General features: G+C 48.2%; 2 protein-coding genes and 1 long non-coding RNA gene across 4 annotated transcripts; 2 read left to right on the top strand and 1 right to left on the bottom strand.

Annotated features, from left to right (window-relative positions):
- Nucleotides 1-33,571: 33,571 nt before the first annotated feature.
- Nucleotides 33,572-43,588, top strand: LOC138920227 (uncharacterized). Of its 2 annotated transcripts, XR_011431062.1 has the most exons (5): nt 33,572-33,803; nt 37,939-38,099; nt 38,770-38,861; nt 39,816-40,026; nt 40,430-43,588. It is a non-coding gene; the product is annotated as an uncharacterized lncRNA (long non-coding RNA). The 2 variants fall into 2 exon arrangements; XR_011431061.1 differs by lacking the exon at nt 33,572-33,803 and having other exon boundaries at nt 37,823-38,099.
- SSTR4 (somatostatin receptor 4) lies at nt 35,533-36,908 on the top strand. Its single transcript, XM_070247846.1, is given in 4 exon segments — nt 35,533-35,726; nt 35,729-36,141; nt 36,143-36,746; nt 36,749-36,908. Coding segments are annotated over 4 exon segments (1,149 nt in total). The 5' UTR covers nt 35,533-35,623; the 3' UTR covers nt 36,778-36,908.
- A 3,394-nt stretch (nt 43,589-46,982) lies between the features above and the next one.
- On the bottom strand, nt 46,983-56,165 carry THBD (thrombomodulin). Its single transcript, XM_023626001.2, has one exon. It carries the CDS (start codon nt 50,508-50,510, stop codon nt 48,786-48,788), a length of 1,725 nt encoding a protein of 574 aa, XP_023481769.1. The 5' UTR covers nt 50,511-56,165; the 3' UTR covers nt 46,983-48,785.
- Between the last annotated feature and the right edge of the window lie 15,362 nt (nt 56,166-71,527).

The raw sequence follows: 71,527 nt of genomic DNA, 5'->3' as shown, positions 1-71,527 counted from the left end.
TGGGCTCCAACAACTTTTCGTCTTCTGGTTCCAGCTCATTTCCAATGCACAGTGACATTCTAATCCTGGAGAGTCACTGCCTGAGTACCCCTATAACCATGGGATAAGTTCCTTTCTATGTGTGGGGAGATGCTTAATTCGATTCAAGTTGTTTCTCTTACCTGCAACCACATTAGCGTTTCAGTATATGTGTCAAATTCATTAATTACGGAGCCATTTCTATCAGCAAGCCTCTTGCTAATTTATAGACTCATTGGTTATTTGGCAAACTATGCCCTTCTCTTGACCCTGACGTTGGTTTTATCTTTTCTGTCCGTAGTACTTAATATAGTGCTTGGTGCTCAGCTGGCATTTAATAAATGCTTTTGTTGAATGAATAAGTAGACATATTCAAATGAAGCAATGATAGACAAGGACAGCCAGTGGGTTTGTCATATTCCAATAACACCATCCTATTTAATAGAACTGTCCTTTATTGCTGATATTCAACTATTTTCACCACAAAATTGAAATTTCCTGTGCTATCACACTTTTCAGTTTATCAGGCATTTTCATATCCTTTGCTCGCCTGTTTGGTGGGGACAGGCTCTGAGGCAGGAGGAATTCTTCCCAACACACTGAGTAGGGATGGATTCAGGATTCGAATCCAGCCCCCGTGGCATCTGTGTCAATGTTCTCTTTCATTATAAGAAGGAAGAAAGAGTAGCTTGTGCTATGTTGCAATTCAGCCTTACTTTGGCTGAGCACACTGAGGAGATGATGCAGAGCTCAACATCCTCAGCAGCCACATGCACCACATCCATTCTGACTCAAGAGACACTCGAGTGTTGAAGTCAGCTTAGTTTGCCAACTCTCAGAAAATTCAGTGTTGCCCAAATCCTTGGGGACTCATACTCAAAACTGTAAAGGAAAAGGGAGGCCTCTCTCCACTTATAATGAAAGAGAACCCATTTCTCAGGGTCATAGGATTCTGTTTCAAGATCTTGCCAGAAGCTTGGTTTATATAAACCCGGAGTTTTGTGATCAAGGTCAAGTTTCCCTGTTAATGTCACTAAATATGTCACATCACAGTAACAGGGGCATTTTAGCTCTGAACTGGGATGCTTTGAGAAATAATTTCAATAGCTCTTTTTAACATTTGGATTTCCCCAGCTGACCAATAAACCCAAGCTCTCCCACTTCTTTCCTTTCCAACCACTCCATATTTACAACTTTCATTTTCTGGCTATGTATGTATGTATGTATGTACGTATGTTACCAAACACCTACCACCCCAAGCTTAAATGAAATCAGATGATATCCCTGATATCTAAGGCTTTTGACAAAAGAGTGCAGGTATCTTTAGTAAACCGTTACCATGACAATACTGAAATGGGAAATATAACATTTATTGCACACTGACATGGGGTGTTTCAGAGAATGTTGCACTTGAGTCATAATGCCTAAAACTTTTGTTAAGATTGAGAGTCAACAGTTAGTCATTTTCCCCCTTGACTTCCATCCATTTTCCCAGTTTTCTTTGGCTTGTTGTCTCCTATTCTTTCCACAAGAAGATAGCTCCAATTTTTTGAAATGCTTTGAACATTTGGTTCCTATATCTAAGAATCAGTGTATATTTCAGTCAGACTTTTTCCAATTGGTAGCAGAAATAAGACCTGTCATCTGGGGCAGCACCATCCCATCCACACTTGGTACCACTGCCTTCACCACAGCTTCTGTTTGCATTTCTGTCATTTTCAACTCCTGAACTTTCAAAATCCTTGGACATTTACTTCTCTGACTGGTCACATACCATTAACAAGGACAGTGAAAAACATAGGTAAACATAGATAAAGAAATACATACATACATAAATGTGATGTTTTGGTGCATTGCCGGCACTCAATAAATGCACATTAAATCCATAATTACAACTAAGGAGTTAGAATGGACTGGAATGCCTGTTGAATTCATTAGCCCATTTTCATTTGGCTGTCTGTCTTTTTCTATAAGAATTCTTTGTATATTCTGGGTATGGGCCCTTAAAACAGCATGGAGGGGGTGCAAGGATAGACAAGAAGAACAATGAAAGAGATTAGAGAATCCAGAACCGGCTCCACCTGGTTTACAACAAAGGGACCACCGAAAGACAGCGGGGAAAGGGGAGCTTTTTGAATAAAGTGGGTTGATTGGTCCTCCATGTGTAAAAAAGGAATCTCGAATCTTACTTCACACCATACACAGAAATCAGTATCCGATAGATCGTAGACTCAAATGCAAAAGGTAAAATGATAAAGCTTTTAGGAGAAAACAGGAGAATATTTTTATGACCCTAACGTGGGAAATTTTCAAAAACGGCATACTACAAGCAGCAATCTCAAAACAAAAGATTAAAGAAGTAGGCCATCTTAGAAACAAGAACGGCTTATCAAACTATATCGTTACAGGAGTAAAATGCAACACATAGACTTGGATAAGAAGTTTGCAGTACATGTAATATGTGTATTTTCTAAGCTAGCTCAACACCTCCTTGGAATAAAATCAAGAATAAGTGGCATTTATTGAGCATTTGTAGTGTTTGGCACCGTGCAAAGTGCTTTCCCCACCATTAGCTAATTTAATCCACATGAAAACCCTAGATGATAGGTGTTACTAAATCCATATTTCACCAGATAGGGGGAGAGGGCTGTGTTTAGAGAGATTAAGTAACTTCCTTGAGCTCACACAGACAGCAAAGGGCAGAGCCAGGAGTCAAACACAAGTCCCCCCCGCCCCCCGCCGTAAGTCTTAACCAGCACATCCAATCATCCATCCTCTCTCACCCTTCCATCTACTTATCCTTCACTCCTTCCATGCATGTACCCATCCCTCTATCCATTCTTCCTTCTTTCTTTTCTTCTGTTCACCCATTGTGTTGTAAAGCCTTAAATGAAGCTCCAATATTACGTGCTGCTTTGACATCTGGTGAAATTGAGAGGACCTCAGATGCCCTAACCACAAGTTCCCCTCCCCACTCTGCTCCCGTGGATAAGGTCCCCTAACCAAACCCTCCTTGTCAAGGGGACCAGATGCAGTTCCTGCTTATCCCTGAGTATCAGGTTTCAGTTCCCTGTTAGCACATGGAACTATTCAAATAAGACAATCACATTCTCCTGTGGGAACTAAGGCCCACTTCTGCTCTGCCCTCTTGATGCTAGATAGCCTGCCTCCCACAGCTTCTGCTTGTTCACTCTGTTCCCAAGTGCAACTCCTGTGTGGCCCTGTATAGAGTGTGATGTCCTCCTCCTTCAGGTTTTGAGCATATGTGATTAACAAATTGATGTCGATTTCATCTGTCCAGTGTTGTGTGTCAGGTGTTTGGCCATCCTCACAATCCTGGGGTAAGAATTCCTCTCTCACCAACATGGTGAATAGGAGGCAAGTAAAACACCCATCATCCATCCATCCATCCATCCATCCACCAACCACCATCCCTCCATAATCCATCCATCCATCCACCATCCACCATCCATCCATCCATCCATCCACCATCCACCATCCATCCAACCATCCTTCTGTCTTCCTATATATTTTATGATGCCTATAATTTTGCTTGTACTTTTAAAATGATGTTTTATAAATGTGCTGTGAAAATACACCACTACATATGGCCAAGGCTTTCAGTATGACTTAAGGTTTTTGACACACCTAACAATGCAAAGATGACATGACTGAATAGCAAAGGTACTTAACATTCTGGCAAAATAACAATGACAGTTTGAGAAAGATCAGCCGCATTCCTACCATTAGGGAGAAGATGTTCATAAAGTTCTAAGTGTCTCTATTCTAAAGGAAAGACAGCATAGAGTGCCAGTAGCAAAGAACAGTGAATGATGCCTTAGGTTGAAGAGTTACTCCCAACCAATCCCTCAGTAGATTCCCCTTTGAGGTCCCAAGAAAAGAGAGCTCCGAACCTGGGATATCATTGGAGCCTCTGAGATCCAGAATGACACCTGGTGCAGCCAAGTCAATGAGTGAAAAGATTTACCCAGAAGGACAAGGAGTGAGCCCTGGGCTGATGCTGTAACCTGTCTGTCCTCTCCTCTATGCCCCGTTGCTGGAAAGTTCTATCAACCTGGCTTCTCAGCTGGATGCATCCCCAATTTTGGACCTTAAGAAAGTTGTGTTCCAGCTTACTATTCCCCTAAGCAGAGCTTGAAGCCCAGACTTTGTCTTTTATATGCCAAGCAATGGAAAGTTCAGAGAGGAAATTCTCAAAATATTTCACAACGCTCAAAATCATAAACATGAAAACTCTGGTGAAGCAAACTACCTTTTAAGGTGGTCAAGTTTTATAAGCCCTCTATTTCTATGGCAAGCTCTGACAACTGTCATTCAGTTCCAGGATTTCAGATATGTAAAGGGTTTCAATGGTCAGGCAGTCCCAGGGTTGTCAGTCCTGGATGCACAGCAGAGGAAAATGCCTGGGACCCGGCACCACAGTGTTTATAAAGTTCTCCAGGTGATTCTAATATTGAGGCAGCATTGCGAACAGGGAGGTACTCCAAACTTCCATGACAACAGGTGGAACCAGGAAGACTCAGAGACTACAATAACATGTGAGTAAATGGCCCACAGTCATCTAGGAAGGAACTTGTGATAAATTATCCAGGTCAGTATTGTCGCTATTCCATAAAACTTCATAGCTCTGCTACACGTGGATAATAAAGAGTGCCAGTAGAGTTCATCTTTTGCTTTGCATCTTTTTAGGAGACTGGCTGACTATCATTTGGCCAGAAAGGTCCACAAATTTCCAGGGTAAATTTATACCAGATATAAATTATTTGGCAACAGTGACAGAGAGAGTGTGAGTCATAGGGAAGGAATCTGACTCTATCTCGCTCCACTGACGACAGCACAAGCAAGGAGAATGTTCAGAGATATTTTTGCCTCTACAAAAAATTAGGATGACTTACAACTAAGACATACACACACTTACACACAATGATTTTAGGAAAGACAACACGAGGAAATGGAAATAGACATAAAGAATCAAGAGCAGGGAAAACATTTTTAAGGATTAAAAAAATGCATACACAGAGATATTGAATGAATAATGAAGCATTATTTATAGACGCCTAAGACTGAAGAAGACTATTCCTAAATATTTATTAAAAGGGTTTTAACTAAATAAAATATGAAATGTCAATACACTGTGATGCTATGCAATCGTTAAAAGAGTGAGGTGACTCTCAGCGTGCTGTGGAATACTCTGCAAGAGCAGCTTAAGCTAATGGAAGTTCAGACCAGAGCACAGAACCCGCTTCCCCCTCTGGGTGGGGGACACGCCGGAAGCAGTGGTGCCTCCAGGCAGGGTCCCAGACGGGCAGGGGCAGGAGGGAGTTGACATGCATGATGAACCTTTTCCTCCTCTGGAATCTTTTTGCACTGCATGTATTCCATTTCCCAAAGAAAAAAAATAAACTAACACTAGGACTATCATTCAAAAGTATATGTAATTTTTAGGGTAGTAGAAAGTCAAGACTAAGGAAAGGAAAAGCCAAGTAACTTAGAACCATGGAGTCCTGAATGCAGTATTTCAAAACGGTCTCCTGGCCTCTGAAGAGACAGGTGGCAAGGGGTTAGTCAAACTCACGAAAAGCCAGCTGAATGTTTGGGAGGAGCTTTCCCAGCCTGGGTCTGGGCCGCTCAGGCAATAGTAGAAACTGTCAAGTTGTGTGGGCAGCAGCCAGCCCCTCGGCCATCAGCTGGCACCAGACCCCAGTGAGACTTCCTACTCTTTCTCCCTGAAACCGGGAACCTGAGTCTTCACAGTGACCGTCTCTGGGCACGGCCTGGCCCACCCAGACACTCTCCCTGAGGGCAAGGCCACCACAAGAGCCTCATCCAGGTGTCCCACTTCCTGTCCAGGTGTCCACCTCCTTCCAAGCTTTGACACATGATCAAGAGACTCGCTCGTCTTCGGTGATGGGCCCATGTTATAGTGGTGACGACAGATAATGACGATTTGAAGAAAGGGCACTTTCTTCAAATGGGGACAAAATACTGTTTGCATTTTCATGCTAGAAATTTTAGGCAGAATAACACTTTGAAAGATTCTAAACTCTAGAATCTTCCAGCAGTGAGCCCTGGATCACACCATACAAACAAACACCTGCATCTCCCCCTTCGGTCTGTTTTGTATGTGTCATGACAATTTGGGGGATATTGATTTCTATTTTTTTCCCCGACGTTTCTCCCTTTTACTTTCCCCACGTAAGCTGGTAGACAAGCCCCATGCTTCCTTACACTGGAGGAGGTTGGTGGCAGAGGGAAAGAATAATTTGTCTGCAAGAGAGTTCGCTTGCCTGATTTTGCTTCCCCAAGGCCTAAGCATCTTGGAGTTTGTGCCCAGTGCCCAGGAGAAGGGAGAGGAGCCATGGAGGCTGTGTTCCAGGCCGGCCAGGAAGGCGATGGGAAGTGTGGGCCTCGGGGTGGAAGGCTGGCAGTGTTCAGCGGTGGGACAGCCAGGAAGGTGGAGGACTGGAGATCCAAATGCCAAGGTCTAGGCTGACAGAACTGAGATGCCTGTCCCCCAGCTGCCCACCGGCCATGAGCTCTCCGTGAGGCCCTGAGGGGAGCTGCCTCCGGGAATGCTGGGAGGGCATGTCACGTGAATTTAGCTGGAGGCAGAGGTTCTGGGTCAGAATGATGTTTATTTGAGGAAATAGAGATAAATTTATTTCTTGCATACCTGAGTATGTGGGCTGCAAATCCTGCCAGCCACTCATAACTTCCTTAAAACTGTTCCAGAGCAAGCCCGATAACCTCTTGTACACTTACTCTGACTAAGAAGCATTAAGAGAAAAAAAAAGAGATTTTGAAAGTGAGTCCTCTTTGCATCTTGGTGTGTTTTCACAATGAAAAGGCAGAAATGGGACAAGTCTCCATTCTTTCCGAAGGCCCTTCCTGCTGCTGTCCAGGAGGCTGTCCAGAGGCTGCCTCACTCTCGTCGTCGCCTTTGGTTTTGTTTCTGAAAATAGGAGAGGCTCTAAGGCAGGGACAGGGGACGCTGCAGGAGAGGCTTTGAGAACTCGAAGGACGGAGTCCCTCCCTCACCTCCCATGTGTCCCCGTGCTTGGCCTGGTCTCAGGATAGAGCCCGCCCCTGCAGCCCTGGTTGGTTTGGAGAATGGAGGAGCGTGTGCTTCCCCCCAGTGCGTTCTATCCGCTGGGACTACATTGATCCTTATGGAAGAAACCGTGGGCTTGCCCACAGATCCAAGCATCCAAGAAGGCTGAGGACACATCTGAGGGCTCGTGCAGTGTGCTGACACGAAGAGGAAAACCCAGAGTTTCTCAGTGATGAAACATTTGTAGATAAACAGACGTCTCTCCCTGCCTGCGAGAAAGGAGCTGGACAGGGTCACAGAGAGGGACATTCAGGGACTAAAGAGGGCCTACCCAAAACTCTGGACTGTTCTCAAGAGAAACAGTCTAGATACCAAATAAACTGCTCAAAGATGACAGCTGCAGATAAGATGAAGGCTTCCCATTGTCATCCCATCTTTATAGAAATAATGTGACAAGAAGCAGACTGGCTGAGAAAAGCAGAGATTAGATATTAACTGCATCCCTCGCTAGAGAAAGTAGAAAGTTTACCAGAAACCCCAAAAATGACTTTACAGAAGTGAATACCACGTGCAGGATTCTGGTGGGAGCTGGATAGGGGAGGGAAGTGAGTTTGGGAACAAGTAACTCTGTACTTCTGCCTTCCAGGTTATGGGGTTAATGGCCACCATGTTTTACTTTCCCTTTTACTTGCCCAGCCCCATGACCCAAAACCAGTGCAGCAACTAATAATGCAAAACTAACATGCAGAACACGTAGGACAGGCTGCTGCTGAGAACACAGAGCAGGGATCACCACCAACTGCCCCGCCTGCCCTGGCTGCCCCCACCCACATCAAACTCCTCTACCAAGCCATGAAAGGGAAAAGTAATCACATCCTGTGGGCCGAATACCACCTAAAAATATGTTTTGTTTAGTTTGCTTACGGTTGGGTCTTTTTTAAGTAACTGCCAAATAATTTCTTGTAAAACATGAATTTTGGTAAAATTGGAAAACCTAGCAAAATGGGGCACATATCACCGCCTGCTCACAATCAGATGGGGCTAAAGAGTGGCTCCCTTTTCAGATAGGGGATATTTGCTCAGTTGCCCATGGTCCCCACCACTCCCACTTGTCCCTCTAGCTTGGTCCACTTCACTCACTTATGCTATTGCCTGACGCCTGTAGGATTCTGGGGCCGTGACCTCCGGGAGAATGGAATTAGAAGCCCCTTCAAGACCAGGCTTTGTTGTGACCTGGCTGGATGCCTCTTCTAGAACACATTTAGCCACTCTAAAACTGAGGCTCCTCTTCTCTAAAAGGAGTCATGACCTCTCCCACTGGCACCTCACACAGCAGTGATGAGACTGACTGGAATGGTGCTTGAATTCTTCCTGAAGATTATGAATAGAAGATAGGTCCGGCGTAGAGGGCCAAGCGCCTTCCACCCCCTCCTATTAGGTATTCTTGTGGGTGAGCTGTCCTAGGGTCTTTTCTTCCAACAAATGCTGTCTTATTTCTCCATGTCTATACACTAAGTGGACTGGAACACACCCAGGTGGGCAAACCAAAGCTGAAGTCTCCTGGGTGATTCGGAGACAAAAAAAAGAACAAGGAAACACCTCTCTCGATGTCCTTGACCCGTTTGAAGCCTGCTGAGTGTCAAATCTATAACTTCCTCTGTTACTTGGGTTCATAAACCATGACCTTCTTCTGTTAAACTCTCAGAAGCCTGGCCTAGCACACACTGGAATTCTGAAGAATCTTTCCGAGTATGTTTTCTCAAAGGAAAATGTTTAAGTTCCCATTGAAAGGATTCTAAATTTCTCAAGACTGGACAATGATGCTCTGACAGTGATTGGGGCTGGCAAGCTTCTCCACCCGCGCCAGCTGTCTGCCTCTCACACTCATGTCACATAAACAACATTTTTCCTGACCCGGCCATTTGATCACTGCAAGATAAACACTTTGAGAAATAAATGTATAATAGCTCTTCCCCGAATTCCCACCCAAGTCCAGAGCAAAGGTCAATGGAAGTAGGAGCTGACTATGTTGGTTTAGCTGACACTGTCAGAGAAGGTACTAGGCTCCAGTAGTTAGTGGGTATGGCTGTTGTCACTGTGGTGAGAGGCATGCATCCCCTTAGTCCTGTGTGCTTTGTGCTCCCTGGGATGGGGACATGGGTTACTCACCTTTCAACCCATCCCATGAGCTCGTTCTAGCAAAGTAACGCTACTTGGTACACACTCAAAGTGTAGAGTCAGGCATTCGGTTACGGTCCGAGTCCAGATGGCAGCTCTTGCTGCCCCTTGACACCTACAAAGAGTCCATCCAACCTTCCCTTCTCTGATTCGTGGGAAATCCAAGTCGTCCCCAAGACTTCTGCAAACTTCTGTGAACTAATGTCCTCCAAGTCACTCCCGATTTGGGCCGGGTCTCACCAGGCCTCACTCTCCTCACGTTTGGTCTCCATTTCATCGTTCCTCGGGGAGAACTCAAATCTGAACTTTCACTTCATCAACACACACACATTTACATTGAGAGGACACTTCAGTGAATGTTTGAGGGGATAAAAGATTTGCATGAAGAAATGCAAACAACTTAAAATTCAGCATTAGTTGGTCCTCCTCTTCACAGGCCTTCAATCCCCCCACAGCCTGTGGCCCAGCTGCTCAGGCTGTCTCCTCCCTTTCTGTCCCCAGCAGCCCAGCAAGGAATTCTCTTCTAAACACAAGTAATTCCCTCCCCATGAGGAACTTTGGTTCAGGCACAGCACCCAATCCCCTCTGTGGGAGCACTCCTCTCCACACACTCACTTCTTTTTTTTTTTTTTGAGGAAGATTAGCCCTGAACTAACTACTGCCAGTCTTCCTCTTTTTGCTGAGGAAGCCTGGCCCTGAGCTAACATCTGTACCCATCTTCCTCTACTTTATATGTGGGACACCTACCACAGCCTGGCCTGCCAAGTGGTGCCATGTCCACACCCAGGATCCAAACCGATGAACCCCAGGCCACTGAGAAGCGGAACATGCAAACTTAACCGCCGTGCCATGGGGCTGGCCCCCCACACACTCACTTCTTAATCTACCCCAGCTGCCCGACCTCAGACTAAGATAAGAGCTACATTGGAACTGTTTGGGAGGTGCTGCTAGCTACAAATTTTGGCTTTCATAACAGATCAAGCCCTGAAATAACTGCTTTTCCCTAAAGATGAAAATGGAAATGCTCCCTGTGGGCACTCCCAGATTTCTATCTGAAACTAGAAACCAAAGTATAGACTATATGAATCTTTTACAAACATGGGGCAAATTGTTCTATTAAAATGTATCACCTATTTAGAGAATTTTGCTGGCCTGTATCTTAGTTTTGGTCCCCAAAAGCAGCCCCTAAGACAGGATCTGAGTCCAGGTGGTTTAAGCGGGAGGTGATCCCAAGAAGGACATGGAGCCTTGGGGAAGTAAGGTGGGGGAGTGTGGAAGCTGGTGGAAGGTGAGCTCAGGACAGTCAGCCTGGAGGCCAATGGAATTCAGTCCTGGTGACATGAGAGACTGTGCAGGCAGGCGTGCCTCAGAGCTGTCCAGGGAGGGGCAAGGACAAAAGGCCTGGACCCACCCACTCCCATCTTCCCTGGGCGCCTGGGCACTTGTGGCTTCCCCTGCGTGGGCTGGTCAGAATCGGCAGGTGACCTCTGCAGTGGACCAAGGGAACATGGACTGGACACTGACTCTGTTGCTACTAAGAGCTAAGGTGACTTTTTTCCAATGTAACTAGCAGAGTGCCTCTGATGCTGATTATACAATCTTATTTCCGCTCTCCTGCATATCTATGCAGTTAGCGTTTTCCCTGTTTGAGAAAAAGAAAACTGCAGCTCAGAGAGGTTAAGCGCCACGCCCAGTACAATGCATTTGACCATCAGCAGGACCAGGGTCTGACTCCTACATCTGATGCTGTAGGACTTGGTCTTCAATGGTGGCCACCACCAATGTGCTCCCTATAAGGGTCTGCTGCGTCACCCATCAAGATATGCAGTCTATATCCACCTCCCCGAGTCTGGGCTGGCCTTTCACTGTTTGACCAGCACAACGTGGCAGGGTACTAACATCCAGTCCTGGGACTAGGCCTTATGAGGCTGGCAGCTTCCAATTCCTTTTATGAAGTTAGCCACCATATAAGAAGGTGGGCCACTTGGGACCACCATGTTGTGAGGAAGCTTAATTTAGCTGCATGGAGAAGCCACGTGGGGCAGCACCAAGATACCAGTTCTGTGAGTAAAGCTTTCTAAGGCTTCCAGTGCAGCCTAGCAGCCAGTGGAACACAGCAAACCAAGTGACCTCAACCACCGCCAGGAGGAACAGAAGTGCTGGGCTAAGCTAAGCCAACCAGCAGCACCATGGAAAGGAACAAACTATTGCTATTCTGGGCCACAAAATTTCGCCGTAATTTATTACACACAATAGCTAACTGAAATAAGTTCCAAAGATTATTTTTTTCACAGCCACTACCTACGTGTATATAACTTGGATAACTAGAATCATTCTTTCGGATCTAAGCAAAAAGGTAGTTAAGAAAAGATTTGATAGGAAAATCTTAAGATTTCTCTTAGCTACCATGCAATTTTGAAGCCATTCCCAGGAAGTATTTTGCTTTAGCTGTGGAACAGGTAGCAATGGTATAATGATGCTACAAATGAGAACTCATCAGAATCCGCAGACCTGAGGTTCAATATTGCTCGGGGCCCAGGCTGGTTCATCAATGTGTATTTCGTGGTGGATTTGCCTTTCTCTGTCTCCATTTGGAGATTCTCAATCAGGGTCAGCAGTGGAAACTACAAAACAAATCCTGCCCGCTGACACTTCCCGCCAGCACCTCGCATGACTAAGAAGACTGAAGAGCCTGAGGACCATCGTTCTTGGTGGCTTAAGGACAGCTGCAGTCATGCTCTCCAAGACTAAAATCCATAGTTAGTGAGCTGCTCAGTCAGCAGCTTTCTGGGTTCTCAGGGAGGCAAGTGGTCCGAGGGAGGAGGAGGAGGAGGCAAGGGCCTGTCCTCAAGGAGCCAACAGTGTAGCTGGGAAGACAAGACTCACATGAGACATTACAGAGCTCCCGAAGAGCAGTCCGATGACTCACACTGCCCGACCTCAAGACTCACTAGAAAGCTACAGCAACCAAGGCAGTGTGGTTCTGGTGAAGTAATAGACAAATAGGTCAATGGAACAGAATAGAGAACCCAGAAATAGACCCACATAAATATAGTCAACCGATCTTTGACAAAGGTGTAAATACAATTCAACAGAGAAAGAATAGTCTTTTCAATAAACAGTGCTGGAACACCTGGAGGTCTGCATGCAAAAAAAAAAAAAGACAAATCTAGACACAGACCTTATACCTTTCACAAAAATTAGCTCAAAATGAGTCATAGACCTAAATGTAAAATACAAAACTATAGACTCCTTAGACGATAACATAGGAGAAAATCTAGGTGACCTTGCATTTGGTGGTGCCTTTTTAGATACAACATCAAAAATATGATTCATGAAAGAAAAAAATTGAAAAGTTGGACTTCATTAAAATTAAAAACTGGGCTGATCCCCCGGCATAGGAGTTAAGCTTGGTGCACTCTGCTTCAGCAGCCCAGGTTTGCGGGTTCAAATCCCAGGAACAGACGTAACTGCTCATCAGCCATGCTGTGGTGGTGACTCACATTTAAAGTGGAGGAAGACTGGCACAGATGTTAGCTTAGGGCTAATCTTCCTCAAGCCAAAAAAATTAAAAATTTCTGCTCTGCAAAAGACACTGTTAGGGGAATGAAAAGACAAGTCATAGACTGTGAGAAAATATTTGCAAACCAAATATCTGATAAAGAACTGTGATCCAAAGTATACACAGAACTCTTAAAATTCAACAATAAGAAAACAAATAACCTAATTAAAAATGAGCAAAAGATCTAACAGACACTTCACCAAAGAAGATATACAAGTGGCAAATAAAGATATGAAAGATGCACCATATCATATGTCATCAGGGAAACGCAAATTAAAATGACAATGTAATACCACTGCACACCTTATGTAATACACTACACACATCAGAAGGGCCAAAATCCAAAATACAGACAGCACCAAATGCTGACGAGGATGTGGAGCAACAGGGACCCTTAGTCACTGCTAGAGGGGAATGCAAAATGGTACAGCCACTTTGGAAGACAGTATAATGGTTTCTCACCAAGTTAAACACGCTCTTACCATGCAATCTGGCAATTACCATCCCTTGGTATGTATCCAAGGGAGTTGAAAACTTAGTTCCACACAAAAACCTACACGTGAATGTTTATAGCAGCTTTACTCATAATTGCCAAAACTTGGAAGGAATCAAGATGTCTTTCATAAGTTAATGGATAAACAAATTGTGGCACATTCATACAATGTAATATCATTCAGCGTTAAAAAATAAATGAGCTATCAAGCCATGAAAAGACACGGAGGAACCTTAAATGCATATTGCTCAGTGAAAGAAGCCAGTCTGTAAAGGTTACATGCTGTATGAATCCAACTCTATGACATTCTAGAAAAGGCAAAACTATGGCGACAGTAAAAGGGTCAGTGGTTGCCGGGGGTTTATGAGGGTGGACGGGTGGAGGAGAGATGGAAGGAGGGATGAGCAGGTAGTGTGCAGGGACTTTTAGAGCAGTGAAACTATTCAGAGCCCTGTGATACTGCAATGATGGAGACACATTATTATACATTTGTCAAAACCCACAAAATGTACAACACCGAGAGTGAACCCTAAGGTGAACTAGGGACTTTCGTTAACTACACGTCAATATTGGCTCATCAGTTGTAACAAATGCACCACACCAATGCAAGATGCTCATAACAGGGGGAACCGGGGGGGGGGGGGGGGGGGGGGGGGGGGGGAGGATGTGGGAACTCTCTGAACTTTCTGCTTATTTCTCTGTAGGCCAAAACCTGTTCAAAAAAAAATGAACTCTACTAATTTTAAACAAATAAATAAGTAGATGTAGACATGTACACAGAGGTAAAGGATGTGCACCAAATTGTCTCTCTGGGTGGTGGGCTTACAGTGTTTATTTTCTGCTCTTTCCCTATCTGTATTGGCCATTTTCCTGCAATGAATGTATTTAAAAAACTTGAGAGCAGATGTGAAGCCTGACTCCCGGGCGGAGGGAGGGAGCCATGGCCAGGTGCTCTGAGACGGTTTCTGCGGGAAGTTCAGGACTTCTGATGGAAGAAAGTAAATAAAAGTTAGGTTTGGGGAAAAAGACTTTGGGTGACACAGAGGGAGCATGAAGCATCCAGATGACCCACCCATTACTAGATTTGAACGCATAAAGTGAGAATAAACACTGAGTTTACAGAAAATCATGTTTGGAAAATTATTAAAAACTTCAGAATCTGTCCATTTTCTCTTGTACTTCTAAGTCCACCCCGTTTTTTCACATACCCACGTGAGCATCACAGGAGTACTATGGTCCCTCTTCCTCCGGGAGCTGAACCAAGGCATGGGAGGCTGGGTGGCACAAGGCCACACAGCACGCTGAGCCCCTGTCCAGTCCCGCTTGGACAAAACAGTGCTGCCTGAGGTGGTCCCGCACACAGTTCCTTGAGAGTTCAGATCGCAGGGCACGAATGGGCCCCATATAAGAAAATGTTACGTAAACAAAATCTAAATTTAGCAAACATATACAATTTTGTTCAAATTGCAAAAAGATTTAGCTGAACAAGATTTGTTTGGTCCCCATTTAATATATCTAGGATCATTAACTTCTTCCTAGAGGTGATTTTGGAGAAGGAGGGAGAAATTAAGGAAATAACTAGAACATTTAAGGGTTAATAGCTGCTGCCTTGTTTAGCACATATTTGACTGTGCCCTCTATGCTCGTCCCCAGGGACAGAGTGGTGAACAAGCAGACGAGGTTTCTGCTGTTACAGAGCCAGGGAGAAGGTCAGTAAACACACAATTACACAGCTAATCATCCAGTGCTGAGGCATCCTAATGAAACTGGATAAAAGGTAGGTCCAGCCTACCTGGGAGGTGGGGAAAAGCTTCTCAGATGAAGAAATACACTGATGCTGGTTAAATCAGTAGAAATTGACAGGTGAAAGATACGCATTGGGAGGAGCACCTGGATGTGAGGTCAAAAAACTGTCAGGTGTAGGAAACAGCATCGACAAAGGCCCTGAGGCAGGAACGTTCTGGCTTGGTTGGACAAAACTGAGCCACATCAGTGGGCCTGAGACAGAGCTAGCAAGGGATCAAGAGGCAAAATATAAGGCTTAGGAGGTAAGCAAGGTCTTCAAGTCAAGGTGAGGAGTTAGAATGGTATTCTCAGAGCCCTGGGGAGCCCTGAGCCTTCTGAGCTCAGGAGTGGCATTTTCCAATCTGTTTTAATAGAGGATGGAGCTAAAGTATAAATATTACCACCTCAATATCTTGCTTTCGATCTTCAGTTATGATTCTTCTGAAGTTATAGTAAAAATTATTTTTAAAGTAATGCTTGGTTTGCATCCATCATTAATCCAGTTTCCAGAGCTCCCACCAGGGCCTGGAGAACAGTGGAGAGAGAGAAATGGAGAATGTTCGCTTTGCTGATCTCTTCTCCCACCTGCCACATGAGGGCAGCACTTCACTATGGCCATCCTTGGGGGGAGATTGGGGGGGACGGGGGCAGGGAACAGTGGGGAGGGAAGCGGGGTGTCCTAAGCACCACAGATGCTAAAGCTGCAGACCCTGGAGGTGCCAGGGAGATACGGCCTCCCTCTGCTGTGCTAGAGGTCTCCCAGCTGTTCCCAAAACAGGAGAAGGCCATGGCCATTCTGGGCCACACTTAGTTACCCAGGCTTCCAGGGTATGCTTTTGTCCCCATTCCTGTATCTGACAGAGTCCATCTCCGAAATGGCCCCTTCAGAATCTTCCCTTTGGCTCTCTTTCCCCAGGCCTCAGATGTGTGGCTATCAATCTGAGCCTGCCCACAACAGGCCCCCTGCCACAGGGCCTGGGCGGATCCTGAATCCCAGGACCAAAGCAGTTCTTGTAAACAGAGGCCTGAAGTTCAACCACCCCGTCAGTCCCACAATGGTACTTCTGAGTGCCTGCGGGACCCAGCTAAGGCCCGGCCACGAGGCCCACTGCACTACTCTGAAGAAATCAAGACGTCCAAGTAAGTCTCTTGGTTGGACAAAACCAATTCTACAGACACAGATGGAATGGTATTATGTGCCAGGCTCACACCTGGAATACATCTTCACATTAAATCCTGTAACAAGTCTATAAGCACAACTTTTAAAATACTTACCTTACACATTAAAACAAGTAAACAAACAACAACAACAGCAAAAACGTAGGCACAAAAACACAAAGTGTCCTGGCCGGGGTCACACAGCCAGAAAAAGACGCCACTGGGATTTGAATGAGCATCTCCCTCCAAAGTCTGCCTTCTCTCCCTCCGCCGCGCCGCCGCAGAAGCCAGGGGCTGTTAGCCGAGTCACAGGCTCCCAACCGCTTACCCACAAGACCCACTATTTATCGAGGCAACAGATTTCCAGAGCAACTTAGTGTGGTTCATTTGCTAAAAGATTTAAAAGATAATGCAGAAAGAATTCAAAGTTTCACAAAGAAGACAGTCTCCATAATCAATGATGTCTGAAGAACTTTGATTTTTGTATAAAAGTACACTATATTCTGCTATAGTCCAATTCTGATAAGACTGAAGATCTTTTGTTCCATGTTTCTTTAATATCCACCTGTTTTTTGAGTGCTTGCCGTTATGCTAAGCAGTTTATTTCAGACGTTGTATTTTTCAGTTCCCAAATTTCCATTTTTATAGTTTCCATTTCCCTGCCAAGAATTTCTGTCTCTTCATTTATTAGAAGCATGTTTTCCTTTCCCTCACTGAGTTTAGCTACAACCGTTACTTTCGAATCTTTGTCGGCTGATTCCAATATCTAGGTCATCTCCAGATTAGTTTCTGTAGCTATCATTTTCCTGGTCCTTAATATAATGAGTAATTTTGAATGTTATTTTCTCATTGTGACCATGATGCTGTGGAGTCAAGTATTTTCTAAGAAGAATGCTAATGTTTGTTTGTTTGTTTGTTTTAGCAGGAAAATGACTCCTTTGGGCTTTACCTTAAAACCTCTTTCCCCGGCAGGAGAACAAATCTCAGGTCTGCTCCTTGCTCCTTTGCTGGATTGCTTGGAGCTTGCAATCCAGGGGCAGCAGAGAGCAGGCAGAGCTCTCCACAGAGGGTGGGACCCTCCGGGCTCTGCTTCTCAGGATTCTCACTGTCCAGCAGCTGCAATCATCCTGAACTTTGATCTCTGGCTTTTCAAGCCAATAAAGAGGCAAATTGTCTATTGGAGTTTTGGCCTCCAGAATGGCACAGACTGGGGCCTGCCCTCGACTAGAAGCCTGAACAAAAATGGGCAGCTCACACTGAGCTATTTCCTTCTTCTAAGTGACTCCCTTTCCGAACTTTCTGTGGTGCCCTGCTGAATGCCTTAAATATGTCCTTCATTCCAGCCTCATAGCCACCCCTTGAGGAGGGTGATGCCTTATTAATCATCCCCATTTTACTGAACAGGAAACATGAGCTCAAAGAGGGTAAATCATGGTTTCAAGTTCAAGGTCACACAGCTGGTAAATGTCACAGCCAGCAATCAAACCTTGATAACCTGAGCTCTGAAGGCCAGTTCTTACTCTCCAGGCTGTGACCTCATCTCTAGTCTGCATATTTGCCTTTGCTCAGCCATGGTTGTGAGACAGCCGTGGGTATAAGCTGTCTTCTAAATTGCAGAAGGCCACAAACTGAAGACAGGTGCTTAGTCTAGTCGTGGGGACGGGGGAAGGGCCTCAGAAGGTCCCCTGGGAAACTGGTCTGGTCCTTCCCTTTAGTTCCAACTGGAAGCAAAACAAGGAGTCATCGTGGGGGCTGAAATAAGCTGAGTTGGCAGAGAAAGGCAACCTATGACTTTCTCAAGATTTGCAGAGAACGTTCTTCAGAGTACTTGCAGGGAGAATGCAAAAGCTCCCTGAATGGAGAGCTGTTCACAAAACCCGGACATCCCTGGGCGAGAGCGAAGCTCTTCCTCACAGCACCAGAGCGGAAACCCTTTTGTGAGCTGCCAGACCACATTGGAAGTCCACCACTGACTAACCATCTTATTCCCATGTTGCTTAACTCCTCCAGATTTCATCATCTGAGAGGCAGGGCCAATATTGTGTCATTATCAAGTGTCACTGAGGAGCAAGGACACAGTGGATATGGAGCACCTGTGTATGAGAAGCACAGTGAACTTGAAGCATACGAGTGTCTGAGCTGGGCACACACTGGATCTGAAAACGTGTATGCCCTCCTCCATTTGCAGGTCAGTGACATTCCAGGAGAGAGAGGCTCAAAGGAATGCGGGGCTTATTCCATCTGCTTTCACATTTTACTCTAAATTACAGTAATCTTTTAAAAAATGCCCAGTATGCATGCGCTGATTGATTTAAATCCACTAATATGTGAGCCTGTGAGGTGTGAGTCATTCTGATCCAGGCAGGGGAGAGATTACAAAGTTAAATTTGACAAAGACTGCTCCTTTTAGGAACCTAGTTAGTGTTAGCGACAAGACAGTCACATAAAGCCTCGCTAACTCAAATGCAGCCCATGGACCAGCAGCATCACCTCCCCGAGAGGTGGTGAGAAATGCAGAGTCTCAGGCCCCACCCCAGAGCGGCTGAACCAGAAACTGCATTTTAATAAGACCTAAGGGGGTCCATATGCATGTTCAAGAATGGCTGACACATGTGTCTAGGTGCAGTCAAGGGGCTCCGTCCAGGTGTGTGCCAGGTACAGGGCCATTTACACCAGAAGGAAATTGTCTCCTGGGCAGAGATGGGTTTTGGAACAGAGTCATAGAAGCAGAAGCACCTGTTTCTTGATTTGGTCTTGAAGGATGAGCAGGCTTTGTCAGGTGCGGAAAGCCATTCCTGCCAGTGGGAACAGTGCCATAAGCTGGCTTCCTCCACCATCCTGTTCCCATCCAATCCGGAACGGCAGCCACAGATCAGGGCGCCTCGCTGTGAGCGCTGCTCAGCGGCCGTCAGGGCATATACTCAGACGAGCCTGCCCAGGACTTGCCCTGGACCAAGTGGCTGCTTTCTCCATGCCTGCCCCCTCATGTGACCAGAGCAGAGGCTGGCTGGAGAAACGATCCCCCAAAGGGCCATGCTGGGCACAGCACTGCCAGAGGGCCAGCCAGCCACAGTTGGCCCACTGTGCTGGCTGCAGAAGCCTTCCTTCCAGGCTAGGCTTTGGCGAAGGCAATACAGACTCAGGGGTAAAGGGATTTGGTTTATTAAGAGCACTTGAAAAATCACTTGCACCTTTTTTTTTTTTTTGAGGAAGATTAGTCCTGAGCTAATATCTGTGCCCACCATCCTCTATTTTGTATGTGGGACGCCTGCCACAGCCATGGCTTGATGAGTGGTGGGGAGGTCAGGTCCACGCCCGGGATCCGAACAAGCGAACCCTGGGCTGCTGAAGCAGAGTGCGCAAACTTAATTGCTACACTGCTGAGCTGGCCCCCGCCTGCATCTTTTTTTAATGGAGCAATTCATAAGCATAGGTTGTTTATTTTGATAAAATAGTCTGAGTATCTTTATTGTCAGATTTAAAAGAAAAAAACACAAAACCAGGGCTTATTTAGATAAGCAAAAGGACACAGTGTTCAAGACCTGAACATTGCAACAACCAGAAACGTCTTTGTGACAGATGAAAAGGCACCTGGCACTTCACATTTGCTTTTCGAAAGAGGCTTATTTCAATAGAGTACATCTTTTTTAAAAAGGAGATTGTTGTATTTAAAGGTTTGCAGTAAGAAACCACTGGCCTTTAAAGATCTGTCCCGTGCTTGGCAATCAGATCACCAGGCTCTTGCAGACGGGCTCCCACAGACCCACAGCCTCACTGTGTGGCCCCAGCCCACACTCGGCCGTCCTGAGGGGTGAACACTTGTCAAATGCTGCTGTGCCAGGATTGGTCTGCGGGAAGTTCCCGTGTCCCCCACCGGCCACGGCCCCACTGCTCCGGGCTGGCCTCCACGCGTCCTTCCCACGTGCTTCTCCACGCCTCTTCCTCAAACGGGGCCCTCGCCGTCCAGTTATCTGTTCATTCCCAAGTGAATGCGATGTGCTATGGGCCAAGCATACCTAAATCCAGCTTTTATGGCAAAAAGATCTTGTTTTGCAATCAGCCTGTTGAATGACTGTGTTTTCATCTGTCACCATTTAGAGCCTTCTCCTGAGTGTGGCCGCAGAGTTCTGGGAAGTTACCACGAACAGGCATAACACAATAAGAAACTGTGTTATTTTTAACAGCTGGAAAACTGGGAATAAATCTAGCTCAAAAAACCAAGACATACACATCCCAGAAGCCAGATGCGGCCCCGGCGGTCCGGCCGGTGCCCTTCGAGAGGCCGACAGGGCGAACAGCTTGCAGTGGCTCTGGGCAGGCACTTCCTTCAGGCTCATGGCCATTGTGCAGAGGGGAAGCCCAAGCACGTCCGCCAGCCCTGGCAGAGCTTGCCGTCTCTGATCTCACCCCGCAGACCTCAGGCTAACCCAGAGACTCGTGTGTTGTGCCGCTGACGTTTCAAAAGCAAGATCACTGTCGTGAGGGCTTCGGAGATCTGTATGTGCTATCTTCAAAATGTGTTTGAAGAGGAGGAAGACCCTTAAAATAACAGCCTTATCTTGTGTATTGGGCATCTGCCGAGTATTGTCTAGTCACACGGCAACAATGCTAAAATTACCAGAAAAGATAATTATCTCCATGAAACCACTGAGATACTTAGCAAGGCAGGAAACGCAAAAGGAAGGTTATTTAGAACTTCCCCAAAGAGCTGGCAACCTTGCCATGACAGGACAGAGGAGCATCCAGAGGGACAGAAGACAGAGCATCCTCCTGATAGTAAAACTCTACTGGGCGCGTGCTAATGATGCGTGTGGAATAGACACAACCAGTAGACTGGGGTCTGGGAAAATTCAGACTTCTAAGAATAAGGAGGACAAAAGGAAGCAATGGTTTCATCAAAAGGTGAATGAGCTCAATTCTCCTCACCCACTTGTAGATATGGTTTGGCTCCTATTTCCTTGGTTTTTGCATGTGTTTCTGGCTCTAAGCTATCTCAAACCCTTTACAGAAGTAGACATGGATAACTTTAGACAGCAGAAGGAAAAGAAAATGACAGTTGGAGGGGCCGGCCCCATGGCTGAGTGGTTAAGTTTGCGCACTCCACTGCAGTGGCCCAGGGTTTCACTGGTTCTGATCCTGGGCGCGGACATGGCACCACTCGTCAGGCCACGTTGGGGCGGTGTCCCACGTGCCACAACCAGAAGGACCCACAACTAAGATATACAACTATGTACCGGGGGGATTTGGGGAGATAAAGCAGAAAAAAAAAAAAAAGAAAATGACCATTGGAGTATCACCAAAAAGAATCATTTTTATCATTTCATTCATTCATTCTGATTTCAAGTATAGTACATGCTTACTACAGAATATTTGGGGAGAAACAGATTTTTAAAAAGAAAAATAAATACTACCCATTGTCCCACTATTCAAAAATAACCATGATAATAACAAATATTCTCTCTATACATTTGTACATACTTTTTAAAAAATTAATTTTCCACAGAAAAGTTGTAAGAATAGTTCAAAGAACTCCCATATATCCTTCACCCAGATTCATCAGTTGTTTACGTTTTTGCCCCATTTTCATTCTCTGAGACTCTCTTGCTGTCTCTCTGTCTAAACCATCTGAGAATAAAAATAAGTTATAGACATCCTTTATACTCACTCCCTAAATATTCCTTTTGGGTTTTCTTAAGAACAAGGACATTCTCTTACATAACCACAGTAAAATAATCAAAATCAGAAAGTTTAACATGGAATAATACCATTATCAAATCCACAGGCCACACTTAAATGTTGTTGGCTGTCCCAATGATGCCCTTGAAAACTCTTTCTCCCTCACCCAGCATCCAGTCCAGGACCACATGTGCATCCAGTTGTCAGTTCTCTCGAGTCTCCTTGATCTGGAATGGCCCCTCAGCCCTTCCTAGTGTTCTTGACCTTGATGTTTTAGAAAGTGTAGGTCAGTTATTTGGTAAAGCATCCTTTAACTTGGATTTGCTGACGTTTCCTAATGAACTGATTCAGGTTATGCATTCTGGGCAGTAATGCCATAGACGTGCTTGGTGTTCTTGTCAGGGCCTCACATCAGGTATGATGTGACATCAGTTTGTCCCGAGGTTGCTGATGAGAGCCTCCATGCCTTGGTTTAAGGTACTGTTCCCCCGGCCTCTCCACTGTAAAGGTACTATTTTCCTCTTTCATACATCGATTTTTAAAAGCCAAATTTTCAGTCATTTTGTCTAATATCAACCAACAATGTTATTAGGACTTTAGACAGCATCTTTTTTTTCTTTACAGATTGGCATCTGAGCTAACAACTGTGGCCAATCTTTCTTTTTTTTTTTTCTGCTTTATCTCCCCAAATCCCCCCGGTACATAGTTGTATATCTTAGTTGCAGGTCCTTCTAGTTGTGGCATATGGGACACCACCTCAACGTGGCCTGAAGAGTGGTGCCATGTCCGTGCCCAGGATCCGAACCAGCAAAACCCTGGGCTGCCGCAGTGGAGCACGTGAACTTAACCACTCAGCCATGAGGCTGGCCCCCGAGACAGCATCTTTATTCTACAAAAGACAAAGAACTTTGCTGACTCCTTCACAGCTGGTGGGAGGCGGCCATCAGGAAAACGGGTGTGGGGACTGAGTGGTTTGCTCCAGTATGGTGCTCTCTGATCAGGCAGCAGTGAGAAAGGGAACACGCTCGGGGACAGTGGGGACACTCACCAGACAGTTGTCAAATGTCCACCAAAGTCCACCAGAGCGCTGGTTCTCAGACTTGAACACAGTCTGAATCCTCTGGAAGGCTCATGAAAACACAGATTCCTGGGCCCCTGAATTTATGATTCAGAGTGAATGGTGGAGGCGTGGGGCAGAATTTGTCTTTCTAGTAAGGCTCAGCGTGATGCTGACGTTGCTGTTCTGGGGATCCCACTTTGAGAACCGGTCAATATTCTTTAGAATGACGCCAATTAGCAGTGTCCCAACCAAACAGCAGACTCATTTCTCTGGGAGTTATCCTGTCCCTCGGGCTCCCCTGAGAAGTCTTTGGCCACCATCTCAAAGTCTATTGACCTTCAGCTCCTCACGTCACTTCTGTTTGCTATTGGCTATAAAAATTCAAATCATGGAGCTCAGACTAAAACAATAAATTATGATATTAAGAAAAGTGAAAATCCATTTCAACTACTCTGCTGCACAATCATCCCTTCCCTTTTATAAGTAGCTGAAGTGTTATGATACTGAGCAATGCTCTAGCTCTGCTTGCCGTGATCCGAGCTGATTAACCACAATGAGTTGGAGATCGAAAAAGGAAGTGTAATCACATTAGCCGGCTAATCGGAAGACGGGTGACTAATGTCTCAAAAACGCATCTTTAAAGATTACAGAATCTTGAGGCAGTTATATAGGGGAACTGGGCAGTAAAGAGGGAGTTTAGAAATATATATGACGGACTCTAGGATCTCTTCTTCTTTTCTTCTGTCACAGATGACAAATATTCTACAGGTGTTCTTTCTTCCTGGAGGCCTTCTAATTCCCTGAGGAAACTCATTAGAACTGCTAAGAACAAAGCTGTCAGAGTCCATCAGCGGGGATACATGCACAGGATCAGGGCCAGAAAATCATGAAAGCGTGTAGCAGTTTATAATGATCACATGCTAGAAAGATTTCAACTAAGAAAAGGTTATTCCGTGTAACAAGATGTCCCTACTTATGTTCACCTACAAGCTGGCCTTATTCATGCTCACTTACATTTATAGCATCTGTAGACTCTGGAGTTCCAGGCTCAGAGACTCTAGTTCATGGAGCTAGGGGTCTGGAATCTACACTTTTACCAGAAAGTCTCAAGAGGCACATAACACACCCTACTCACGGCCTCCACATGGATTAACTATAGCAATTCCTGGTCTCCCTTGAAAGATTCTTTTACCCATTTTCTAGATCCAGGTTCTCAAATTTTGGTCTTCATTAGAATCATCTAAGGGATGTGTTAAAAATTCAGATCCCAGACCAAGATTTCCTCCTGTCTCACCTCAGAGTTCTCAAGTCAACAGTGGGCCCTGAAGTATGCATTTGACCACATGCCCCAGGTGATTCCGAGAAGGGTTGCTCTAGAGGAAAGTGATAGCTCCAGTCCAGGCTCTGAAGATAAGGGTCAAGTCGTCAATCAGCAGATACTGATTTTCAGCATGAATTGCGTTAGTAAAACAGAAGCGTTGAAACTTGCTGGTGTAATTGCTCCTAACCCTATGAAAACATATCTCCCAGGGCTGTTTCAGATGCTGCCTTTGAAGATGACCCTGACCCAGCTTCTAGACAGCCTGCAGAGAAGAGAAGAGAGCACACTTGTGACCCTTAAATACATCTCCTTTTACTTTGAATGTGGCCTCAGGCAGGCTTTTCTAGCCATTTTAGACTGCTCAGACAATGTCAATGTTCCAAGGTCCTCAAGTGCAGGCACCACCCAGCATCTAACTGGAGCTGCCAAAGTGAGGAGGAGAGCTCTCCGATGAGGGAAAGCCCACCAGTGTGCACCAGGGACTGAGACCAGTGGGGGAGAGGGGAGCCCTCTGCTCTAGCCTGGAGGTCCTTGAATTGACTTGCCACCCCCTTCTGACTCCACCTCTGCCACTCTTTCTCTGATGCACAGAAGTCTAAGTCTTCAAGCTCTCTGCCATTGTGAAGTCTGCCCTGGGGCCCCAAGCTGAAGGAAATGCCTCTTCCATGCTCCCTGAATCCTAATCCAGTCTCCAGTCTGGCTCTCAAGCACTGGAAAATGTTCTTTCTTCAGCTGCCTGTCTCCCTCCCACAGCGGATGGTGAGCTTTCAAGAGAAGACAGCAACCTTTTGTTTCCATCCCTGTATCTCTCAAAATGCGTAGTCTGGAGCTTGCAAAAACCCATATGAATGAATGAATGAGTGAATGAACAAAGACCCAAGGACCCCAACCTTGGAAAGACAATGGAGACGCAGGGCAGAAAGCCTCTGTCTGAGCAGCCAAGTTGTAGGACTCAGGGCAACCAGGCAGGGGAGAGAGAAGCCATAAGCAGGGGTGTGAGGTGGGTCTGGAGTGCAGGATGAGGCAGGGGATCAATTCCTGGGTGTCTGGAGGAAGACAGACTCGTGCTCAGTGTCTGACACAGGACTGCTAGAGGATAACCAGTACTGAGGCCCAGGATGGGGTTAACTGTGGGCAGGGGTGAGGCCTCTCCAGTTATGGGATACAGAGCAGGGAGCCAGATGGGGCCAAGCACTTCCAAGAGCCCACCCCCTTCACCCAAACTTCCCTGTGAAGTACTGGTTTAGAGACTGGTGCTGACCAAGTGTGCACAATTGGCCCTTTCTTACCCTCTGCTTTGTCTTGACCAAACTAATCAGAATTCTCTCTTTTGGTGGCTTTTTCATTTCTTTATGAGAGAAGAATTAAAATGCAGATAAACCCATGAATCATCATGCAGGATGGCAATTCGTTCAACACTAAACACACATGCAAAAGATCAGAGCTGCTTGTTTCCTGAGAGGCTGGCAGGGAGAAAGCTGGAGGGATTCCATTGATGAAGACGAGAAGAAAGGCCGTGAGCAGGACGCAGCTCACCCGTTCTGACTGCTCTGTCTACAGTCAGCAGAACAGAGTGGGGCGCAGCTTGTCAGCGGGTCCTGTTGAGACACACTCCACTGCTTTCTCCAGTTAATTCTTTTCACTGCGCTGCCTTTTTCTCTAGCTGCTGGGTTGGTTTTTCAGTTGCTCTTCTGTTTTTCTGAGTAGGATTTATATAAACAGTACATTTCAGTGACAATACAAATGATTCTGGCGCCTTCTTAAAAGCATAAACCCAGCCAGCCATTAGCAATGAAAGGAGCTCTCAAGCATTGCTCCGAACACACTCAACAGGATGGCACAACCCAATTTTTTGAATATTCAGAAAATGCAGGGCATATAATTAAATGATTTTATTATGGTGACTGTTTTCTGCTGAAGCTGAGTCATATTTGATGACTCTTTTTAATAGAAGTGATTTATAAGACTTCTAAAGAGACTATTGCTACTAAGGATAATGACATCAGTTGTACAATAAATGTCTGTTGGATGAGCCTTCACAAGAACCGTTTCCCGGCCACTACCTAATTGAGTTTGCCCCTCTGCAGAGGGTGGGCAAATGTTGCTGTCATCTGACCCTGCCCTGGCCACAGCTCATAGATCCAGGAATGGGTACTGGACCCAAGCTGGACCAATCGGATTCACTTCCCTGGTCATCTGAATGTGGACCACTGAGAGTAATTTATTTAGAAGGTGATAGGCCACCAAAAGGTAAAACTTGGGGCTTGGGGCAGCTTGGAGCTGAATGCAAACAGCAAGTGGTTCTGTCGAGACAGAAATAGCGTAGACATGAAGAGAGTGGTAGACGTGAGAGACCGGGGTTTCCACTCCACCTCAGGTGACGGGCCGTGTTGGGAGGTAATTCTCCATGCCCTCTCCCATGCCTGCACATCTCGGGCAGTCCTGAGGCGCTGACGCCTTTGCTCTGCACTATCTCCTCAAGGCTGTCTGTGCAACGCAGCCTTGGGAGACAGAGATAATGTCTCCTTGTGGCAGAGAGCAGATCTCTTGCCTGATCAGGATTATAAAGATAATATTTCCCTCTGGGCAAAGGTCAGGCAAGTTTGCTATCACCCCTCATAAGATTAAGATTTCTTAAACTCAGGGTTCTTTGTCTCTGATGTAAACCCACCCGTGCAGCATCCACCTGGCCCACCTCTGTACCAGCTCCATGAGCTGGCCGGGGGCAGGGAGACAAGGGCAAGTGACGCGAACAGGAAGCTCCTGCCTCTGCTGTGCCCTGAGTGGTCAAGTCCTTGTCTCTGACCCAGGAGATGCTGTCTTTTGAAGATGCCAGCTTCCATGAGACTGTGGTAGGCTAACTGGTTAGCTTGCAAGTGGGGTAAGTCTTCAACCTTCATAGTTCTTGACAGAGTGTTAGAAACAGACTACAAGGGAGCTGCTCACTCTGTGCGCAAGACAACAACAGGTAGAGTGTAGTGTCCAGCAGAGCAAAATCCCTGTTCCTAAACTCAAGAAGTTCAGAATCCATCAAGAATCACTCTTACAATGAGCTCTTTTAGCTTCCAAATAGATTTGCAGGAACTTGTGTTATGAGTCTATTTCTAAATATATGCATTATAGACTGAACCCTGGAAGGCAGTTTCCTATGTATTGATTCCAACGTCATTCAATTGTAAGAGGATGCGAATTTCCAAAACTGACATGGGGCAAATCCATTGTTCAAATGCTTCTGTAATCTTCCTCCTGGGGTGCAGGAGGAGGGCCAGAAAGGCTGCTTCTTCCCACTGTAAGTGAAGTGTCTAGGAACAGAATGTCTGAATAAATAACCTGGTTCCTGTAGCATCAATGATTATAATAATCAGTGCTGAGAACACAGAAGGCTCAGGACTCAACGCTAAGTGTTTCATGTATGTTACATGAGTCAACTGTTTTGAACAGAGTCTGGCACACACAAAATGTGACACAAATGTTTGCTACTGTAATTATCACATTACTTCATTCAATGACATGAGAACTCTTGTGCTTGTGTCTTAGAGATGAGCAAAGTGAGGCTTAAAAAGGTCATTGACTTGCCCAAGGATAATGAGCTGGAGTGTTTTTGGCTGCAAGTAACTGAAAACACATCTGAAAGCACTGAAACAACAAGAGTGTGGATCACCTCACATAAAAAGAAGTTCAGTGGGAGCAGCACAGAGTTGGCTGCCTCATCAACATTCACTATTACCAAACACCCTAGTTCTCTCCTGCTTCCTGCCCTACCATCTTCAACATATTGGTTGTCACATTGGACAAGCTTTTCACCTCATAGTCACAAAGTGGCTGCAGCTCCTCCAAGCATTATATCCCTATAGGACAATAGCCAAACCTTTCCCAGAAGTTGCCCTGCAATTCAATTTACCCTCATGTCTCTTTGGCCAGAGTTGGGCCACATACTCACCCCTAAATCAATCACAGATTCTAGGGAAGTAACCAACTTGAGCACTTGAGTGCACTTAAAATGAAGTCCAAAACAAAATCGGAGATCTGCCCACAAGGAAGAGGAGGCAGTGGAGTTGGGGAAGCATGTAACAATGGCTGAAACTTTGTCAAAGCCAGACTGGAACTCTGGAGCCTAAAGGCCCTACTGTTAACCTCTAGGGCTGCACTTTCCATTAGGATGGAATGTTCTAGATCTCCACTGTCCAGTATGGTAGCCACAGCATCTGACTACTGAGCTCTTGAAATACAGGTGATGTGACTGAGGAATTAAATTTAAATGTTTTTTAGGTTTAACTAGATTCAGAGAGCCACGTGGGTCTGGTGGCTATGGCACTGACGATGCAGGACCCGTGTGTCAGCAGCACGCTGTAGGAGCAGTGGTACCCTGTGGGGTCTAATGCTGTAGAAATATGATGTGAGACACAAATGTGATTTATATTTTCCAATAGCCACATTTTAAAAAGTAAAAAGAAACAGGTAAAATTCATTTTATAATATACTTTGTTTTATCTCTACATCCAAAATATTATTATTTCAACACAGAGCCAATATAAAGATATTAACAAGATATTTTACATTCTTGTGCTCATCCTTTGTCTTTGAAATCTGATGTGTATTTTGTACTTATAACACATCTCTACATTTCAAGTGCTCAGTAGCCCATGTGGCCAGAACCGGCCCAGAGATTTCAGAGCATTCATGTCAAATTATCTTTCCTGACGCTGGTTCACAAGTGACACAAGTTCACTAGGAAGTGGGCCAGACAAGAACAAGAGGCTCAGAAATGCTCCATCAGCGGCTCTCAGAGTCGTGTGCCATCGGAGTCCCCTGGAGGGCTGTCCCCAACTCCGTGTTTCTACTTCAGCAGATCAAGGATGTGCATTTCTAACAGGTGATGCTGCTGCCGCTGGTCTGGGGCCATACCTGGAGAGCCACTGCTCTAAGGGAGCCCCCGAAGCTCACAGCCCTCGTGAGCAGAGGGTTCAGAATAAAACCGCCTTCTAGCTCGGTCTCTTCTACATGCAGAGTGATGAGGCCAGGACACTGAGACAGCCTGAAAACAACTCCCAAACACCAGAATGGCATTCACAGTTTCTCTCTCCAAAGGACTGACGGCAGAGTCTGCGCCATCTGGATACTGTGCAAACATGGTCCCTATCCCAGACAGAGGTCTTTCTCATGCTCACTTTTTGTTTATCCCATATGATTTTAGGTTCAGTTTTTTCAAGGAACTCATTTAATCCATAAGAAATCTTAAAGAAAACCCTTGCCCTTATATTTAATATGATAGCTGGGGCCTTGGGGCAGAATGGGGCTGTGTCATCATTGTACTGTCTGGATAGCACGAGAATTCAGATGGAACCTGAGGAAGCGGTGATTGTGTAAATCACTTCTGACAGTGCCATGCACTCAGCCCGGGGTAAACTATGCCTTTGATATGCTGGATGGCAGAAGGCATCAAAGCCAAGCAAAGCTGCTGCGAGCACTTCAGATGGTTTTCTAATCAGCAGGTGACAGAAGCGCTGACAGGACTGCTGTCCTCCCGTGCCAAGGGCCAAGCCTCTCCCCATGCACTGCTGGTTGCGGAAGAAGCTGTCTCCTGGGGACCTGCTGTGCAGACGCTTCGGGACCAGATGGCTCCTGGCCTGAGGAGCGCATCCGAAGGGTGGAAATAGGTGAGATGTTTGCATTTCCACCTAAGGAGCCATTCCTTCTGGCTTGAGGAGCAGCTGTGAGGTCCCTGCTCCCCATCTTGTCCCTCATTCAGCCTGGGGAACTCCAAGGGCTTCCGGCCACTGGGACCCTCTGTGCCCATGGGCAGACTGCCTGGAGGAGAAGGTCCCGCAGACCCAGCCCAGACCAGCCCTGCACCACTTCTAAGAATGTGCAGGGGAGCCATTTGGGCCTGATGCCAGACATTGAATCCACAGACCAAAAACGGGCCCCAAATATGTACAGAGTTCAAAAATTACCTTCCCCATCGCACACTGTCAGCTGAATCAAAACTCCTAGTAACTTAGCCTCATGACTGTTCCTTGACTTTGCAGAATCTGTATCAGCTCTGAGTTTCCCAACCGCTCGTCCTGCAAGTGTGTTAAGTTTTGTCATTATGATGATGCTGTGTTGAGGAAAGTGACTCTTGGTATCGACTCAACTTTGTTTCCCCCATTTTAGCCATTTTGGGGGGGATTTTGAATTTATTTGTTTATTTATTTTTAATATTGAATGCCCCTTTTCCATTTCTCCCATCTACAAGCTTGATTTTTTTAGATTTCACATAAAAGAGAAATCATCTGGTATTTGTCTTTCTGTCTGACTTATTTCATGTGGCATGACACCCTTGAGGTCCATCCACGTTGTCAAAAATGGCAAGATTTCATTTTTTTATGGTTTAATAATATTCCATTTACATAATAGCACGTTTCCTTTATCCATTCACCCACCGGTGGACACTTGGGTTGCTTCCCTGTCTTGGCTGTTGTGAATAATGCTGCAGTGAACACGGGGATGCAGATGTCTTCTTGATTTAGTGTTTTCATTTTCTTGAAATAAATACCCAGAAATGGAATTGCTGGATCATATCGTAGCTCTATTTTTCATTTTTTGAAAATAGAAAATGAAATCTATTTTCATTTTCCATAGTGGCTGCACTAATTTACACTCGCATCCTCAGTGCACAAGGATACCCTCCTCTCCACATCTTCGCTAAGGCTTGTTATTTCTTGTCTTTTTAGTAACAGCCATTCTAACAGGTGTGAGGTGACATCTCACTGTGGGTTTGATTTGCATTTCCCTGATGATTAGTGATGTTGAGTATCTTTTCACGTACCTGTTGGCCATCTGTATGTCTTCTCTGGAAAAATGTCTATTCAGATCTTCTGCCCACTTTTAATCACTGTTTGCTTTCAGCTATGGAGTTGCATGAGTTTTCATACATTTTAGATATTAACCCCTTATCAGATATATGATTTGCAAATATTTTTTCCCGTTCAGTAGGTTGCCTTTCCATTTTGTTGATGTTTCCTTTGCTGTGTAGAAGCTTTTTAGTTTGACGTAGTCCCACTGGTTTATTTTTGCTCTTGCTTTTGGAGTCAGATTCAAAACATCATCGCCAAGACCTGTGTAAAGGAGCCTACCATGTATGTTTTCTTCTAAAAGTTTTATGGTTTCAGGTCTTACATTCAAGTCTTTGATCCATTTTGAGTGAATTTTTGTGCATGATGTAACATAGAGTCCAGTTTCATTCTTTTGCATGTGACTGTCCAGTTTTTGCAACACCATTTATTGAAGAGATTCCTTTCCCCATTGTATAGTCCTGGCTCCTTTTTTGTAAATTAATTGACCATGTAGGAGTGGGTTTATTTCTGGGCTCTCTGTTCTGTTCCATTGGTCTATGTGTCTGGTTTTACGCCAATATCATACTGTTTTGATTACTATAGCTTTGTCATAGAGTTTGAAATCAGGAACGTGATCCCTCCAGCCTTGTTCTTCTTTCTCGAGATTGTTTTGGCTACACAGTGTCCTTTGGGTCTCCATACAAAGTTTCGGACTGTTTGTTCTATTTCTGTGAAGAATGCCATTGGAATTTTGATAGGGATTGCATTGAATCTGCAGATTGCTTTGGGTAGTATGGAGATTTTAACAATATTATTTCTTCCAAACTATGAGCATGTAATATCTTTCCATTTGTGTCTATTTACCTAAATAGATATCCAACTATTTGTGTCTTCTTCGATTTCTTTCATTAATGTCTTGTAGTCTTCAGTGCACAATATATTAGTAATTTTTGAAGGCTAAGATGCTCTCATCAATCGCTGAGCCCCACACCGACCGGGGCCTGGAGTGCAAGGCCCCGCAGAACCGGAGAGCGGTCGGGGAGCGGGACGGCGGAAGAGCGTCCACCTCAGGAGAAGCTGAGCATCACCGGGAGGCACATGTACCTCCAAGTCCATCTCCAGAGGGACTGAAGCCCCCCAAGTGCTCATTCTCTGGAGAATTCACTGTGGCTTGAGTGGTCCGCATCTCAAATACTTCTCTGATTCCTCCCTAAACAGGTAAGTCTTGGGAGAGAATTTGTGGAAACAGCCTGGCTCCTTCTCTCAGCCTGAGACACACAGGCCGCTTCAGCTCAATCTCCAGCAGTTCTCAGTGCTGTCAGTGAAATGCACGCCTCCCCTCTACCACTGCAAAACCCTTTCCGGAAGATGCTCTGGGGAGAGGGGTGACAGCCCCTTGGGAGTTAACCCATGCTTAACAAATTAAATTCTTTTTCCTGCCGCTTAACGTGGTAATGCAAAAAATTAAAATGAGAGTTCCCCCAAATTAGATCCCCCATATGTCCTGGTTAGCCTGGCAGTGTCAGGGGTTACGCTGCCATCTCAGTGTAATTGCTAACAGAACTTCCTTTTACTCCCAAAAGAATCTGGGATGAGCATAACCACCATCGAGTTGTGAGTCAAAGCAACATAAGGACCAGGCTACATCAGCAAAGCTTGCTTTATTTTGGTCATTGGTACAAAGTGGAGATAAATACAAGTTAGATATGAAAAGTCTGTCAATAGAAACCCATATACAGCTAACAAGAGCAATAGTAACAATGCGGGTGGCTTGTCAATGGCCAACATCACCCCTTTTACTCTTTGCCCTCTGAAGGTGGCCAGCCAGTGGAACATCAGACAGCACGGGTCCATGCGGGGGCAGGTGGACCTCCTCTTCAGTCTCATCATCCAGGTTCTCCCTCTACAGCCACCCAGGGAAGAGTAAACAAAGAAATAACCAGGATGGCTGATGCTCACTGAGTGCTGACCACGGGCCGGGTGCTCTCCCAATCACTGCATGAGCACCCACATGATGGATCCTCACGGCACCCTGCCAGGTAGTTACCACCATCATGCTGACTTTCCAGATGTGGAAACTGAGGCAGGAAGAGACTGAGGAACTTGACCAAGGCTTCGTGCCTGGTAAGAGGTGGAGCTGGATTTGAACCAGGCAGCCTGGTTTCAAGGCCGTGCTGCTAGAGTGCCCCTGCCCTCCCTGCCCTGTGTGTCGGGAACGTCCAGGGCCTGCCCTGTTCTGCTCCCCACTGTGGCAGGGCTGGCACAGGCACAGAGCACTTGCCTGCACTGTTGCAACAGTCCCAAAGGCTCCCTGTGCAGACCTCACAGACCTGGACCCTTATGGCATCCTCTGCCAGCAGCCTGGGAACCATACACACCACAGGTCTGACCTTGACACCCGGCTTATACGTGTTTCCTGCTTTTTCACAGCTTCAGAGGAGGGCCCTGGGCCTCTGCCAGGCACACAGGGCACCCCATAGGCTGTTGCAATCTCAGTACCCTCATCACCCACCACGGGCCCCCAGCTGCATCTGCTCTGCCACTTTCCCTCTCTGGAGGCCACCTTCATCCTCACTGCCATGGCCATCTGCTGCTCTCTGTCACCTTCTCTGTGAAGCCTTCTCTGGCACCCATGGCTGCCACCCTTCCTCTGTGATCACAGGTACCGTCCTTTTGTTTGCCTGCTGGGGTGGTGGTGGAAATATGTGGCCCTGCAGCCTGCACACAGCCCGCCGGTCACCACACCCCGGGGCACCCCGGGGCAGCGTGCAGTCATGCTGGCCTCAGCAGGGGGCCTTACTCTCCATTAGCATTTGTTGATTGAGTGAATGAATAAATGAATGCTCCTTCCCTGCCCCCAGGACTCCAGAAATGCCGGGTTTGCATGTTCCCAAAGTTACATGCGTCACACTCATAATGTGGACTGCTTTCTAACAACCATGGAAGACAGCGACACATATGTATCTTATTGAGCTAGCTTAATTTGCTGCAAGATGTATGTACGTGTGGAGGGAGAGGGGGCAGAATCAGGAAACGTTAGAAGGAAAACTCTAAAGTAGAGATGGGAAAGATTCCCAAGGCTCACATGTGAGGCAGGACAACAGGACATACATTTTCAGGGAAGGGAGGGGCCGGGCATTAAACAGAGAGGGGGACAGCAGAAGTAGGGGTCCGGGAGTACTGAACAGCCCTCGGACACCTCCCATTGGGCCCAGGGGCGGCTATCTGCAGAGGGGTCATTTAAGGTTGCCCCCCAGAGTTAAAAAAAAAAGCCCCTATTCTCCTTTCCTCACCCAAATCTGAAGTTCCCTCCCGGAAACATCTGCACCAGCTGGAATGACAAAGAAGCCATCTCCTTCCCCAAGAGGGCTTCTCCCTTAGGACAATGATGAGAATGGGACCAAGGGAAAGGACAGACCCATTTAAGGAGTGTGCACAAAGGCCAAAGGGATTCCTAGGACAAATCTTTCAGATGAGTCCATCTGGGTGGCAGAAACTGGGGACAGAGATTGGGGTCAACTACTGTGTTGCATAAGTGCTGCGCACACTTGGATGATGGCACCTCCTCTGAAAGGACACCTCCAGCTGACCTCAAGCATCCTGATGCCCTCCCCTCCACAGCTGCCGGGCCACCCAGCATAGCAGCTGGGACCTCACCCTGGGACCTGGGGGCCACTTCTCCATGCATCAACGGGTTTTCAGGACTGCTGCAGCTCAAGTAGGCCACCGCCCCACAGAGTAGGGCCAGCGCCACTCTGCAGATAATTCTCCAAGGCAAACCCACGCTTCACGAATTCTGCTGTGCCCAGTGCCAAGATGGTCCAGCCCAGGACTGTCCAGCCAGGGGTGTGAACTCGCACTCTGGAGTTTGGGGGGAGGCGCCTGGGGCCCAGGACAGACGTGGAACTCACCGCGACGCCCGTGGGAGCCTCAGGTGTCGCCTCTATAAAATGAGTTAAGTGATAGGACAGACCCTGCAGGCTTCCCCCAGAGGAGGAAGGGGACAGGGGGCAGGGTGGAAAGGGGGGGACGTCAAGTGCGGGGCAAGTGGCTCTGCGTGCTCAGATTAGGTCCCCGCCATCCCTGGGCGGGGGAGAGCCTCATTACCCACCCAGGGGACTCAGGGATTCCCAGCCCCGCGGCTGCGGTGGCTGAGCAGGGGAGTAGCCCGGCAAAGGGCTGAAGAAGACGGGATCTGAGGCGAGGAGCTGCGGAGAGGGGAGGCCCGGCGGGGACCCCGGAGGGACCCGGGGCGGGGCTGGATCCCTGGGGGCTGGCGGCCGGTGAGCCTCGGAGCAGAGCAGGAGCCGAGGATGCCGCGCGGCGCGGGGCTTGGCGGGCGCTCGCGCGGTGCCGCCGCCGCTCTTCAGGCGGAGCGGGGACAGCCGCGCTACAGCGCCGGAGCCCAGGGCCGGCGCCCGCGGTCTCTTGCGCCACGTCGGCTCCGCCGCGCGCCCGCAGCCCCGGACTGCACCCCCGGGCATGAGCGCCCCCTCAACGCTGCCGCCTGGGGGCGAGGAAGGGCTCGAGGCGTCCTGGCCTCCCGCGGCCAACTCCAGCCGCGCCCCAGCGGAGGAGAAGGAGGCGGCGGGCGCGCGGGGGCGGCGGGCATAGTCGCCATCCAGTGCATCTACGCGCTCGTGTGCCTGATGGGCTTGGTGGGAAACGCCCTGGTCATCTTCGTGACCCTCCGCTCCGCCAAGATGAGGACAGCTGCCAACATCTACTTGCTCAACCTAGCCGTCGCGGACGAGCTCTTCAAGCTGAGCCTGCCCTTCGTGGCCTCATCAGTCGCCCTGCGCCACGGGCCCTTCCGGGCAGTGCTGTGCCGCACGATGCTCAGCATGGACGGCCTCAACATGTTCACCAGCGTCTTCTGCCTGACAGTGCTCAGCGTGGACCGCTAGGTCGCTGTGGTGCACCCTCTGCGCGCCGCCACCTACCGCCGGCCCAGCGTGGCCTAGCTCATTAATTTGGGCGCGTGGCTGGCGTCCTTGCTGGGTCACCCTGCCCATTGCCATCTTCGCCCACACCAGGCCGGCTCGGGGCGGCCAGGCCGTGGCCTGTAACCTGCACTGGCCGCACCCGGCCTGGTCAACGGTCTTCGTGGTCTGTACTTTCCTGCTGGGCTTCCTGCTGCCTGCTCTGGCCATTGGGCTATGCTACTTGCTCATTGTGGGCAAGATGCGGGCAGTGGCACTACGTGCTGTCTGGCAGCAGCTGAGGCACTCAGAGAAGATCACGTGTCTGGTGCTGATGGTGGTGGCCGTCTTTGTGCTCTGCTGGATGCCTTTCTACGTGGTGCAGCTACTGAACCTGTTTGTGACCGGCCTTGATGCCACCATCAACCAGGTGTCCCTCATCCTCAGCTATGCCAACAGCTGTGCCAACCCCATCCTCTACAGCTTGCCCTCTGACAGCTTCCGCCGTTCCTTCCAGCGGGTTCTCTGCCTGTGCTGCTGCCTCCTGGATGCTGCTGGCAGTGCTGAGGAAGAACCCCTGGACTGCTCTGCCACTGCTCTCAAGAGCAGAGGTGGGGAGGGATGCATATGTCCCCAGCTGCCCTGCCAGCAGGAGGCAGTGCAACCAGAACCCAGCCGCAAGCAGGTCCCCTCACCAGGACTGCCACCTACTGAAGAGCCCTTTCAACGCCCACCCAGCGTGGCCACCTCCAAGGGGTCTGCACCACCATGACAGCCCAGCAGGCTGTCTCTCCTGAATGCTCGCCCAAGAACCACCACCTCTTCACCCCACAGCCACCTCCTTCCAGCAGTCTGCGTGCCAGCCCCAAGAGCTTCAAAGTTCCTCCGCTTTTTCCTCTGCCCCGGACTCTGGCTTTCAGCAGGATGCCTCCGTTGGGGAGTTCTCCTCTGAGAACTCGTCTAGGATGTTAATTGTTCCTGAACCTCTGGTTGTTTTTCAAGGAGTGGGAAGCAGGATGATGCAGGGGACGAATGGCCGTCTACAGGCCGCTTGTTACTCTGCCTGGGAGAGGACTGTCTGGAGGATGGAGGTGGCCAAGCGCCCTTGCTCTGTGCAGACTCTGCATGTGTGGAAAGGGGAGGGAGGAAGGAAGATGCCTCCAAGCACACTCCCTTAGCTTCTGTCCTGGGCTGTTGTGCTCCGAGACTTGTGTGCAGCAGCCTGGGGCACTGACTTTGTCACCGCCCAGGCCAATGCCTGCCTGCAACTGTAAGTGTCATCCTGGTTGCCCTGGCTTCCTGTGAGTAGAAAAGGTTTGGAGACACTTGACGTGGGGTTTGTTACAAGGCGTAAAACTAGGTCAGTGATAAGACAAAAGAGACAGGCTAAATCTCATCCAGCTCCTCTGATGTGATTTCTGACCTGACCCTTTGGTGTGAGAGCGTGAGACCTCATCACGGCGGCAGTTTATTCTGTGGTGGTGAGTGGGAGGGGCGTTGGGGAGGGAGAAGAGGACCAGCAGATGCAGATGGAAATCAGCCAGATTTGGGGTAGAAGAGGCAGCTCTGTCACACACTGTTTAAAAAAAGTCAATATGCAAACGTCAGCCAGATGCAGATAATATTGCAGATAATACAAATGCAGATCATATGTAGGCTGCACACAGTGAAAAGCCATAAGTTTTTGCCTGATGTTAACCCAAAGATAAGTTATCTTTCCCCAAAGGAAATCATCTCTTTTTTTTTTTTTTTGAGGAAGCTTAGCCCTGAGCTAACATCTGCCACCAATTCTCCTCTTTTTGCTGAGGAAGATTGGCCTTGAGCTAATATTCGTGCCCATCTTCCTCTACCTTATATGTGGGATGCCTGCCACAGCGTGCCTTGACAAGTGATGCATGGTCTACACCCAGGACTGGAACTGGCGAATCCTGGGCCACCAAAGCAGGACATGTGAATTTATCTGCTGCACGACTGGACTGGCCCAGAAAATGTCATCTTAAGAGGAGCTTCAGTCCTGCTTTCCACTAAAGGCAGAGGTGGGTGCTGAGGAAGGGCTTGCAATGTGTGTTGGGATCTGGGGTGAAAACATGCTATCACACATGCATGAGGTGCTACGCAGGGTCTCCGCCTGGCTTAGCACAGCAAGAGGCACTTCTGGGTGTGGTTGGCCTGGTCTTGATGGTGCGAGGAAGATATGCGTGGAGCGGGGAGAAGGATAGCTGAGGAGATCCCCCTGCTCTTCAGAGTGGCTGGCTTCGCCAAGCTCACTGCTTCCTGGTGGGAGGGCTTCAAGAGAGAGCATCCTGGACCGGTCTGCCTAGCAGACCTTGCCTGACTCGGGCAGCCGGCGGGCATTCCAAGGTGGGCACGGGGGCTGCTGGGAGGATGAAGAAGACGGAAGTAGGGCCTGAGGCAATGCTCTGCTTCTACTGTGGACCAGGGCTCCCCACTGAGAGCAAGGCTCTTCCCTGGAGTGCTCGGGCCAAAGCCAGAGCTCTACCTGACGTGAGCAGGTGCCTGGCGTGTGGGAAACAGGCAGGAGAGCCGAGTTCTAGTCCTAGATACCAGCATTGTGTGGCTCAGGCGAGTGACTGCAGCCCGCCCGGGGTCCTCAGAGCTCTGCCTGTAAACTCAGAAGGTCCTTCCAGGACCAGCACTGGGTGGCTCTTACAGATCTGACCTTATGCTTTTTCCATATGGCTGTAGATTCCAGTTGCTCCTGTACTGAATGAAAGAGAAGTGGCCTTACCAAAACTCTTTGGGCATATGACCACTCCACACGGCCCACCAGCAGAATGGTGTGTAAGCCGTGATCGGCGTTGATCAGTGTGTCTCAGGGCTGGGGAGCGAGGTGGAGCTAGAGGTCTCTAGGGTCTGTACATGCGGTGGTCTACTTCTGACTCTGAGAGACAGTGTGTAGCCAAGTCTGTCCCACAAACTGGAGACACGGCTGTGCACTGGAAACTCCCACTAAGGCATGGAGACCCTGGAACCCACAGACACACATGCCCACGCAAGCACACACAGACATCAACTGGCCCTAACTTGTCCGTACCCACTAGAGTTACCTTGGGCGTCTGGAGTGAATCGGTGCTGGCGTCTGTGGGCCTTGTGTAACTGTAACTTCTTGGCTTTAAAATTGAACTATTTCTTTGTTCCCCAGTGCCTGGCCATGCCTGGCAGGGTGGGCACTGGCAAGCGTAGTTGAACTGAGCTGCGAGGACCACCCAGGCTTACAGCGGGGTCCTTCTCCTCAGCTCCCACAGGGACACACTAGGCCAACTCTCTGATGAGCAAGATAGGCACTGACCAGGAGTCTTGGCAACACTCATGCCCAGCTGAGTATTTAAAAATGCAACCTTTTTAACTTAGTTGGTGATGGTTGAAGGAGACGCAGCCTGAGGTGGTAGAAAGAAAAGTCCCTGGGAGGCAGGGGACCTCAGCTGCAACCGGGCCCCATGAGCTTAGACTTAACCTCTCTGAGCCTCAGTTTCCCACTTAAAATATGCAACAAAGAGAGCTTGCTAGTTGTGAGTTCTTCCCAGCTGTAAACTCTGCTTTCTCAAAAACACTGGAGAGAGATGCTCACCGAGGCAGTGGGAGGGTGAAAGTCAGCATTCTTCTATGTTTAGTATTCTCTCTATCACTTGTTAAAAATGAGCATTAACACTGCCCTTGACCCCGGAGTAATAAATCTGCAGTGGAGGGGTGGGGGTGAGAGGGTGGGCCCTGTTGATCATTCTCTTCCTCAGCTGCAGAGCCTTCTCAATTCTTGGGGCTTAACAAGTCGGCAGCAGCGAAGCATCCCAAGCGCCTGTCTGGGGATGCATTCGGAGCCCGTCAGCAGTGCTGCTGGCTATGGTTGGCGTCAACCCTGAGGCCTCTGTAACTGCTGGTTGCAAAAACCCTCCCTCATGGTTCATGGCTCATGGTTCGTGTGCACCAAGACTGCAGTGAATTGAGGTCAGTGATGGGGACGGGTCCTGAGGGCACTTACACATGTCACCTGCCTGTGGGTCAGCCAGGTGTTCACAATGGTCCTGCTCTGCCTACCGAGACTGGTAGTAGCAGCTTTGGGCTGCAACAGGGATGAAAACATCCTTTTTCTCACAGGTAGAATCAGCCTGCAGGTACTCCTGAATCTGTGACCTTGCTTTGCCTTTTAAAATTGCCTTTAATTTACTGCTCAGCGATGAGCCAGGTGTTTAATTCTTCCAGATGGTATTTGGGCGTAACAAGGGGTCACTCGTCAGAGTTTGTGCCCCGTTTGTCAGCACTATGTCTTTGAGCAAAGGTGATATTTTCATATTCATATTTATATTCTGGACTCACTTTCATTGAAAACATCATGCCTCGACCTCCTTAGGTGCTAAAGGCTGACTGATATCAAGGAAAAACCAACCAGATGTGGCAGGTTTTGGCCATGCTGCCTCCGACATCAGACACGGGAGCCTGAGCAGTGACTGGGGCAAATGCCTGCAAATTTGGGGATCGAAGCTCTTCTGCGACCCTGTCACACAGTCTTACATCTACCCTGAGTAGATGACAGAATAGCCTCAGATTTCTTAAGCACAATGTCACCGTCCTAAGGCCCGGGCTCTGTGACTGCTCCACAGTGCTGCGTACCGTCAGCCGGCCCCGCCCCGAAGCTCGGCTCTGTGGAGGTGTGCGCAGATGGGCGTGCCTGCGGACAGCACACTAAAGGCTGCTGCTGTCGGCTCACACAGCGGCTTCAAGGTCCGGGGAAGCTTCTGCAGACAGCTCTCTGCCCTCCTGCCTTGGAGGTAAGTGGCAAAAGATGGGCATTAATCAGATAACTACAGAAATGAGAGTTCACTTCTAAGCTGAGATAAGAGCTACCCAGGAAGGAATCCAGTTTCCATGAGATGATGTACTGAAAGAAGCTGACGTTGTTTTAGGGCAGCTTTCCCCAGGAAGGTTGCTGGAGATGACCTCCTCCAAAGACTGCTGGGAATTCACCAGAAGAAGAGGGGGTGTGGCGGAAGGTGTGAAGGGCTCTTAGAGGGAAGGGCATGTGCAAAGGGGCTGTAGAAGGAGTTACTGAAGGTGCCCAAGGTGACTAGAATAAAGGACGGGTGATGCCCAGTCAGCTGGAGGTGTTGGCAGCCCCTGACCAGCAGTGCCTCATAAGCCCCCTTAATGACTGAGGACCCTGACATGTGATAGTGGTGACAGGCTCTAATGATAGGCTTGAGTCTACCTGGCAAAGAAACCCATCAACTCTTGAGTCCTTGTCACATGGGGGCACATGTGCCCTCCACTTTTCATGGAGAGGTTGGCAGAAGGATTGTGTTCTTCTCATTTCAACTTTCATCAACTTTGCGTCGACAGGGAGGGAGGGTCCCCATCACATGAATGGATTGGCTTAGTGTCTAACAGGAAGGGGCATGTCTGACAATAAGGGAGCCAGTATAACCAAAATCCAAGATCATTAACTGTGTTGCGTAGAATGGGAACCCTGATCGCGCTAACATAGATCCTGTGGAGAGAGAGTAGGGTTCCCCTTCAGGCCAGGGCTCAGAACTCCCTTGAAGCCTCGTGGAGCGGAGTATCCCTTGAAAGCCAGCCCCATCAGGACCATAGTGTCCATTTGCCGTGGGCCTGCAGACGGCTCGCTGCTGGGTTTGTGCTGCTCCACCCATCTTAGCTCCAAGTTTATCATGGCCAGGTCCACACTGGAAATTCAGACAAATTAAACAGAGAAGTAGGGACTCGCCCCATGCCCTGCCCGGACTTTCCTTTCTCCCCATGTTACTGTTGGATTCCTGAAGTCCTATCTCTCGGGAGAAGGGAGAGAATGTTTGAGGAAAGACAGGAGTCAAATTCTGGCAAAGAATCACCAAAAATGGCACTTTTGGTTTTGATCACCATTTCAAGAGGAATTTAACAATGTGTGCCCTGATTATGAGGGTGATGGTGTGCAAGGCTGCAGGTCTCCAAAGAGTTCATGGGAGGCAGGCCCCTGTTCTCAAGGAGATTGGATCAGATTCAGGCAGGAGGAAGAGGGCACGTTTCAGGAGACTGTGGAAAAGCCCCTTTCTCCCTCACTGGGTGGCTCAGCAAAGGTTTGCTTGACTCCAGGAGCCCGCGAATACGCAGTTGGGGCAGCCTCAGTGTGAAGACAGAGGGAGGGTCCAGGAGGGTAGCAGAGAGGCTGCCATGCAGGGAAGCTACAGAAAGGAGAGGTTCCATCTCAGGGTCATATTGGTCATGAAATGTCCTATTTAAAAGAAGATTAATTTCAAGCTGGTGGACAGGGAAATGTCTGGCCTGTGACCAGGGGCCTTATCGTCCTGGACCCCAGTTTGGAGTCTCGGTGTGTCTCCCTGGATCCCTGCGCCCCTTCTGCCGTGGGCTCCTGGGCGGTGGGTCTGACTTGCCGGAGGCACCCTGGCTTCTTTTGTCTTTCGCAATCACGCTTTCAAAACACGCTGAAAAGGATTTTGATTCTGTTAGAAACTGATGTTAAAATAATATTTCGTTTCTCTTGTGAGAGGAAATCAGTTGTTTGCCTACATCTGAACCTGCTGACCAAAAAAAGGAGGAAGGTCTCTCTCCAAACAGAGAGAGAGAGAGCGCTGAACCAGGCGCACGTTCAGAAAAAGAAGGAGTGAGAGCTGGGCGTCGCCTGTGTTATTTTATGAAGAAATGCCTGAAGAGGTCAGGGGATGTGTTTTCAAATGAGCTAGGCTATCCCCCGCTGAGTAATGACCGCGATGCTAACATGTTATATTCTTTGCAACCTCAGTTTTCCTTGAAGAGATGATATAATAATTAACCCTCAATTAACACAAGATCAACAGGAGCCCTCAAAAGTTAGAACTTGGGGATCCTCTGTCACCTGGCCCTGTCCACAACCAGGATGCCATGCCCAGGAGCCCCAGGAAGGAGTGCGGCAGTGATTTGCCTCATGCGATGCAAGCAGGCGGCGCCATCTCCTTCACACTGGCCTTCCTTCCTCCCTGAGCCCCCTCCGTTCCCCTCCTCCATGAAACTGCGTGATGTGGGGTTTGGCGTCTTGCTGTTCTGCTTCTTTACACACTGCTGGTGGGCTGCCAGAGTCTGAGGCAGCACAAGTCCAGAACGCAGGGCGAATGAGCAGGGCTTTGGAGACATACGAGCGGGGTTTCACGGAAACCTGTTGCTGAAAGTAGGGAGAGTCAGGCGGCCCGGTCATCGCTTAAAAGAGCTCGTCTTTGTGCTTCAGTGTGACAACAGGATCCTAGGTGTGGGGAGATTTTGAAGGGCTAGGAGCTGTCAGAGAGGACGCAGGCCTCATCCACCGTGTGTAGACAACTCCAAAGGCAGTAGAGGGGAGGGACACCAGGGAACTTTCTGGTGTGACGAAATGTTCTATATATTGATGATGGCAATGGTTCCACCAATGTATGTGTTCTTCAGGACCCACAGAACTAACTATTCACCGAAAAGAGTGAATTTCACTGTATGTCAATTATATCGTAATTTTTAAAAGAAATGAAATAAAGTGCACTAGCCACCGTCTGGCCCTAGCCCACTCTTCTCGGGGCCTGGTCCTAATGTCCATCGCTTTCTGGGCCTGTAGACCTTACTTCTTCTAATCCCTAATCAACGGACAGTCTCCACTCGGAGCTTGGGCTCTTCTCTCCCTCGCAGAGAAAAAGGAAGTTGAGTGCGCACGCGTCTCACTGAAGGAGAGTTCCAGAAGGCCCTGCCCTCTAGCTGACGGGCCGCCTTCCCTGAGAAGGTGAGGATGGCAGCCGTCCCTGCTTCTGAGTGGACGGTCTCTGACGTGCAGCCAGGGAGGAAATTCAGTCACAGCGGGGTCACAGAAGTGTCTGAGACTCTCCCATGGGGGTTTAGGTGCCAGACCCACCTCCCGCTTTCGTGCCCCAGTGTGGCGGGCGTTTGGAAAGGTTGGGAATCTGCTGAAAGTTGCGCTGCGGGTGTCCGCAGACCAGTGGGCCTGAGCATCATTTTGAACTGAGGATTCTTTTCTGCAGGCTCCTCTTTCTGTTGTTAAACTTGAGGGCCCCACATGGCAGCCGAAGGTGAGCCTGCGGGCCGTGCAGCCTCTCCCCGCCCTCCCCCCCCAACCTCCGGCCCTGGGTTCTGCCTAGATTGAATGAAGCCAGTCTTCTGTTTCTCCTCTGGGCTCTGAGAAAGCAAGCAGGGACTTTGTGGTGTGCTCTGTCCTTTTCTGTGGCCTCCCTGGGAGCAAAATGGAGGGGACCTCGTCACCTGTCTACTTTGATGGGCCTTATGATGAGGGGAATAGACGTGGGGGCAGGATTTGACAGCTCCCCGGGGGCTGCTTCTCCCCCTGCAAACATCCCCCGCCTTAAGCTCTGCTTGACGCCCCAAATCCCACCAGGGTTGACAGCATCCTTCCAAGTGACTGCACCTGGCCTTGAAAGAACACTTTCCACTTTCCCCACCACCTGGAACTTGCCCTCAAGACACTCGAGATATAACCTCAATGTAACCTTGTTCTTTATCCAACTTTACATCCACTAATTTATTGGTGCACAAGGTAACTTTTATTGAGCACCTGCTGTGTGCCAGAACCTGTGCTAGCTCACTTCATCTCATCCTCATGGAAACCCTGGGAGGTGGCACTGCTGGCACCCCGTTTTACAGCCTTAGAGAGGTGGTGTGGTACCCATGGTCACGTGACCACCAGGGGTCAGGCTGGGATGCAAATCCAGGTGTATTTGACCCCACACTCCACGTTAGCCCTGCTGGACGCTGACAAGGGAAACTGCAGGTTTCTGTCCGTGGGCACGTGTAAATAAGTCCAGAAGTGGCTGTTACCTTCCCAGACAATTTCAGGACATAGATTGAATGCTCTTACTAAAACTCCTTGAGTGGTCCACTGGCACCTAGGTTAGAATTCCACATCTTTGAGCTGGCATACAGTCCCCTCCGCTGTTAGCTCTCCGTTTCTACCTCTTCAGCCTCGTCCTTTGCACATGCTGCTGCTTCTGCCAGGATGGCTCTCCCTACACTATGCATTTGACTAGGCCCCGCCCCCCTTCAGGTCTACTGTTAAGTGTCAGCTCATCAAAGACGCCTCCTCCAGTCCTCTACTCTCAATCTCATCCGTCCTCTGCTGTGCTCCTCCTCCTCAGTTCGTATCGCTGTTCCTAAGTTAAATCCAGTCTGGAGGCGATCATTTGTCTTATGTCTGTCACCTCACCAGAGTGTCAGCGTCTCAAGACAGGGGCTTGTCACCATACCTGTCACCGTGCCAGGCACACAGTACCTGCTCAGTAAATATTTGCTGAACTAATCCAAGAAAAGGGGTTAGGTCTTGGGGGGAGAAGAGCCGTTTGACTCATAAATCAAATTCTGACTTACCTAGAAGTACCACCCTGGCCTTTCCCCTCAGGCCCTGAGCGCTGCAGAGCATCCTCGGCAAACATGTTCCACTTGCTGAAATCTGGGCTTCTCCCTCAGGTCCGGCTATCCAATAATGTGAACAGAAAGCACGGACCATCCAGGCTGACTGAAGGCCCCTGTTCCATAAAGTCTACCCTCATTTTAAACGCTGGAGGATAGGTTTTACAGCTGACTGATTTGTGTATATGGTCTTGGTGTCTTTCTCAAAGAAAGGCTGTGATTCCTCAGTTGTTTTGCGAATTTCAAGTACAGATGAGGCCTGTAAACAGGGATGCTGATCTCCCATGGGACAGGAAGTGAGGGGGCTAGGGAGGGTCTGGGCCCCCACCCCGCTAGTGTTCTGGGGTCCAAGATGCCCCAGTAAGGGTTCTTGCCTCGGGATCTTGAAAGTGTGTTTTGGTCTTCTTGTGTCCTTAAGAAAATGCCCCTCCTCTGGAGGAAAAAATCCTAAAGCAATGAGCCCGCAAAGTCAATTTGACGGCTACTGGGGAGCAGACCCTTGTGAAAAATGTAAGACCGGGTAGTGAGGACAAATTTGTAAGGTAGCACTTTCTCCTCTGGACCTCCCAGGACAGCTTATCTGTACCTGCTTTGCCTCCACTCATCGAGCTCTTCTTTCATATGTACCCATGATGGAATTTGGTTTTCTGCCAGTCTCCCAAGTTCCTCAAAGTCACATTGTTCAACTCGTTATCTCAGGAGGGCACCGCACACAGTAGCCGCCCACCCCTCACCCCTACACACAGCAAAGCTGCAAGCTCATCGGCAGAGGATGCTGAAATCTGCAACTGCACCTTCACGACAGTAACTGCTCGGCTTAAAACTGAGAAATTCAGCATCGTCCAGATGTATACAAATATTGGAATATTTGACTGAACTTGATTTTCTTTCAACTTCTGCTTTATGAAGACTTTCAGAGCACTGCATACAAAATTCAGCCAGTTCGACCAACTCAGGAAAAGGCGCCCAAGAAATTTATGTATTAAAAAGACAGAGTTTCTCATCTCCAACAGAAATGAGAATGATTTAACACTGCGTAAAACCTTGGCATGTGGGAACGATTGTTTGAATTCAAGCCACAGACTGAGACCCCTCATGACTGTTGTGTTTGGATAGCTCAGCGAGCAGATAATGCCAAACCATATCCAGAAGGACACACAGCGGGGATGCTGGAGATGCCCGAGAAAGACTGTTTCTTTAACTCATCCCAACATATAATCCTATAATGTGTTTTAAAATGCATAGACACAAATCCTGTGCATGAAGTTGTTATGGTTACAGAGGAAAAAATAAATATTTGTGCACACAGGCATAACATGAAGTCCTTCTACAGTGAAAACAATGTCCTCTGGAAAGATCTCTGAAAGTCAGATGGCGCCGTGAGCAGATGGAGCTGGATGGGGTGTGGAGCAGCCTTTAAATGCACCTCATGTCATCTACATTGTTGGTGAGCCTCCTTTAATGATACAAAGTGTGGGCCTCTGGGAGGGGATGTGAACAGACACACGACCCAAGAACACTCTCTTATTTGTTTATTTTCTACATGTGATGTCATAAGCAAGGGTTTTGCCTGTGTTCTAGTTTATCTCCAATAAATAAATAACTATGTACAAATGTGCTGAGTTTACAAACTAGTAGAAGAAAACCTTTGCATCACAAAAGATACATTATATCATACATTTTTTTCCACACACTGAAGCGTGATTTCGTTCCTAGCTTAGTTGAACCGAAGAACTTCTCTCCCCTGTGGAGCAATGTCTAAAGGTGTGTACCTAGTCTTTCTACCAGAAAGCAAAGCCATAATATGAAAATTCCTCAGTTTCTTGAGAATAAAGGGCCTGATTTGGCCTGCTACTTATTACTGATCCATATTTAAAATATTCCAGAATGTTGGAAGCAATCTGGAACAGTTCTCCTCAAACTATACTGGGCAGACAACCCCCTGCAGCTCTTGTTAAAATACAGATTCTCCTGCGGTAGGTGGGTGGGGCTGGAGTTTCTGCATTCCCAGCCAGCCTCCGCTTCTTGTCTAGGGACCACGTTCCTAGTGGACAGGGTTAGAAGGCCTCTCTGAAGTGGGAGGAATTCTCAAGGGCCTGATCAAGGTGGGGCCGTCACTGAGCATTCTTCAGGTTCCATCCTTAGGCTCCCCAATCCCAAAGAACCAGTAGAGCTGGCCTACAAATTACAAGAACAATGAGAGGAGCCAAAATGGTAATTGGCCTGGATCACACAGCTCAAAACTGTCTTCAGCTGTCTCCTGGGAGGGGCTTCTTTCTTCCCTCAATCGAGAGCAATCATGTGAACGTTTTCAACATTGTCAAAAATAACTCATCATCATCATCATCATCATGGAAAAAGAAACTGTATAAGAAGCTTAACAACAGTTATTACTTTTCAGTCCAAAGCAAAACAACAACAACAATAAAACCCAGGCTCACTGTTTAGAAAATAAAAAACTCCTTGGGGTTGAATTCCTATAACAGCCCAGCAACGTTAGTTTAACAAATGCCTCTCCCATCTTAACCTTGGTAAAATGATATTGCTCTGGAAGCCTGAAATTTCAAGACAAATTAGCAACTCTGGTGCAAGAGCACACCCCAGCCAGTCTTGTGTGTAGAGTTCTTGTTTCTGGCTCACACAGGGGCTCTGCCTAGGCAGGCAGGTCAGAGCAGAGGGGTCTGACGCAGGGCAGGTGACTCGGGGGGGGTGGCTGAGTTCCTGAGAGGGGAAAACTCGGAGGAATGAGGGGACACACAGGGCTCGGCTTAATAAATGCAAGAGGGCTGGGGGGAAAACTTCACCAAGATGGTTCCACTGCCACATGACAAGTAGGAGTATATAAATACAGAGAGAAGGAAGATCAAAGGGAAGGGAGGGGGGAGAGATACCTACAGGCAGGGGAAAAAGCAAAAGAAAAAGATCCTAAATACTTAAAAAATAAATATGTTGGTCATTACCAATGACTTCATTACACTCACTAGTCCGGGGGCTCACAGTCTGCCCCAAAGGCTGCCTACCGTAAGGCTCGCCCTCCATGGTGGGGGCACGGGACACTCTGCAGTCTGTGTCTTCATCATCAAACCGCCAGCTTGCCCAGTTGTGCGACGATGGCATGGAAATGGCTGGGGCGTGGAGTCCTTCCAATGCCCACTCCCCAGCCTCGTGTGGAATCAGAGAAGAAGGTGAGGAGGATCTTCTCCGGTTCTGATGCCAGCTAAGGTGCTTTGGGGGGGCCAGGGAGTAAGGCTGGGGGAGGGGAGAGGACACGGGAGGGAGGCAAAGGCCAAACCCACACCTGGGTCAGGGAGGGGGGCCCCTCAGAGTTTCTGAGGCATCCTCTCCGTCCCCACGTGCTGCAGCACCACCTCCTTGGTTGGGGCCCCATACTTGTACTCTAGCTCTGCCGGCATGGCACCTTGCTTCTTGCGCAGGTGGCAGAGGAGCGCCAAAAGCGCCACCACCAGAGACAGACTTGCGATGGAGATGCCAATGAGCACGCCCGAATGCAGGGGCGCTACCGGCGAGGGGCTCGCCGTGGTGCCGGGAGTCCGGCTGACCGGGGGCTCCCCAGATCCGCTGTCTTCATCGTCTCCTTTGCTCTCCTTGGGGTCACAGTCAGTGGCAACCTGGCCGGCGAGGGCCGAGTCGGGCCCACAGATGCACTCGTAGCTGCCAAAGAGGTTGCGGCACTCGCCCGGGCAGTAGCCACTGTCGCACTCGTTGATGTCTGTGCATATGACGCCGTCGTCCAGGATGTAGCCTTCGGGGCACTGGCAGTTAGACGGGTTATTGGGGTCGCAGTCGGCTGGGCATGCAGTCTGGTTGCAGAACATCTGGCACCGGTCCGGGTCTTGGGGGATGGGCGCGAAGCCCTCGGCGCAGATGCAGCGGTAGTCATTCTGACCCACTGGCTGGCACTGGTACTCGCAGTTAGTCCCGAAGCATGGGTCCACGGGCTGCACGCACTCGCCGTCCACCAGGTCGTACCCAGGGTAGCAGTGGCACTTGAAGCCGCCCTGGGTGTTGACACAGCGCTGCGGGCACGGACTGGGCACCAGCTTACAATCGTCCACGTCCTCGCAACGGTGCTGGTCGGCAGCCAGCTGGTAGCCCGTCTCGCACATGCACGAGTAGCCGCCGGGCACGTCCGGGTTGCGGACGCAGAAATGGTCGCAGAGCTGGTCGCAGGAGTGCTCCCCAGGCGCGGCGCAGGAGCGCCCGTCGGCCTGCAGGGCGGCGTCGGCGGGGCAGAGGCACCGCGACGTCCCGGCGCTCCGGTTGCACGCGCGCTCGCAGCCGCCGCTCTCCACGCTGCAGTCCCAGGCGCCCGGCGCCTCCCGGCTCCAGCGCGCCTCGGCCTCTCCGGGAGGCGCCGTGCACTCCAGCTCCACTCCGAAGGGCGCGACAGCGGCGGAGCTACCCGCAGGCAACGCCTGGAAGTCCGCGCCGCGGGCCCCGAACGGGGTGCTGTAGGTGATCGAGACACTGGCGGCCGCCGCGGACTCCACGGCCAGGGGCCTGCAGGAGGCTGCGAAGTGGAACTCGCAGAGGAAGCCGTCGGCCTCCGCGGCGCACTGCTGCTCCTCCCAGGCCGGCTCGCCCGGTGCAGCGGCCCCGGCCGCCGAGACTGCGACGCAAAGCGGACCGCAGAGAAGCGCCGGGTCGCGGTGGAGCCGCGCCCACCTGCTGTAGCTGGTGCGGTTATCGCCCGTAACCCACTGGAAACCGCGCAAGGGCCCAGAGTGCCCTGGGTCGCCGCAGCCGGGCGGGAGCTGCAGGCCGATCCAGAGGCGCTGGCTGTCGCCGCCGTCGCCACTCAGTAGCAAGGAGATGACCTCAGCTGCCACCGAAGAGCGCACGGTCATCAGGTGGCCTTGCAGGCTCTCGCAGGCCTGACTGGCAGCGAGGAAGGTCGCGGGGCCCCGGAAGAGCGCGAAGCAGTCGTGCTCGATGCACTGGCTGCCATGGGGCTGCGGCTCTGTGGGCGCCGGGAGCCCCAGGCCAGCGGGGGCCAGCATGCCGAGGAGGAGGACCCGGAGCATGCTGTCCAGACGCGCCGCGTGCAGGCCCCGGGGAGAGCGCAGGCGCCGCAACGAGAGGCGCAGGGCTCCGCTGGCGTTAGCTGCTCCTGTCTGTCCCAGCCCAGACGCGTCTGGCAACGGCGCGCAACCCAGGCAAGGCAGCCTCTGACATGCCGGCGGGCCGGGGCCCGAGTTTATAAGTGCGCGGCCCTCCCTCCCTGGACGTTCGGGAAAAGGAAGGAAGTGCCTGGTGGGAAGGGCTGATGCTGCATTCTCGGATTACTGGGTTCTCCGGACGCCTTGCGCCCGCCCTCGCGCCTGGGATCACCTCGGGGGGGATGAGTAAACCCAGCCCGGGCGCTGGTATGTCCCCGGGCGGGGCCACTAAGCGCAAGCGCGGCAGAGGGACAGCACCTCTATCCGCTAGGCGACAGTCCGCGGTCCCGCCACTCGGGCCCCCACGCGCCCAGCCCTAAAAGAGGCATAATCCGCAGTCTCTCCTAATCTCCCCGTCCTCTTTCTTGTTCTTCAAAAATGTGTTGTTACCACCGATTTCAAGGAAAGCCTAGATTGCAGAACACTAGGAAGAAAACACCAGAGCGCGGAGGGCTTTGAAGAGGGACGGAGGAGGTAGTGCCCAAGACCTGCAGGGCTCTGGGAGGAGGTGGCCCGCCAGGAAGAGAACTTAGGGAGGGGCTGCCTAGGGCAAGGACTAGAGCTGGCTGGACCCCGCCCTAGGCCAGAGGAGGTGCGCTTGGCCCCAGAAGACAGAGGGTGTGGCTGGAGCGACAACGGGCGAAGGGGGTTGGACTGGCCGGATACGGAGCCGTCCCCCCCCCGCCCCGCGCCCCCCTCCTCGGACAGCTGGGGACCCAGAAGTCCCTGAGCGCGAGCTGCCAAAGCCAGACCTCATCTGGTCGCGTGGGAAAGTCGTGGGGATACTGTCAGGGCTCCAAGTCTTGTCACCCTTCAGAGGCAGTGGCAGGCCCCCCTGTAGGGGCGAACTTGATGGGGTGCGTGTCAGCCTGTTTGGTCTGTTTTCATTCCGCTTTCCCAGAGGGATGGTCCATCTCGCAGCCCCAGCGGGGCGCGAGGGGAGCCCTCGCGGGGAGGCGCTGCGGGCTCCAATCGGGTCCCACTCGGACCTGTTAAGGATTTTTCTATTTAGCTGAGAAGTCGGATTAATACAAAGATGTACATAAATGCCACTTGCGCTGCAAAGGGCACTGAAGAGGGGCGGTCCTGTGGACAGGCAGGGTGGGGAAAGCTGGGAGGAGGAGATGGAAATCTCTCACTTTTCGACCTTATCCGCTTATTCACTTGCCAAGAATGCGGAGGGGAGGGTCCAGAGCATAACCGAGAGTGGCAAACTTTTTTTCTTTTTTAACATCCTATGTGGTCTCTCCGCTATGTTCACTCACAACGAAGCACCAGGAGGCGGCGCTGATGAGCTCTAAACAAAGCCAAAGAAGTTGGCGATCTCCGAACCAGGGCTGAAAAGGGTTAAGCACGTGGGGAACACAAAGGCCTCACCCTGGGGCAGGAAACTCGACTCCCGGGAAGCCCTGCGCAGATTCCGCGGCTTACCCAGGTGGTCTGCCTCCCTGGTCCAGGAGAGCCCAGAGTTTTGAAAGAGACCAGGAGGGTGTGACGTCCTCACAAGCGAAAGACAAGCACCTGCCGGCCGCGCAGTACTGACTGATAGTGACCAAAGGGGTGGGGCATGGACACCTGGAAAATGAAACGGAGGAGGTGCGATGGTCCCTCCCTCCACGCTCTGACGCCGGGGGCGGGGGACTGGGAGCGCTGAGCGCTGCTCTGTGCTGAGAGAGCTGCCTCAGCTCCTGGCGCGGAAACAACAGGAACGCGGCATGGAGACTGAGAGCCAAAGCTCCCCGGAACAGACGCGACTGCCGCTCTGGGCGAAGGAAGGACCGACTTCAGATTGGAGCGTCCAGTTGTCCCGGTGCAAGCAGGGCAGGCGCTGGCCTGACGCCCCCTGGCTGCCTGGGCTGAGATGGGGATCGTGACTTCTGGGCTCAGCCCGCCCACGCCTGGGGGTGCAGCCCCTCTGGGGGCGGAGCCTGCAGATATGGGCTGGAGCCCTGCGGGAACACTGCGGAAAAATCTCAGAAAGCGGGGTAAATTGGCTTGGTGCATGCCACAAGGGAGGGGACAGGATCAGCTGCACAATCCGCAGGGCCCCTTGATCAAAACTTAAGGAGAATTTCAAGACAGCATTAAGCATTAAACAAAGGGCGGGCCCTCCTGAGCCTGCAGCCCTGAAGGAGGTTGAGGGCCAGCAGACCAACCTCTGGCCACGCAGCAGGCTGGGTCACTTCTTGGATGGGTTTTGGTGGGATGTCCTCTTCAGGTCTCCTTGAGCCCATTACTGATTCTTGAGAAGGAAAAGATGGGAAGTCTGAGGCAGCGCCCTTAGCTGAGTCCATGTGCAAACTGGATGGTGCCCGGGGTCTTGGGCCAACCTGTCTGAGGAGGTGTTGGCTATTTCCATGTAGAAAGAAACCAGAGCAACAACTAAAGGAAGCAGACCACTGACCATGGCGGGACCAGCAGTCTCAGGGGACCCTGCAGAGGGGTGGATGGACACAATCCGTTTGACCTTTCCCATCCCGCAGGCTTTGCCTCTGGCTCTCGGCACACATCTGTCACTTCGTTCCCGCCTCTCCAGCCATGTGAGGCTTTTTTGCACGTTTGAAACTACCCTCATCTTCCTCTGCACCTCCTGCACAGGTAGATGGACCCCTCCCTCGTCTCTATGTGAATGATCCCCCAACCCCCTCTCCTCCACCCACCCCGACCCTGCCACTCAACAGGGGCTCACCAGCCAGCCTGTTCTACTGGAACAGCCCCCTGAAAAGCACCGCCCATCTCCTCAATACTAAAGCCGATAACTTGTTTTCAGTCTTCATGCTTCTAGACGTCTCTGTGCTGTTTGCACTCTTGAGCCCTGCTATTCTCAAGCCTCTTCCTCCCAGGACTTCCCAGACACCTGTGCCTCTGCCTCTCCTCCTCTACCTGCCTGAGGGCAGCCCCTCTGACCCTCCTGCCCTGCGAGCTTGGCCAGTCCTCAGGTTCTGCCTGCCATCTTCTCTCTTCTCTCCATGCCTATTTCTTTACATCCCACCTTTTGCCAAACTTATCCATCGCCCTTGCAATGATATTGATGTCAAAGGAGACTGGTGGGGGGAGGTCCCCAGAAGGGACCCACAACCCATTCTTTCCCTGTATCAATATTTACACCCCCTAGACTTATGCCATCATCACCTCTGCCCCAGACTTTGTCAGTTTCCGTGTCTCATCACACTGCTCCTGCTGTGTCTGCTCTTTTCCTTGGTCTTCTCTCTCTCACTCTTCACCCCTACTGACACTGCCTGGATCCTCGCAGCCTTCAGGGCGCCCGCCGCCTGCTGATGGAGGCCAAGCCCCTTTCTGCTCCCTCCCCACTCAGCCAGGCCACACTGAAGATGACCACTCTTTGTGCCTCTACTCTGTGGCCACCAAGTAGGAAATTTGCACCCAGGGATCTGCACTGGGCTTCAGACCCAGACCTCTCGCCCTCACCGGCTTCAGAGACTGGCATCCCGCTGGTCCCTGCGGATGCTGACAGTCCCAGCAAGAGGGGCTCCTGCTGCCCGGGAGAGAAATGCCCCATCCCGTCTCACCTTCGTTCCGTGGCTCATGTTTTTTCTTCTGCCAGGAACATTCTCAGCTTTGCCTCTTCTTCTGAAATCTGTCCCTTCTTTTAAGGCACAAGTGACATGTTGCCTCATCAGCAAGTCACAAAACCAAAGCTGATCTTTCTGTGAAGTCCATAAGCCTTTCTCTCAGCACTTTATCACTTACAGCTGCGCCCCTGCTTTGTAAGTAATCAGGGCTGTGTCATGCTCTTGCTACCCTTCCAATTCAGCTTCCTGGGCGAGGGGGTGGGCGGCATAGTTCTCATACATCTGCATGCCCCATACACCTACCAGCAGAGTTAGTACATAGACTGTGCTCGGGAGTCCTTTGAGCACCTGCTGTGGATGCTTCTTTGTGCCCCTCCTGTGTGACTTCATGTCAGCCTGCAAAGACAAGGATGGGGCCTCAGGCCCGCAGAGTTGGGAGTGTGGGCTTTGGAGCCGAGTCGGCTGGATTTGAGCCCCAGCCAAGCCATTTCTAAGTTGTATCATATGTGGCAAGTGCCTGGCCTCTCTGTGCCTCCACCGTGTGATGGGAATCATAATAGCCTCCCCTTCACAGTGGTATCATGAGGGTTAAATGCGCTGTACGAGTAAAACCTTCAGAACGGTTGACCTCTAGTAAACTCTCAACGAACTTTGGCTAAAAAATGATACACTTTGGTCCCTAAAATTTGCATTCAGTCGCTGATTGCGTTCGACAGCCGGCACAGTTCCTCGTCCGTGGTAAAGACTCACTAAATGGCTGCTGGATGAAATTCAGTTCAGCTGAGCATTTTTACCAAGAATAGCAATCAGCAATTGTGAAAAAAAAAAAAGGGACAAAAGGAAGTTCAAGGATCCAGGACAATAGGGAAGGACTGAAGATGGCCAGAGAAGGTGCCCTGGGTCTCTGCGCACAGGTTGTCGGGTAAAGCCTCAGCTGCCTCCCCGTCCGCGCTGTGGGCAGCCCATGTTAATTCCTCACTTTCCAGGTGTGGAAACTGAAGGTCAGAGAGAATAAATGACTTCCCAGGGCCACACAGCCACACAGGAAACTACGATTCCCCAGCGTGCTTTAGGATGAAAGAACTAACGTGGAGTACATCTGACCCCAGATTCTGCCACTTACCAGTTATTAGAACTTAGCCAAGTTTCTTAAATCTCTGGTTTTCTCCCCCTGAAACTGGACATACAAAATCTAATTTACAAGGTTGTTGTGGGAAGTTAGAAAATAGACACACAGTGACTGGTGCCTTTCTGGGAACAGAGCAGCTGTTCAACGAACACAGTTGTTCCTACTGGTGCAACGCTCTGCAGGGCTCCGGGCTCACTTGCATCCATCTGGCAAGTCTGGCTTTTTCAACGGGAGTTTCTGTTTGATGTTTGTGGAGGAGGTTGGAGCCGCTCCCTGGATGGTGAACAAACTTCTGCCATTTGTACTGAAAGCAAATGTATGTGGATGCTGTGAAAACAGAGCTGAAGAGGAGTCCAGATACAGAAGGGGGCCCACAGGCAACGTGCTGACCCCACACATATCTTAGCCAAAGAGCTTTAGCAAGTATGGGAGATAGTTTTCTTCTTATAAGACATAAAAAGAGCTTTCTAATTCCAACACAAACACCTGCCCTTGGGCTTGTTAACTCCTCAGCCACCTGATGCAGACCACCACTTCACACTGTTTCTCTCCCAAGCACGAGGGCAGCTGGGCCCTGCACTGAAAAATGTGATGGCTCAAAAGATAAGCCTCTCCCATGGTGGAGGGGAAAACTCACTTGTCAAAAGGCACAATTCTAGGAGCTGAGGATATAGGGATTGTTGAGATACGTGACTGACTACCAATTGTTGCTGGCAATAACAGTTCCAGGGCCCCTGGATGGAAACGGCTGTCACTAGCACTTGGGGTAAGGGGGATGAAAGCTACATACACTGTCCAGTATGATAGCCACTAATCACCTGTAGTGACTGAAATTTTAATTCATTAAAATTATAGTTAAATATTCAGTTTCTCAGTCTCACAAGCCACATGTCAAGTGCTCAATAGACTAGTGACTAGCAAATGGGACAGTACAGGGAGATGCCATTTGACCATCACAGGAATTCCTGCTGGGTGGCCCTGGTCCACACACAGAGCCAGATAATCTGGAAGTCACCTCGAGGAAGCCACTGGTGGGAGCCTGTGAGCATCCCTTTCTTGGATTTGAAGAATACTATTTTATGACAGTTGTTTTCAAGATAATGGTTGTCAAAATTGTAATCAGAATCTATAAGGGAAGTATTAAGAGGAGTGTTAAAATTATATAACCATTAATACTTGACTAATAAATATGTCAATATTATTTTTAATCTTAATGTTAATTATAATAATTTAGATATTAGGAAGAAAGAAATTAAAAAGATAAAAATATTATATTCATAAGCCATTATAATACTAAAATTCAGACATAAAAATTAAATCTCTGTGGCTATGCAGCCATATGGGAACCCAAGATGGAAACATAAGTGCCTATGGAGCAAAAGCCATCCAATAAACAACAGCCCATCAGTACAGCACAGCAAATAGTTTACTAAATATTGTCTCTCACCCAGGCTGTCTTCAAGAAGTGAGGTAAAAATTGACAATCCTTTATTGACGCATTCTTTTTGAAAGAAATATGTTGCATTTAAAAAAACCCACACCTAATATCATACTTAATGGTAAAAGAGTGAAAGCTTTCCCCTAAGATCAGAAATCAGACAAGGATGCCCATTCTTGCCATTTCTGTTCACCAGTGTGCTGGAAAGTCTAGCCAGGGCAGTTAGGCATGAAAGTAGAATACAAGGCATTCAGGTTGGAGAGGAAGAAATAAACTTATCTGTATTTGTAGGTGATATTATCTTGTTTGTGTATAGAAAATCCTAGGGAATCTATGTAAAAACTATAAGAACTGATAAACGAATCCAGCAGTTGCAGGATACGAAATCAATGTACAGAAATCAAGTGTATTTCCATACAGTAACAATGCACAAACTGAAAACGAAATTAAGAAAACAATTCCATATACAATAGCCACAAAAAGAGTAAAATACTTAGGAATAAATTTAACAAAAGAAGTGCAAAATGTATACTCTGAAAACTACAAAATAGTATGGAAAAAGATTTAAAAATATTGAAATAAATTAAAAGAATTCCTATGTTTATGGACTAGAACACTTAATGTGTTTAAAGTGGCAATACTTCCAAAATTGACCTACAGATTCAATGTGATCCCTATCAAAATCCCGGCTGATTTCCTTGCAGGTATTTACATGCTAATCCTAAAATTCACAAGGGAATTCAAAGCACTCCAAATAGCCAAAACAGTCTTAGAAAAAAGAAACAATCTAGGAGGACTCACACTTCCTGATTTCAAAATTTACTACAAAACTATAGCAATCAAAACAGTGTGGTACTGACATAAGGACAGACATAAATCAATGGCATAGAATTGAGAGTCCAAATATAATCCTTCACATTTACAGTCGGTGATTTTCCATGAGGGTGCCAAGACAATTAAATGGGGAAAGAATAGTCTCTTCAAGAAATCGTGTTGGGATAACTAGATAATCCACAAGAGGTAAGGCTGGACCCCTATTTCATACTGTATGTGAAAATTAACTCAAAATGGGCAAAAGCCTAAATGCAAGAGCTAACACTAGAAAACTCTTAGCAGAAAACATAGGTGTAAATCTAATGGTTTCTTAGATATGACACCAAAAGGCCAAACCTTTTGAAGAGCAGAAGAAACCATAGATAAATTGGACACCATCAAAATTAAGTATTTTTGTGCTTCAAAGTGTGAAGACAACCCACAGAATGGGAGAATGGGAGAAAATATTTGCAAGTCCTGTATACAGTAAGAGACTTGTTGCTAGAATATATAAAGAACAATTACAAGTCAATAATAAAAAGACACTAGCTCAATGAAAATATAAGTTAAAGGATCAGAATAGACATTTCTCTAAAGAAGATGTACAAATGGCCAATGAGCACACTAAAAAATGCTCAACATCATTAGCCATCAGGGAAATGCAAATCAAAATCACAGTGAGATACCATGTCACTCCCACTAGGGTGGCTAGAATCAAAAAGATGGTAATAAGTGTTGGCGAGGATGTGAGGAAATTGGAACCCTCCAATAGTGCTAGTGAAGATGGATAATGGTGCAGCAGCTTTGGGATGCAGTTTGACAGTTCCTCAAAATGTTAAAATATAGTTACGGTATGATCCACTGATTCCACTCCTAGGTATATACCCAAGAGTAATTAAAGCCTATGTGCACACAAAAACCTGTGCACAGATGTTCATAACAGCATTGTTCTTAGTAGCCAAACAATGGAAAGAACCCACGTGTCCATCACCTGATGAATGGATACATAGAATGTGGTCTGTCCACACAGTGAAGTGTTATTTGACAGTAAAAACCACCCACGAAGTACTAACTCATGCCATAACAGGACAAACCTTGAAAATATTATGCTAATGAAAGAAGCTAGTCACAAAAGGCCACATATCGTATGATTCCATTTCCATGAAATGTCCAGAATAGACTATTTAAAGTAGATTACTTGTTGCCTAGGCATTGGCTATTGAGGGGTAAGAGGGGTTGGGACATGACTGCCGATGGGTCTGGGGTTTCTTTTGGGGTGATGAAAATGTTCTGAAAGTGATTGGGGTGGTGGGAGCACAACTCTGTGAATATACGAAAAGCCATTGAATTATACACTTGAATTGAGTGCCTTATATGTTTTATGGATTATATCTCAATAAAGCTATTTTAAAAAGAAGAAAATATGTTCCCCCAATTAATCAAGTATAGCGCCACCAAGTACACCCCTGAGCCCTTTCCCACCACTGGGGGTTTTATCATACGAGGCAGCAATAATACCAATAGCTGCCTACCTTTGAACAGAGTATTGCACCTGTCATCTCAGTGGATCTCCGCGTAAGCCAAAGGCAACTCATGGATGCCCATGGCCCGCTTGGGGTTGGCCATCCAGGCGGCCCACACTGGGACTGGAGCAGGTTTTGTGTCTTATAGATCCATGGGCCACCGCCTCTCTCTCACTCGCTTCTCACTCAGCCGTCCTGATGTATCCCTTCCTCTCAAGAGGTGTTTTCTGAGAAAAGAGGAGCACAGAGGAAAATAGCAAGAGAGCCCAGAGGTGTGCTGGTGTCCCTTTTTGCAACATTGACCCGGCTGGATGTGGCCATCTCTGCTTAGGGCACAGTGGGGAGTAGGAGGTGAAGGGGCAATCGTGCCACGAACTCTCCTGCCGTTGAGTGAAACCTGTGGACCCCTTCTCAGAATAATGTTTTGAATAAAACACACAGAATTACAGAAGTAACCAATCATATGGAAATACAGTTACAAAAATATCAAAAAGAAGCAAATATGTGATATCCAATATAAATACTTCTTTATGGATATTTTAAATCACAAGGCCTGGGGGTGGATCACTTAAACACCGTAATTTCAAAGTGGCGATCAACCACTGTGAACACGATTCTGAGATCCGCAGTGGGTGTGGTGCTGAGGTGGATCAAGGCTGCCCCAGGGAGAGAAGCCCAAGGCGTGCTGGCCCACATGCCGATCTATATGACCTGATTCATGTCTAAAGTTACACGACCACACAATAACCAGAACCCACCTGCACCGATACCATTTTAATGAATTTTTACGTCATCTTTCCTCTGTCTAGTAAAAATAACTCACGTATCCATGCCTTAGAAATTTAACCCTAACCCTCAACATATTGCAGCCCTTCACTGCGCATGCGTCCTGTCCCCGTGCCTGCAGCCCTTCACTGCGCATGCGTCCTGTCCCCGTGCCTGCAGCCCTTCACTGCCCATGCGTCCTGTCCCCATGCCTGCAGCTCTTCACTGCCCATGGGCCCTGTCCTCATGCTATTCTCTGAATAAAAGAGCACTGCTACCAGACCATGAGAGTCCAAGAAATCTTTCTTGCGACTCCTCGGCTCGCCGAGCCCGCATCAGTGTGGTATGAGGTGTCTGAGAGTTCACGCCAATCAGCTCAGCTCCTGCCGACACTACTGCTGATGCTGCCTTTTTTCCAGTGATGGTAGGATGTGCTAGGTTTCAGGGAGAGATTAGTGAAAACAAGGATGGCATGCTTTTCCCATTAGAGTTCCTGGAATCCCTTAGTTAAGAACCACTGAGTTAAGGGGCTGGCCTGGCGGCAGAGCTGTTAAGTTTGTGCACTCCGCTTCAGTGGCCAAGGGTTCACCGGTTCGGATCCCAGCTGTGCACCTGCACACCGCTGTCAAGCCATGCTCTAGCAGGTGTCCCACATATAAAATAGAGGACGATGGGCAGCGATGTTAGCTCAGGGCCAGTCTTCCCCAGCAAAAAGAGGAGGATTGGCAGTGGATGTTAGCTCAGGGCTAATCTGCCTCAAAAAAAAAAAAAAAAAAAAAAAGGAACTGCTGAGTTAAAAGAATACAGAACTATCTGGGTTAGTCAAATAGAAGCTTCTAGAACTATGTTTTGTCTAGGTGTATTTATGCCATTTTAGAGTCCCCCTTTATTTTTTACATATTTCTTCACAGCAGATTACATTTTTATTGAAAACACAATGCATATTTGAAAGGAATGCTCTGTCCTTGAAGGCGGTCCTCATCAGGGAGCCAAGAAATCCAAAAGCGTTATTTGAAAAATGTTGAACCTGCTTTGACGTCTGGCAAACATTTCCTATGGGACAAGTTCTGAGCTCAACTGCAAGACAAGAGGCTCAAAGCAAGGTGTGTGCAGAGATCACAGCTAACGTAGCCAGGAAAATAAGGAAAAGACAACTATCTTTTCTAACATTATTTAACAAAATTGTATTTTAATGTACTCTTTAAATGTATTAAATGTAAGAAATTCACAATAATATTTTTCTTTAAGGAGTTTTTTCTTTTTGTGAGAAAGATTAGCCATGAGCTAACATCTGCTGCCAATCCTCCTCTTTTTGCTGAGGAAGGCTGGCCCTGAGCTAACGTCTATGCCCATCTTCCTCTACTTTATATGTGGGATGCCTGCCACAGCATGGCTTGCCAAGAGGTGCCATGTGCACACCCGGGATCCGAACCGGCGAACCCCAGGCCACCAAATCGGAATGTGAGCACTTAAGCTCTGTGCCACCAGGCCAGCCCCTTCACACATAATCTTTTTTGAAAATTAGAAAGCTGAACATTTTGTTAGCTTAAAAAGTTGTGATATTGTGATTTATAATGAGAAATATTTATTTGGTCTTTGGCCTCTTCCTACACAGAGCTCCTAAGACACTTGGAATTTCCTGTGACGTGAGCGATAAGGTCTTTTGCTACGTTGATTAGGTGAGCCCAGCTGAGCCAACGTGGGTTGGAGGGTGGAACTTTCAGCACCACACCCCCACCTCCCAGGGCTGGAGGGTGGATCAGTTGCCAATAGGGAAAATGGAGCGCCCAGAGAGGGCGTGGGAGCTCGGCACCCTTCCCCACACCTTGCCCTGTGCATCCCTCCCTTCTGGCTGCACCTGAGTCATATCCTTGTATACTAAACCAGTAATCTAGTAAGTAAAAGGTGTCTCTGAGCTGTTAGCAAATGAATCCAACCTGAGGAGGGGGTCATGGGAACCTCTGATTTGTAGCCAGTTAATCAGAAGTACAGGTCACAACCTGGGCTTATGACCGGCGTCTGAAGTCCAAGGAAGGGGTTGTGGGAACTTCCAATTCGTAGCTGGTCCGTCAGAAGCACAGATAATGAACTGGGCTTGCAACTAGTGACTAAAGTGTGTGTGAGGGGGCAGTCTTGTAGCACTGAGCCCTCAACTTCGGGGATCCGCTACTGTCTCCAGGTAGGCAGTGTCAGAACGGAGTTGAATTGTAGGACACCTAGTTGGGGTCTGAAGGCTGGGTGCTGTGTGGGAACCGCCCCCCCCTTGTTAGAAATTGAGTCTCAGAACCATTTTAAAAGTATCTTTAATGAGTTATAACTGATGCATCCATTGGATGGAAAGCTATGGAAATAGATTCACCTGATTTAGAAGGAAAACTATATATATATATATATATAAAACACTCTCTATGAGTGGAAGCATAACAAATGACTTTTACTTTCTTCTGTATTCCCTGTATTTTCTACAAGCATGTATTTCATAATAACTAAATGGCTCCGATTCTTTATAAAGAAGTTAAAACTACTTTTTGGGGCTGAAAACCACTGAGTTCAAAAGTAATTTGGTTAATAATATACAATTAATTTTTGAAGTCTCATGAGAAACAGACCCTATTTGGAGTCGCTGTCACCTCGCTGTTTTCGAAGCATTTAGTGAAAGTGTGTTGATGAGCTTCACAAGAGAGCTGCTCTTGAGAACTTAGGAACGTCTAGGTTTCTGCCTCCGTGAGCCCAGTGCATGTGTTTCCCCAGGGTGGCATCCATTACAATCAGTTATCTACTGCTACCTAACAAACCTCCCAAAACATTTAGTAACAGGAACAATCAATATTTGAAAACCCCATTACCTAGCCAAGTCGTTATTGAATAACACTGACCTGAATTCTTTCAGCAGTGTGCAGAGGCTGGTGCAGGTGGATGGCGTCTTTTCATCAATGCCTGGCTCCATCAGGCTTGTGGGCTAGCTAATGCAGTACTTTGGTGGCTGAGAACAGGCCTCCCCTGCGGAATGGTTTGACGGCTCTGAGTGAACTGGCTGGGAACGTCTTAAACGTGGGGAGAGGGGCCTCCAGGAGCAACAAAGTCACAGAGCAGTTGTAGGGAGGGAGCCTTTCTCTGGGGTCAGGGTTGAGTCCATCACTCAGAAATCCCGCTTCTCCCCACAGGCTGGGGTGCCCAGGCCTCCATCAGTCTCTGTGGGAAGAGAGAAAGGAGTGGCTCCCCACAGGGGGAGCTTCAGACCCCACTCACCCGCACCTAGAGCCGGCCCGCCCACCAAGGGATGGGGAAGAGTTCAGTCCACACCCAAATCACTGGGTATACTTTTCAGACTGGGAGTAATTCTGAAGCCAGATCCCAGAGAAGCACTGGCAAAGGCTCCTCTTCAGAGTTTGTTTTCCTTTGGAAGGAACTTTTGGAGTTCAGCCTTCCAGAGTCCCTTAAAGGGCCCTCCAGGAAAGAGAGCCATGGGACACCCACTTAATTTCTATTCCACAGGCAATAGGGAAAGACACTTCCTCCTCGGAACTGTCACTTTTATGCTTCTGATGACCATCTGGCCATTGAAGAACCTTGGAGCCAACAGCTGCAAGGGAGACTTCTGTCAGCATCATCCATGGTGCAAATTGAAAACTCCAGCTGGTCCTACTGTAGGCGGGATAAACACACACAGCTGATAATAAGTAAATTCAGAACTTGAAACAGGCTGCAGAGATACTTCATAGCTCTCTATTTGCTCATGGTGTAGGCTCTTTCTGCTATTTTCCCGTGGTTTTGAGCTTGGACATAATTTTCATATTTTATCTTGCAATCTAAAAGTTGTATTTCATTGGGAATTAAGCAGTCTCCGAATCTGTGGAAAATAATAATTGGAAAAAAAAATTTGGCTTCCCATTTTCCAGAAAGTGTGTGCTGCCATGTCCATTTCTGGCCCAACATCTCTCCAAAGAGCTGAGCATGTCATACAAATGAGTCAGTCCCCAGGCTGAAGTGACAAAGATGTGGACGCTCTGCCCCAGAATGCGTTCACATTGCTGCATCTGGCAGAGTGAGGGGCAGCTGGGGTTGGAAACAGAACGGCCTGCTGTGATGCAGGCTGAGCAAGAGGAGGGAGCCTGCCAGCCAAGGCAGCTCCCAGCAGCCTTGCGCCTCAACACCTGGCCCCCAGACCAGCACCTCCAGCTCACCCAGAAGCTTGTTACAAATGCAGCATCTCTGACCCCAGCCCACTCTTCTGAGTCAGAATCTACCTTTGACAAGACCCCAGGGCGTTTGGTGCACACACACTCCCTTAGCGTAGTTGTGCCTGACAAAGAGCCAGTGGGGCAACCGAATGGCCTCATTGAGAAGGTTCACACAGAAGCTGGCTCCTTGCCTTGCCCTCCAGCTCAGTTTCAGTGATGCTCTCTAGTTGTGTGGAAAGGAGCTCCCAAAACCATCATCATCAGTGTCATGTCTTCTCTCTGTAAACACCATTCATCACCTGGACTGTCAGAAAGGCAGGTTCCTGGGCCGAGCGCAGGCCTACTGAATCACAAGCTCCAGGGTGGGCCGCCCTGCAGAGGTGAGCATGCCCTCCCGGGCTCTGGGCTCTGACGCACAGCATGTGAGACAAGAATGAGGCGTCCTCCATGGCTCTGATCACACCCTCACCATCCGCATCTCTCCTCCTGGGCCTTCCAGGTCCTTCCGAAGAGCCAACCCTTTCCTAGACCCTGCAACCACAGCTTTACCCTCAGGGATACAGCTATCCCAAACCTTATCCTGACAGGGTAGTAGAAATATACTTTTAAGCCAAGCTAAGCTAAATTTGTAGAATTTTGCCACAAAGAAGTTGCCGCAGGCATCATGATCATGAGGCTAAAAGTCATGCAAGGGGATGAAAAGCTGGAATGTCAAAGGGGTCCAAGATGCTAAAAGCATTAAGAATTTGTAGTCTCTACCAACCTCTAGACTTCTCGTTAGGGGAGATAAATAAATCGCCATTTGGTCCCACCACTATAATGGAATTCCTGTTGCATGAAGCCAATCGCCTGCCTAGTTGGTGCAAATCTGAATAAGCTAACGTATGGCAACAAAAGGAACAAAGAGTTATATTTTAGCCTCTGTGGGCCATTTGGCCTCTGCCATTATAGCATGAAAACAGCAATAGGCAATATGTAAATGAGTGAAAGTGCTGTGTTTCAATAAAACTTTATTTGTGGACTTTGAATTTTTCATAATATTCACATGTCATGAAATATTTTTCTCCTTTTGATTTTTTCCAAGTATTAAAAAACATAAAAACCATTTTAACTCATGGGCCATACCAAAGCAGGTAATGGGGAAGACCAGGCCTGGCGGTTACAATTTGCCAAGCCCTACCTTAAGTACAGTAAAAAAGAGAAATCCCAGAAGATGCAGACCTTGCTGATAAAAGCATTTTCTAATTCAAAGAAGACATGGAGTTGGAAGGAAAAAAATCCAACAACTAAGGAGCATTTGATTCAAATATAAGGAACGATGGTGGGAAGGGGCCCTCCGTCTCTAATCTTTACCCCATACGGATGTCTTTATCACTGATGTGCAATCCTGGTGGGTGGAGGAGAGGTTGTAGAGTGAGAAGGAGAGAGGAGAAAGGAGAAGCAAAATGCAGGAGGTGTTTAGGAGACTGCAGAGGGGAGCACGAATTAGGACAGGCTTTGAACTGCAAAGAAAGAGAACTGTTCTATTCTTTCCGTTAAAGGCTGAAAAGCTTCCACGTGGCTCTCCAGTAGGCCACAGATCTCAGAGCTGGCCTCGCTGAGATGGCTCCCCTCAGGTACCAGGGATCCTCCATCACGTGGCCTCCAGTGAGTCGTGAGCCTACGTTGCCATCCCTCCACACTCTGAACTCACTGCCTCCCAAGGTAGGAATAAAGCTGTTCCATCCTTGGTTACTTAACCAGATCAGTCCGTTCTGCTGCAGAAGATGTTTCCATGCCATGAATCAGCTCATATGAGGTCAGCAAACGAGAGCCGAGCAGACAGGGCACTAGTTCAGATACCGCTTTCATACTTTTTCTAATCACTCTTCAAGGAGCACCCTATTACTTCTATATTACAGAACAAAGTTGTATTTTTTTAAACTTGAAAATACCTGTCATCTGTAGTGAGCAGCTTAATGTTTTCTGTGAGGGAGTGTATTAGCTTTTTATTGCTGCTGTAGCCAATTACCACAGATTAGTGGTTTAAAACAACACTCATTTATTATCTCACAGTTCTGGAGGTGAGAAGTCCAAAGTCGAGGTGTCGGCAGGTCTGTGTTCCTTCTGGAGAGTCTGGGGAGAATCCTGTCAGAGGCTGCCTGAAGTTCCTGGCCTGTGGCCCCTTCCTGCATCTGCAGAGCCATCGCATAGCATCTGCCAACCTCTCTTGCTGCTGACCTCTGCTTCAGTGTCACGTCTCTTTCTCTGACTCTTCTGCCTCCTTCTTCCTTTTAAGGACCCTGTGATTACACTGGGCCCACCAGATCCAAAGACAATAAAGAGTTAACAATAAAACCAGGGCAAGACAGCCTTTTGCCAAGATGACATAATTGCCCTCACATTTCTGGTGCAAGACACGGGCCAATACAGTGTTTGGATTGTGTCTTAGAAATCTTAAGTGGCTTGTAAAAGATATGAGTTAAAAACACCACATGTCTCTTTCTGAAATAAACTTGTTTCCACTTAAAATTCCATTTTAGAAATGATTCCATTTCTGAATTTCATTCAGCTTCTTAAATCTCACACTTAAAACTACAGGATTGCCTGCTGATTCCTGGGGCAAATGACATGGATGATGTAATAAATCCTCTTCACCGAAGAGGACTTCTTGGCCCGCTGTAAGTCTGGCGCTCCACGCGCCACCGCGGAGCATCTGAACTCTACATTCCACCCGTCTGTTCTCTGTCATCTAAAGAAAACTTACCTGGATTTAGCAGAAAAACCCATAAGAACCCCGAGTCTCTTGAGTTGGTTGTCATGCTGCCAAACTCAAGTTTGAAAAAGCTAGTTTACGTATGATATCTCATGTTCTTTTTTTTTCCTTTTCTTTTTTTTTTTTTTAATGACGAGCAGTAGAATTTGAGATAGGAGAATGGGAAAATGGAAATAAAGAGCTAGGTGTGCTGTTCCCTTCACAGACTGGTTTATCCGGTGCTCCCTCCAAAAACCAGAGCTGGATTCCAGACCTAAGGCTTAGATGCCTAATGTCTCAAACACGTCCACATGGGTGGTCTGACCCCAGCTGTTCGTGGCTCCACAGTGACCGGAGCATTCTTTACTGGTCACTTTCAATTCCTTCCCCCAGCAATTAATTTTACTTGTAAGAGAGCAATCTCTTCTAGCCAAACAACTGTTTGTAAGACGGAAACATCATCTTCCACGAAAACACACATCTTAGATCCCCGGAAAACCTGAAGCAGAAAGTATAAAGCTGATGTCAGTTTCTCCTCCAGTTTCAGAGTGGGCACAGAGCAGTGTGGTCAAACGTAGACAAGGTTTATGGTGAAAAAGAAATGATCAGAAGCAGGAAAGCACCACAAAGAATAACAATCCTTCATTTATGGAGAGATTTTATTTGCTTTAGAAATCTAATGGAAGGAAAAGAAAATGTCTGTTATCAGGAATGTCACCCAGTAGGGTGCCTGGTAATAAAAGTGCTGACAACACTTTAACAATGTTATTGAAAGAAAACGTGTTTTCTAGATCTTGCCACCCACATTTTGCATCCCGTTAAGAGGAAGTGCGGACGGGGTGGAATGCCCATGGAGAGGGGCACTGATGTCTGCCTTGAAGTCTCGTAGCAATAGGATGGGCACCAACTCCAAATTTTCTGATAAAATGGGATGTGAACATGGATCTCATTGCCAGTAGGGTTTTTTGACTCACTCTTCTTCAAATTCCTCTTATTCGGCAGGACCACAATGGCATTTCTTTCTCCAGGGGGCTGATACCGAGGCTGGTCAGAATCACTTTGCCACGGTGTTTCACTCCAAGGCAAAGAGCAGGATTTTCTTTGAAGACAGTAAATAAACAGTCCGTGTGTTTACTTATAAACAGTCCACATGCTGGGTAACTGGACATGTTTTGTAAAGCTCTCCTTATTTTCAGCAAGGTATGGAAACCCACTTCTCTTGGATGAGTTATAAAGCATGTCCTGCAGATGTCTTTGATGGAAAGTCCTAGAATCTCCACCATGTTTCCTGGTACGAGCACTTAAACATTTTTTGGCTAATATTTATTGGACTTTTGCTGAATATCCCTTTTTATTCATTCATTCCACTTAATGACCACTTACCTGTGCCAGATGCCTTGTTAAGTATGTTACATGAGTCTTCTCATTGAATCCTCACAACAAACAAGTATCGAAATTACTTTTATTATCCTCATTTTATAGATGATGAAACAAATTTCTGAGCCTAACCTGGCCAAGGCCTCAGGGCCGGGGTGAAGCCAGGATGCAGTGGCACGTCTGTGTACCTCTGATATCCAGCACGTAAGCCACCTCTATCCCCGAAATCACTTAGGCAAAAGGGAATAAATCACAAGAAATGTGTACTCTTTACAACCCTGTGCACAGGGTGGATTTCCTCTGAGCTGTGCCTCAGTCTGGGAAAAGTGCAGGTGCTCAGCAGCAGCCACACAGGTACACAAATTGTGGTGCCCATACAATGGAATTCTACTCAGCAGTTGAAAGGAGTGAAGACACAGTAGCGGGGATGAATCTTAAAAATGTCGCACCAAGTGGAAGCAGCTTTACACAAGAGTAAGTTCTGTCTGATTACGTTTATATGAATTTTAAAACAAGTTAAAGTAATCTGTAGTGAGAAAAGAAAATCAGAACAGCCATTGCCTCTAGTGAGGGGCCGGGGTGCGGAACTGTGTCGAAACTGACTGAGAAGGGGGATGAGTGGACCTTTTGGGGTGATGGTTGTGTTCCTTATTTTGATAGGCGGTTGAGTTCTGCAAATGTCTGCATTTGTCAAAACTCACAGGATTGTTCCCTTAAAATTTGTACATTTGATTGCATGTAAATTTTATCTTAAAAGAAAAACACAACCATAAACAGATATTGGACTCTAGTTAGTGGCATGTGCTGAAGTGTTTAAGAGAAAGTGTGCTGCTGTCTGCAGCTGACTTTGAAATGCACCCAAAGACAGGGTGTACTGACGGCTGCACAGACGGATAGACGTGTGATAAAGCAATCACAGTGAAGTGCTGGGGTAGAGCCCAGGTGGTGCGGACAAAGGGGCTTACCGTATGTGTGGAAATTATCATAACAAAATACTGGAAAATGGCATTGCTGGCGGAGTGGAGGCTCTTTCCGTTAGGCATCTTTCCCTGATCTGAGGGAGACTCGTCTTGCTCGGCTGAAGATGAATGGTGATCTTGACCTGCAATAAGCACTTGCTTGAGGCACTATGTGGATGTTCACGTGGCAGCTGCAATAGCGACCAAAGTGGGTTTTCTGAGCCACTCAGTGACTTTATCCTTGCCGACGTTGGGAAACACTGAAAGGACAGCCACAGGAAGAGCCACATGAGGTGCCTGGGCTTGTCTGCCCAGTAGCTCAACACGCAGGGCTGTCATCTCTCTGTGTGTCCATCTGAGGGATTATACCAGTTCTGAGGGTCCTTTTAATCAGCTCCCACGTACACTTAAAGGCTAACTCTTCCCCTTCGTGAGCCTCCTTCCAGCTGAACTGCATATTCACTTTTTCCTGAGCATTCCTGAGCATCACCCACCCGCCACCCTGCCCGCCCTTCACCTCTACAATCTGGCCCCTTCCCCCGACTCGGCGCCTGCCTCGTCTGACCTCCCTATCGAGCTCTGTCCCACCTCGGGTGCTGTGCCAGCTGTTCCTTCTCCTTGGGATACCCTTCCATCTCACGCTTTGCATGCCTGACTCCTTCCCACCCCTTCTCAGCACCGGTGCCCAAACCACCCACCTGCTTTACCCTCTGCATTCCCACCACCCCTGTCCCTTTCCTTCATCGAACCCATCTCATACATTTAATTACTTGTTGACTGTAGTCATATGAACATACACATATATACATAGACACGTATACACACATGTGCATGCACACATACATATATATGGTGTAATCAAATATGTATTTTGTTTACTTATCCATCCTCTGTCTGCCCCATTGGGCAAGTATCATGTCCTTTTGTTTCATTTATACTTAGGCTTATAGCACAAAAACTGGTACATTTTGGGCTCACAATAAATATCACTTGTCTGAATAAATGAATAATTGCTTCTGCTCACATCAGCCTGTCCTGGCCCTTATCTATGCAAATACTTGAGCTTAAAAGCCAAGCTCAAGCTCCAGTATTTTTTTTCAAATACTTCTATTATTTTTGTTGTTTTTCTTGGTATATCTCCTTTGTCTTCCCAGCAGACTTGTAAGCTCTCTGAAGGCTACGACCATGTCTTATACCATGTTACAATATTTTATACACAGTAGGGAATCTTAAACATTTATTGAGTGATTAATTTCTGTCTAGGAGAAGATTCTTAATGGTTTTGTCAAGAACATTGTCCAAAGTGTCAATCAACTGCTTACCCTTCCATCCTTTGGTACCCAAGAACGAATCTTCTAAGTTCTAGGACCTTCCCAGTGATGAGAAGGGCTGCTGAGGCCTTGGATACTAATGGACACTGACAGAGTTTCACGAGGACTCAGGTGGCAAAGGAAGATGGTGCTGACAATGCCAAAGCTGAGGAATGGGATGTGCAAGGAAGAGGGCAGCATGGGAAGTCCATTCAACAAGAGAGACAGATGGCCACATTAGCAGAAGTGGACCACTTAGCTTACTGAGCTCTCGTCAGCATCCTGGATACAAGGTTCCATTCCATTTAGCAACTGGCATGAATTTTAAAATCCATTAATGAGTATGTTTCAATTTGTAAGACTTGCTTTGCAGCCGTTGTCCTGAGATGTGCGCACACCCACCCACCCTCACCCCCCCCCCCACCAGCCCTTTCCACCCAGCCTTGTGTCTACTTCTCTGTCTTAAACTAGCTCTTAACAGATTTCATTCAAAGTAAAATGAAACTCTTAAAAGGTCAAACTTTCTCTGCCTTCATTTTTTATGATTTGAGGTGAAGAAAGATTATCTCCTTGAATGATACAACTTATACTACAAAATAAACAAAAGGAATTGTGTCTCCTTATGCAATTCTTTCACCAGCATTTAGGAAGTCACATGCTTTGAATAACAGCAAGGTTCTGAGGAGTCAGATGGGCTTCAGTTTAGATCTTGGTTCTGATGCTTGCTGTGTGATGTTGGACAAATTGCTTATGTATCTTTGAGCTTTAATTTCTCCAGCTGTGAAATAAGCATAATTCATACGTGCACATAATGAAGTAAGGAAGTTAGCACAATACTGGGCACCTAAGACGAACTCAAACAAGAATTCCTACTCTTAGCTCTATTTCTACAATAGCTAAGATTCCTGAGTCTCAGCTTCCATTCTCAAAATGAGGATAAAAGCTACATCTAGGGTTAAATGATAAAATCTGGATCCCAGGGTTACTCTTAACCTCTGGACCTGGTTCGTGGACACCCAGATGGGTAATGGAACCAGGCAGGCGTGCGGGGCAAGTGTCAAGAGTTTGTCACAGCTGCTGCTGTCTATACTGCTGTCAGCAACTGTACTGCTGTTTCTAA

The sequence above is a fragment of the Equus caballus genome, chromosome 22 (assembly GCF_041296265.1).
Source record: "Equus caballus isolate H_3958 breed thoroughbred chromosome 22, TB-T2T, whole genome shotgun sequence".
In the NCBI taxonomy this organism is placed as follows: Eukaryota; Metazoa; Chordata; class Mammalia; order Perissodactyla; family Equidae; genus Equus; species Equus caballus.
This window is presented reverse-complemented; position numbering and strand designations above follow the sequence as displayed.

Bases quoted from the DNA above. Each gene is read 5' to 3' on its own strand.
- THBD (XM_023626001.2), bottom strand. From the start codon at position 50,510: ATGCTCCGGGTCCTCCTCCTCGGCATGCTGGCCCCCGCTGGCCTGGGG.